The sequence below is a fragment of the Nicotiana tabacum genome, chromosome 21 (assembly GCF_000715075.1).
Source record: "Nicotiana tabacum cultivar K326 chromosome 21, ASM71507v2, whole genome shotgun sequence".
NCBI lineage: Eukaryota > Viridiplantae > Streptophyta > Magnoliopsida > Solanales > Solanaceae > Nicotiana > Nicotiana tabacum.
The window spans coordinates 97,272,723-97,344,811 of record NC_134100.1 but is presented as its reverse complement, the minus strand read 5'-3'; the positions used below and the strand labels follow the sequence as shown (position 1 = coordinate 97,344,811).

The following is a 72,089-nucleotide window of genomic DNA, read 5'->3' as shown; positions in this document are numbered from 1 at the left end:
AGTTATTTGTACCCCCATCATACTATTCAACCTTTTCTATCCCTGCCGGGTTATTGATAAATCTATCCCTCTCATTAACGGACCCAGTCGGCCCGGACACGTGGCACAATTTTAAGACACCCGACCCTTTTTTTTTATAATTATCGCTTGGTTACCCATCCCAACACCCAATTTGAAACCCATCAACGACCCGATCCGTAACCATTTAACGGGTTCATTTAAATAGCTTCTCCTCAGCCATAGAATCACACTACGACCAAAAAACAGACCACCGAAATTAACGACACTCCATCCATCTGCCTATTCTTGAATCTCCTATGGTGTAAAGGTAATAAAATTTCACCAAAATGATAGATTCATTCTTGTTAGCCTATAATTTTTGTAGTAATGTGTCTTAAGTTAGCGTTTATTTTATAGGTTTAGGGTATAGGGTTTCCTGATTTTATCATTCTAGTTAAGGATTCGTGTATGTATTAATTTGTATATGATTTTTACTGCAATTTCTGATTATTCTAATGCAACTTTTGACTTTTTCTTTATTGACCAAATTTTGGCTTTACTGCATGTGAGTAAACTAGAGGTCCTGAATGTGGGGTAATCCAATTATTTTAGTAATTTTGTATTTCTTTTACACATTCAGTATTTTGGTTGATGTACTGGTCCCAATTTTTTTTTTCTCTTTGGGTGGTTTAGGGTTTTGGAGATGGTTTTATGGCTATGGTGGTTTAGGTTATGTGAACTTTATTGTTTTTTTATGTGTTTTTCTTTGTTTTACTATTCTTATATGGTATTGTTTAATGCATGGATTAGTAATGAGTTAATTTAGTTTAGTTTGTGATTGGTCTCCTTAGCTCAACTTTCTTAGAATTTATTATCATTCATGATCTAATCTTTCTCTATGTTATTTAATTTCAGATCAACAATATGGTTAATCTGGACATAATATTCAACTATGGTGGGGGAATGGAGTAGAGAGCCACAAGTGAAGTATGCTAAGAACCCGTTGCACACTTGGACAGGTTATGACTCTGACCATCTTTCCTATAAAGATATTGTAGATGAGTTTTGCAATGAATTAGGATTTATTCACGACCCAAAATCCGTTAAAGGTCGTGATGGTAGCTACGATGAGGTTGAAGGGGATAGTGGTATTATGCCTGTTAAGAATGGTTGGTACTGAAGACTACTGATTATAATAATATTAATTAGTTTGTTGTTGAGGAATGTGAGATATCAGTCTAAGTACCTAATATTACGCAATATGTAGAGGTTGTAGTACCTGATTATGATGCTGCTACTGACTGTAGCTCAACTGATGGTGAGGATAGTGATGAGTATGATTCTGAAGAATTAGATACTATTGCAACTCAAAGAAACATGAGCACTACTGATTAGCTCCTTGATTATAAGGAACTAAACAAGAGTATGACCTTCAAGGACATCTCTCAAGCTAGGAAGTGTCTGAAACTCTATGCTATGATAAATAAGAAAGAGATAGTTCTTAAAAAAAGTGATACAACAAGGCTTAGGTATGAGTGTCAAATTGGCTGCCCATTTGTTTGTTTAATCATTAAAGATGGGGACTGTCCGGGGTAAGAATCAAGACCTTAAACCCACATCATGATTGCTATATTGCTTATGATAATGGTACTATTGACTACTGTACTATTGCATATTATTTTAAAAAAAAGTTACAAAATAATCCAAAATATAAAGTGAAATAGACGAGGGCTGACGCGAAAGATACATTTGAGCTGAATGTTAGTCATGGAAAATGCAAGAGGGCAAAAGCATTGATTCTTAATAAAATTCAAGGAAGCTTTAAAGATGAGTATAATAGGTTAGAGGCATATGCCAATGAGTTGAAGATCAGTAATCCCGAAAGTGATATTGTTATTAAATTATCAAAAGATGCACTAGTTGAAGGTAAGAGGAGATTTTTAAGAATGTATATATGTTTCAATGCACTAAAAATAGGTTTTAAGGCTGGTTTGAGGCCTTTCATTGGATTGGATGGGACATTTCTTAAGGAAAAAGCTAAAGGACATCTTCTAGTTGCTATTGGTCAAGACTCAATGAACCATTTTTATCCTATAGCATAGGCTGTAGTGGACAAAGCAACAAACAGGACTTGGGACTGGTTTTTGGGATTGCTAAAAGGGTCATTGGACCTACAGAATGGAGAAGGACACACTTTCATCTCAGACATGCAAAACGTACTTTTCAGTTCTTTTCTGTTTTTTATAGTTTAGTATGTTAGTTTATTTCAATTCTTTTCTGTTTTTTTATAGTTTAATAAGTTATTTCATTTCAGTTGTTTTCTATTTTTCATAGTTTAGTAGGTTAGTTTATAGTTTATTTCAGTAGACTTTCTATTTTTTATAGCTTAGTAGGTTAGTTCATTTCAGTACACTTTCTGTTTTTAAATATTTTTCTTTTCTGGTTGCTCATGACTTGTAGGGTCTGATTGAGGCAATAAAAATAGCACTTCCTGAAGCTAACCATAGATATTGTGTTAGATACATTGAGGTTAATTGGTGTAAGAGATGGAGATCTGGGGAGATGAAGAAGATTCTATAGTGGTGTTCATGGAACACTTATGAGGGATATGGATGAAGATGCTATGAGAGATTTGCTACATTAACCTGCCCAGTCATGGTGTAGAGCTTATTTTGATACTGTGTGCAAAAACATAGCAGTGGACAATAATTTCACAGAGTCTTTCAATGCATGGATCTTGGATGCAAGGTACAAACCAATAATCAAGATGCTAGAAGATATTAGAGTTAAGGTTATGACCTTGTTGAGAGAACATGAAGATCAAGTAAAGTCATGGACTCATGACTTTAGTCCACAAAGCATGAATTGTATGCTGATTATTTGAAGATTGCTCACACATGTCTAGTTCACTTTAATGGAGATGCTAGTTATGAGATTAGAGAAGGAGCAGATAAACATACTGTCAAAATGGAATTGAAGCAATGCAGTTGCAGGGCATGGTAACTCTCAGGAATACCATGTCCTCACACAATTAGAGTAGTGATATACAAGAGGAATGACCCTCTGGAGCAAATGCATTAGTGGTATAGCAAAGAGGCTACTCTAAAGACTTATTCACATAAGTTGCAGCCTGTTAGGGGTGAGAAATTCTGAAAAATAGACCCATCACAGGCCATGGAACCACCACATTTGGTGAAGTTAGTAGGCGGGCCTAAGGTAAAGAGAAATATGCAAAAAGATGAGGCAAGTAAGAGACAAGGTGAATGGTCTGCTTCAAGGAAAGGGAGAACCATGAGCTGCAGCAACTGTGGAGAACCAAATCATAATGCAAGAGGGTGTACAAAGGTGATTATTACTCTTATTAGTCTTTAGCAGTAGACTTTCTATTATCTAACAATTTATTATTTATTTATGACAGCCATCTAATGCTCAATCTAAAGGAAAGCAGACAATGAAAAGGAAAAGAACTGTAGATTATGAAGACATTAATAAAAAAATACCATTATCAGGTCCCCAACAATCTCAAAATAGTCAAGCCTCCAACAGTCCACTTGTGTTCATTCCTACCCCAACTATTTTTGATAGCATTTCAAATCTCCGAGATGTTACTAGTAGGAGACTTTGACCTCCAGTATTTGCAGATGAAGAAGATTCTGTTATAAGGTCAAAAGTTATTTCAGAGACAAGGACAAGGCTTCAGGTGAGATAAGAGCCAAGTCTTCTATCTGTGACAAGAGTTATCACCTTAAGAGGTGGTTCAACTAGTATGAGTGAGCCTTCAAATCTGCCATACTCACCGAGAGGACTCACATGGAAGGGAAAAGAGGTTGTAACTAGCAACCAACTGGAGATGCAAGCTCAGAAAAAAATTGAAAAGCTGTAGGCAAGAAAGGGAAAGAAAAGTACCATTTTGGAGTAATGGGAAGTAGGTTTTTGGAGTAATAGTTTGGAACTTAGTTTTTTGTCAAAACAATTCGGTTGGTGATGTAATTTATGGCTTCTGCGACTATATTTACTACTACTCTTTTATTGCTAGGTAGTGATGACAGTTGGATGCCATAGTATGACTTAGGTGGTAACTTCTTTTGGGGTTATAATATGGCATCCGTATGTCAATTCAACTGTACCTTAAGGGGTCGTTTGGTTGGGAAATAAGTTATCCCATGATTAACTATCCCGAAATTAGTTATCCAGGATTAGTTATCCCATCCTTCCATAGGGATAAAAAAATACTACAGTCCCGGGATAACTAATTCCGGAATTAGTTATACCACGATTTTATCCCAACCAAACATGGGATAGACTCAAATCAAATTTAATCACGGGATTAATTATCCCTTATACCTCGTACCAAATGAGCCCTAACAGTTAACATTTTAAACTAATGGTAATAGTTATTTAATCTATTTTCTATATTATTTTAATATCATGTTATATGTATCAACCAGTTTATGTGAATCTTAGCTATTGTTGAACAAACCTAGATTTGGATGGTTTGTTGTATTGATCTCCGTTGATGTTTTGATCTAGTTGGTCTAACATGTTATATGAACCAAGTAATTTTATGTTTAATAGATGAGAATCTTCAAACAAATGCAATAGCAATACATAATTTAAGTACTGTAATAGCTTCACCATAAACAAGTTTGATTTGTCCTCAAGTATTATTATCAGCTCACAAATCACTGGTGCTTTTCTAACTTCAAATCTAATGAGTTAACAAACCAATCCCAACCAAACCTAAAGACTCTACTTTGAACTTGTCCAGCTATTATCCCAACTATATTGTGAAAAGTTGTTACTTGTCCGATACTAACAAGAGGAACAATTCCATCTATGAAAATTTTGGTTCAAAACAGGCAATTTTAGCAGTGAAGATAGGTGGTGCAAGGAGATTTAACTTCATCTTTCACCCAACAAAATAACATATATTACATTGCTCTAAGAGTCATGTTCATCATACAACCTAATTTAACTTCATAATACAAAATAGCCCAACACTAAATAATATTTAATTCATCAAACAAGCTGCAATTAAGGTACCAAATAGGACCCATGATATCAAAATAATTAAGTCCATTTTCTTGGAATTGGTCCTTTCCATTTGATTTGTAGCCTCCATTTCTTCAACTTTATTCTTCAATAAGTCCCTTTCCAGATAAGCCTCATCCAACATCGACTTCAATATGCTTATTTTGGTATCTCCAACTTCAATTATGGCCTCCATTGCTTCTACTTTTTCTTTTAATTTCAACCTTTCAAGCTTAGTTGCCTCCAATTGTGACTTCAACTTGCAAATAACAGTCATTGCTCTATCCGATAATACTTCATCAACCCATTCGAAATAACCATAAGAAATTTTTCGGAAAAATGATTCAAACGATTTCAAGCTTGAAAATAATCAAACAATCAAAATACGATAATTATATAAATTAACTCACATCAGGTTTAGGACATTTGTAGAATCTTCGACCAGCGTTGCAAGGAGTATAAGCTGTAAAGTAGTGGGCAGTCATACCGCATAAACACCTCCTTTTTGAACCAACTTCTTGAGATGAACAACTACATTGTGACATTGTTGAAACTAAATGACATATTTACGGAAATAAAAGTGAGAAAATTGATCTTCTTGCAATAACAGATGGAGCAAAATAAGAAGAAACCAACTAGAAATTTATTGTATCATAGTAATAGTAATACCTTGTGTGAAAATCGGAGGAGGAGGCAAAAAATTTAAGAGATACCATGAAACCTAAGATTTGAGTATTGAAAAGATGAAGAAATGGGTACATTTGATATGGGTTATTGGATTTAAAAATGGTCGGGTGTCTTAAAATTGTGCCACGTATCCGGGTCGATTGGGTCCGTTAATAAGAGGGGTAGATTTATCAATAACCCTAGAGGCAGGGATAGAAAAGGTTGAATAGTATAACGCAGGATATAAATAACTAATATATAATAGTAAAGGGACATTAATAGCCATTTTCCGTTAAGAAAAAGTAAACTTTTGAAACTTGTGTTTTAAAAGAAGCCTTAGGCATTTGTGTAATAATAAATTATCTTATTAAGAGCAAAATAAAAATAGGAAATTTTACCTCCTATAGCAAAGATATACACCCTATTTATTATAAACCAATATTATTTTCTATAACTACCTTTTATATTTTATAGCAAAATAAGTATTTATGGTATATACTATCATTGAGGCATGATATAAGGTATGAAATATGCTATTTATGTGCTTCCTCTTTCTTAGACAGCTGGACATATCTATTTTTAAGGTGATTGTCGTTACTGTATTCATGAATACATGGTGTGAATACATGTGAATACATGCGCGTACAGCTGGACTGCCCTGATTTTAGGTATTTTTTACTGTTGTATTCATGAATACAGCAATGCGAATACATGCGCGTACAGCTGGACTGCCCCGCTTTTTGCTGTTGTATTCATGAATACATGACGCGAATACATGTGAATACATGCGAGTACAACTGGATTACCTTGATTTTTGGCGCTTTTTACTGCTGTATTCATGAATACAGCAGCGCGAATACATATGAATACATGCTCGTAAAGCTGGACTGTCCTAATTTTAGGCACTTTTTGCTGTTGTATTCATGAATACATGGCGTGAATACATGTGAATACATGCGCGTACAGCTGGACTACCCTGATTTTAGGTGCTTTTCACTGCTGTATTCTTATGCCACGATCCGAAATTTCCACCGCCGGGACTATGATGACGCCTAACATTTCACTTGCTAGGCAAGCCAACGCTAGAACAGTTTATTTCCTTTAACAGTTAAATGACAAAATTAAGAAAGAACTTAAATAACTGAAATGATCTAAGTGTAAATGCGGAAGTTTAACCAGCCAACATCTATTACAAAGCCCTGAACCTGGTGTCACAAGTGCACGAGCTTCTAGAGTAATACATATAAGGGTCTGAAATGAATACAAAGTTGTTCGAATGGAAATACACAGCTAAATAGAAAGAGGATGGGGACTCCAGGAGCTGCGGGCGCTGAACAACTGTACCTCAAGTCTCCGCAAATGTCTAATCCGAGCACGCTAATAACCGCCACTGGGACCGACTCCAAAATTTACAGAGTGTGCAGAGTGTAGTATCAGTACAACCGACCCCATGTACTGGTAAGTGCCGAGCCTAACCTCGATAAAGTAATGACGAGGCTAAGGCGGGTTACCTACACTAAAACCTGTATGTAGTATATATAATAATGACAGAATAATAGAAATATTGAACAGAATTAAACAGTCAACTAAAAATAATAACCGCAACCTCGAGAAATAAACCAGTGTCATGTAGAATTACCAATCTTTAACAGTCCAAATACCAAAACCGAAAAAACTAACACGACACAAGAAATGGAAACAAATAGGTTGTTGCGCGCGCAACCCGATCCCACCAGACAACACAAAATCCTCCTTTATTTCACCGTAGCAATATCAACAACAGTAATAATATATATATGTTGCGGCGCGCAACCCGAACCCACCATATATCAGCGTCAGTATCATAATTCACCCTTATTTTACCATATCAATCCACCCTTATTCCACCTGTTGCGGCATGCAACCCGATCCTACCGTACAATAAGTATTCACCCTTATTCTACCATATCAATCCACCCTTATTACACTTGTTGCGGTGTGCAACCCGATCCCACCATATCAGTACCAAACACTCAATGTACATAGTCAAATCAACAGCTCAAACCACAAACCTTTACGATCAATAAATGTCAAACTGAACCGAAAAGGAAACCTTGTACAACATAAGAATCTACACAAGTAATGCTACACAGCGAGACCAATCTAGCAATTTACAATTAGAAGGTGCAAACAAGTCAATTTAAGCAAATAGCAGGGATTTGTAAAACTATGAAAAGAGCTAACATCATTAACAAAAGAAGATATTGATTAACAAGTAACAGTTAAGCATAGAAAGCATCTAGAGCATATAACAGCTAAGACAGGAAATAAAATAATGAAGGAAAAATGATAAATCAGGGAAAACAGATAATTCGGCGGCATATAAGCATTTGTCATCTCGCATATACGCCGCTCACATGATATTCACATAACACATAGTCTGAAGGTTCCTAATTCCCTCAAGTCAAGGTTAGACACAACACTTACCTCACTCCGCAGTCAATTCAAAGCTCTACCAGGGCCTTTTCCCTAGAATCCGCCTCCAAACCACTCGTATCTAGCCACAATTAACTCAATAACATCAAATATTGCTTAAGAAATCAACTACAATGCATAAATTTAGATTTCCCAAACTTTTTTCCAAAAAGTCAAAAATCGACCCCGGGTCCGCTTGGTGAAAATCGAGGTTCGGACCAAAATCCATTTACCCATTCACCCTCGAGCCCGATTATATAATTTATTTTGAAATTCGATATCAATTCGAGGTCAAAATTTTAATTTCTCAAAAATTCCTAATTCTACCCAAACCCCAAATTTTCACCATGAAAATCCTAGATTTTAGGTTAAAGATTTGTGAAATATAATGAAAGATTGAAAGAAAATGGGTTTGAATCACTTACCAATGTTTTGGGGAAGAAATGGTCTTGAAACAATCGCCTCTAGGGTTCTAGGATTTGAAAATTTGATGAATGGGAGAAACATCCCGTCTAACTTAAGTTTTTATCAATTACAGGTGTCGCATTTGCGGCTTGGGGTTCGCAAATGCGAACTTTTCTACGCAAATGCGAAGATTGCCTCAGCTTGTTGGCCTCGCAAATGCGACACAGCATTCGCAAATGCGAACTGCTAGGATCGCAAATACGATCAAAAACTTCGCAAATGCGAATGTGTCCCTCCCAGCCCACTGCTCGCAAATGCGATGGCCTCTTCGCAAATGCGAGGCTCGCATTTGCGAGCCAGACATCGCAAATGCGAAGTTTGCAGATCTGGTGTATCAACTGCTGGTTTTTCTAAGTTCAAACACACTATAGTCTATCCGAAACTCACCAGAGCCCTCGGGACTCCAAACCAAACATGTACATAAGTCCTAAAACATCATACGAACTTGCTCGCGCGATCAAATCGCCAAAATAACACCTAGAACTACGAATTGAGCACCAAATCGAATGAAATTTTCAAGAAACTTTTAAAACTTCTATTTTCACAACCGGTCGTCCGAATCATGTCAAACTAACTCCATTTCTCACCAAATTTCACAGACAAGTCATAAATATTATATTGGACCTGTACCGACCGGAACTAAAATACGGACTCGATATCAACACATTCAAACATCAATCAATCTTAAAAACCATTAAATTTTTAGACTTTTAATTTTCAACAAAAATTCATAACTCGAGTTAGGGACCTCCGAATTTGATTTCGGGCATACGCCTAGGTCCCATATTTCGATACGGATGCACCGGGACTGTCAAAACACGGATCCGGATCCGTTTACTTAATACGTTGATCGAAGTCAACTCAAATTAACTTTTAAGGCAAAAATTCCTATTTCTATCAGTTTTTAACATATAAGCCTCCCGGGTCAATACTCGGATTGCGCACGCAAATCGAGAAAGGCTAGAATGAGGTTCTAAAGGCTTCGAAACATAGAATTTGGTTCTAAAACATAAGATGACCTATCGGGTCATCACATCATGAATACAGCAACGCGAATACATGTGAATACATGCGCGTATAGTTGGACTGCCCTGATTTTATGCGCTTTTTGATGCTGTATTCATGAATACATGGCGCAAATACATGTGAATACATGCGCGTACAACTGGACTGCCCTGCTTTTTAGGCCCTTTTTGCTGCCGTATTCATGAATACAACAGTGCGAATACAGCGAATACACAACTGTAACAACTGAATAGTAGCTATAGGAAGTAATTATGTATATGGTAGCTATAGAAAATTAATAGCCATTAAACAATAGTGGTTTGTGAAAATTCCTCATAAAAATATTAAGATTAAATTGTTTCTAAATTATTAAGGTGACATTTTTCTGAATGAGCAAGAATTGTGAACAACAGTCAAAAAAGATCATGAGATTAGTTTGGAGACTTCATTCACACAAAAGATGGCAATGGCCAATATCACAACCAATGCAGACAACAAAGGTGTTAGGGTTTTGTCTCGTCAAAGTTGCACGAAGTAGGAGGACAAAAGAGATTATAAACTAACCCGGGATTTCATCTTCGTTGTGTGTCCATAATGGTCGAGCAAACGTATTCTCTCTTTATATGGTTTCGAGCAACTCATCTTATGTGCTACCTTTTGAGATTAAGTCGGACTCATTCCAGTTCTTGATTTACTCAATATTGCGGCACGATATTATATTATATTATTATCCATGAACCAAATGGTCCATAATTGCCTTAATGCAGTTCGAGTTGACTACACATTTTTTTAAATTCTTAACGCAATAAGTAGGTCTTAAAAATAATTATGATGGATACAATGTCATGAGAACAACAATACAAAAATAGTGTTCTACTCGAGCTTGTTTGGAAGAATTATTATAATCTTTTTTCTGCATAGTGATTATTTATTTTATCAACTGGTACGCACTCATAGATTTTAAAAAAAATGACATCTTAATTTATTGGATAATCCAAAACATAAAAACTTTTCATCATCTAATTCGAGTTGAAATAGTGTCCCCCACCTAACCCCACCCCCACCCCACCCCAACACACATATACAGAATCAACGTAAAAGTTAAATATAATTCATACGTTAATGTCGTCGTCCAATTTTTGTTTAGAATAGTATGGCAAAATTTACAAATTAATTAACTTTCATCACCAGAAATTGTGATTGACCTTATGATATGATCATTTCTTTTATAATTGGATTTTGCTGAAATTGGGAGATTAAATCGTAATATACCAAGCCAGTGGAAACTATAAGGGATCGTTCAATTTTTGCCTTGAACAATGATATCTCAATCACGAACTACTTTAATCACAAGAAACTGAGATTTTGATCTTGACATTATAATATGATCATTTCCTACGTAATTATAATTTACTATAAATAACTGAGAGATTAAGACCGTAGCCTTGTATTTATCTTATTTATACCAATGTAATCAAAGCTAAAGCCTTCCAACACCTAGAGAACATCAACGTACTAAATAAATATAAATTTTTACTTTAAGGTCTAACTTTTGCCATGAATGATGATATGACAATTACAAACAACTTTAGTCACAAGAAATTGTGATTGATCTTGACAATATGATCTGAGCATTTCGCCCGCATATTCTGAGTCATAATAATTGCTCCTTCCATTTTATATTATGTGAAGATATTTGATGACACGGGGTTTAAAATTTTAAAGAAGATTTTTAACATGTTAGATAAGCATATATAAGAATACAAAAAATTATCCTTTTAAACGAGTAGTGTGAGAGTTCGGACGTCTTTTTATTTTCTCTCCTTATAGTAAAATGAATGTTATATCGAGTGAGATTTCAACAAGTCTTGGCACTAAAAGTAAATTAGAATTCTGAGATTAAATAAAAAGATATTACAAAAGAAAAGAGTGTCACGTAGACATAAGGAGCACTAAAAGAACTGATAGAATTCTTGTTATTTAGATATTTACTTCACACCATTTTGTATGAAGTATGAAAAGTAATTACGAAGGATAAAAGAACAGCTTTTGCTCCGTCTCTGCTTTACTTTTCCAATTTTGTTTTCACGTAACAACATTATTTCTTTCTGCTGGCAATTTTCTCTCTCTCTCTCTCTCTCTCTCTCTCTCTCTCTCTCTCTCTCTCTCTCTCTCTCTCTCTCTCTCTCTCTCTCTCTCTCTCTCTATATATATATATATATATATATATATATATAAAACGAAATTAAGCAACTATTTTTGCATGAATAATGGTTGTATCACGACGTGGATGAATGTATTATTTCCCATCGTTTTCCTTCATCTTAAGTCCAGTTGACAATAACTAAGATGCTGGCAATTAAAAATTGGAATTTTATTATAATCATAATAACACATGAATTTCCAGCTGAAATCCCGAAAATTCAGCTTTATTGGTACAAAAAAGTCTCAAATCTATATAGAAAACCTAAGACAAATAATAGAAAAGGAAAAAAAAAAGAATCATATACAATAACATTGTAATACTATGATCTACTTCAACAAGTTAGCTAAAGCCATGGCCAAGAAAGTGACTGGCAATGCTGCAAGAACCAAAGATGGTGCAGCAGCACTTGGTGGAGGCGGTGGCATAACCGGAGACTCGATCGATGGAGGTGTTGGGACATAGGGGATACCAAATGGTGGAATGACACTAGGGGAAGGCAGAGGCGTAATCGGAGAACCGGCCAATGGCGTCGATGGAATCGCGGGGGGAGACGGTGGGTTAATAATGGATAAAGGTGTTGGGGCGGAAGGGCTCCCAGATGGCGTAGGTACAGGTGCTAGAGTTGTCACTGGTGAAGGAGCAGATACTGGGATAGCTGTTGGTGGAATAGTAGGGGTGATAGGAGCAGCTGGGGTGGTTGTTGGTGGAGCATTCGCCGTGGCAGGAGTAGATATCGGGGTGACTGTTGGTGGCGTGATCGGCGTGGATATTGGTGGAGTATTGGGGGTGGTAGGAGCAGATATTGGTGTGGATTTTGTTGGAGTATTAGAGTTTTCAGGAACAGATGCTGAAGTGGATGTTGGTGGAGTAGTGGACGTGGCTCTTGGTGGAGTAGTAGGTATGGTAGGAGCAGATATTGGGGTTGTTGTTGGTGCAGTAGTAGGATTGGCAGGAGCAGATATTGGAGTGGTTGTTGGAGGAATAGTACGCTTGGCTCTTGGTGGAGTAGCTGGGGTGGCAGGAGCAGATATTGGAGTGGTTGTTGGAGGAATAGTACGCTTGGCTCTTGGTGGAGTAGCTGGGGTGGCAGGAGCAGATATTGGGGTTGCTCTTGGTGGCTTAGTAGGGGTAGTCGGAGTAGATACTGGGGTGGATGTTGGTGGAGTAGTGGGGTTGACATGAGCAGATACTGGTGCGGCTCTTGGTGGAGTAATGGGGGTGACAGTAGCGGATACTGGGGTGGTTGTTGGTGGAATAGTAGGGTTGGCAGGAGCAGATACTGGAGTGGTTGTTGGTGGAATAGTGCGCTTGGCTCTTGGTGGAGTAGCTGGGGTGGCAGGAGCAGATATTGGGGTGGCTCTTGGTGGCTTAGTAGGGGTGGCCGGAGTAGATACTGGGGTGGATGTTGGTGAAGTAGTGGGGTTGACAGGAGCAGATACTGGTGCGGCTCTTGGTGGAGTAATAGACATGCCTCTTGGTGGAAGAGTGGGGGTGACAGGAGTGGATACTGGGGTGGCTGTTAGTGGAGTAGTACGCTTAGCTCTTGGTGAACTTGTGGGCCTGGAAGGAGAAGATTTCGGGGTAGCTATAGGTGGAGTAGTGGGGTTGGGAGGAGCAGATATTGGCTTGGCTCTTGGTGGAGTAGTGGGATTGGTCGGAGCAAATACTGGGGTAGATGTTGGTGGAGTAGTGGATGTGGCTCTTGGTGGAGTACTGGGGGTGATAGGAGCAGATACTGGAGTGACTGCTGGTGGAGTAATAGAGTTGGAAGGAGCAGATACTGAGGTGGCTATAGGTGGAGCAGTACGCTTAGCTCTTGGTGAAGAACTTGTGGGCGCGACAGGAGCAGATCTCGGGGTGGCTATCGGTGGAGTAGTGGGGTTAGCTCTTGGTGGCGTAGGCGTGGCAGGAGCAGATATTGGGGTGGTTGTTGGTGGAGTAATGGGCGTGACAGGTACAAGCCGAGGAGCAAGAGAGATGGAGGCAGCGGAGACAGTTATAACCAATTTCATGCCTAGGTCACAATGCCCTGCAAATGTACAAAGGTAATAATGTGTTCCAACAGAGTTTAATATAATGTTTGTTGGTCCATTAGTTGATGTGGAAATCGGACTTGCGGTGTTGCATGAATCAAAATCAGCCTTGGATACTTCAGCAACATTGTGTGCTCCAGTCGCAAAGTTAAAAGCTGTTCAAAAACAAGGATTACATCAATAATATAATTATTAGTTAAAAAAAAGGAAAATATCCAGATTCACACTTTTACTACACGAAGCGTCTTAATTTTATCCTTCCTTATGCTTTAGGGTCAATCATACTCTTGTTGTCACCAAATTGTCTCATGCTTAACCTTGAGCTTGATGGAGTTCCAGCATGGGGTGGACGAATTCCACGTCCAAATATTTCAGAAAAATATCTAGCTTTTGACTATGAAATATTAGGGTAAGGCCAGTACGCAGACAATTTGCTAATGACAGAGTAAAATTAAAAAAAAATCAGATTTACAAGTGTTAATTTAAAAATAGTTACAGTTTTAAAAATAATCGAAATTTACCCATTTTTTATGTAAAGATAAATCTGAACAAAAACACTGTTCAAAATCCGAAAAATATTTAGCATAATATGCTGGAGTTCAAATATTTTACATGTGAACTTCCAACATAATATGCTGTGTGCTGGAGTTCCAACATAATATGCTGGAAGTTCATACACATGTGCTCCAATCTCCAGTATATTATGCTGGAACTTTCCGTGTACTGGAGTTCCAGCATAATATGCCGGAAGTTCTTACACAGGTGCTCCAATCTCCAGTATATTATGCTGGAACTTTCCGTGTGCTGGAGTTCCAGCATAATATGTTGGAAGTTCATACATAGGCGCTCCAATCTCCGGTATATTATGCTGGAACTTTGCGTGTTGCAACAAAATAGTGGTTATTTTTTAATGACTTTGCAAACGTTGGCCATTTTTTAATTACCAATCCGAAAACTAGCTAACACGTGCTATTTTAACAATGACAAAGGTAGGAATGGATCCAAAGTATAACTAATGATAAAATTAAAATATTTCATGTAGTTGTAGAATATTTTATGTCAATTTTCCAAAAAAAAAAATTGTTCTATGTGACACTATTACTATTTTGAGTATTACCAAGAGTGTCGCCGACTGAGAAGATTTTCGGGGCAGCCCAGGTGGAATAAGCGGCGGCTCCGCCAGGAGGTACAGTCCAACCCAAAGCATCACCTACTACATAAGTATTTTGCGCCATTGAAATATTGAACAAAGCAGTTGCTACTACTAACATAGCCAAATTCAACTTTCTTGACATTCTGCTTTTTGTGTTGCTAGAGAACTAGATCTCTCTCTCTCTCTAAATCTTTAGCTTTCTCTCTCTATATTTATATTATATCTTTGTGTTTTTTTATGTGGGAAAAGAGCTCAAATTGGAGTCATGAGGTTGGCTATGATCTTTCTATATATATAAGCAGTAGAGCAAAGGCAGTTGTTGGGGCATTTGATTTTTGAAGGACCAAAGTCAGCTATTTTATGGATGACACGTGGCTAAGGATGACAGCATGGAATTCAATCTAATATGCTGAAGGCAGTTTCACACTAAGGGGTGTCAGTATATAGAAAAAGTAAACATACTAAAAACAAATTAAGGGGAGTCATGAACATACATTAATATATATACCTATAAAATAAAAATTATCGAACTACACAGTATAATTTTGCGGACGAATGAGTGTCAGTTGACACCCCTTTAGATAAGGTGGCTCCGCCACTGGCTGAAGGGGAACCTTAGAGCAATGGTAAAGTTGTCTTCGTATGACCAATAGATCACAAGTTCGAGCTGTGGAATCAGCTACTAATACTTGTATTAGGGTAGGCTGCCTATATCATATACCCCTTTGGATGCAACCCTCCTCCGAATTCTGTATAAATACGAGATACTTCATGTACCGGGCTAACCTTTCTATGCTGACATGTAAATGTGAATTTTAATGTGAATTCGGGTAAGTCAAGTTGGTGAATTGTGACATATATTGTTTGGGTGACCCTCTTATTTTTTATTTTTAAAAAAATAGTTCTCTTGTACAAATTTTCTGTCCCTTTTTTTTCAGACACGTTTCATTTTATTTTTTTTAACAGACAACACAAAATAAATTCTATCACAATAATCCTTGACGGTTCTCCTAATACTAAAGATATCTAAAAAAAACTCACAAAAATAAGAACAAAGCAAACCAAAACAAAATAAAATTATTTTCTAGTGAAAATAATTAGTTTTTACTCGATTTTTTCAAGCATTTTTTATATGACGCAATACAATATAGAAGACTTCTGCACAATAATTTGAATAATTACCAAATTTAGCTAGTGTACACATTTGAGCTCTTCTTAAATAATCTTGCTAACAATTTAAAAAATTACCAAATTTACCTAGTGTACACGTTTGAGCTCTTTTTGAATAATCTTGCTAACAGGGTATATATACTAACTCATGCTTAGTATACACGTTTATCTATGCAAATAGTTTTAAAATACTTATCTTGATTATATAAATATTCTTACAATATCTGTGCATAAATCTTTTAAAATTTGTGACGATCTTACTAGAAACGGATCCGCGTTTCATGCATGCAATGGTATGTAGCCACTTAGACGTCTCTTTAACAAGCTTTGGTTGTACGTAGTTCTTAATTGATCAAATGGAATTAGGATAAAAAGATTAAGTTAATCTAGTTTCATTTTTTTCTTATATCATTCATTCAATTTGTTTATTGCCGCAACCTTATCTTGCAGCGTCAATTAAATAAAAGAGAAAAGGAAAAGAATACAATACAAACTCGAGTCAAGATTCAACTCCTGGCTCACTAAAGCCGGAGAGATTGATTTTATGGTTTATACAAATATTCTTTTAGTTATATATAGCCATTTTTATAGAAGATTAGTAAAATATATGATCTGTAAATATAACACAAAAGGAATTTGTATGAGTAATTGAGTACAACAACAAATCCAATATAATCCTACAAATGTGGGGTATGGGGAGGGTAGAGTGCATGCAGACCTTACCCCTACCTTGTGAGAGTAGAGAGATTGTTTCCTATAAACCCTCGGTAAAGATATGTGGCTACTGGGATTCGAACCCGGGTCTCCACGGCCACAACGTGGGATTCTCACCAGTCACCACTAAAATATTCAAATTATAATTGGGGATTTGCAGTCGTACATTATATTTGTGCCACCTTTTAACTTGTACCTTATTTTTAAAAATTATTAATTTGATAGCCAGCTAAAAAGAGGCGACCAAATAGGACGCCCCATGTAATTTTTACATTGTAATTGATGTGTTTGTATGGTAATTTTCTCTATTCAAATTATAATTGATCATATTTTTTGTCGGAGGAATTGTTTAATGTTTAGTGTTTTTCCTGACTAAACAAGTTAAAATTTAACTGGTTATGTGTTGGAAGTAGGAACAGTGGAAGATAGGATGTTCTCTTAATTTTATTTGCTTGTTTAAGTTTTTTGTTTGTTTGGTATTAAAATGACTGAAATACCCTCAACATTTTAATGACCTGAGAATGGTTCTGATATGAGGGAAATCTTGTAATCTTATCCTCTATACTCCAACTTGTCACACTGCCACCATATACTAACAGAAAAAACAGAGAAATTTAAGAGGAAAAATAAAAAGAAAGGGGAAAAAAAACAAAAGAAAAAAATGGCAACTGTGTGCCTCTCAAATCCTAAATCTTTTCTTCCTTCTCTTCATTCATCTTCTTTGTCCAATTTAACAGTCCAAAAAATCAGTGTTAAGAGACAATTAATTGTGTGCAAAGCAGAAAATAATGTACCTAGTTTTAATTCTTTAATTATTAGCAAGAGAAGCCTTTCAATTAGCATTGCATCAAGTTTATTGCTATCTTTAACTGGTAATGGACTTTTTCAAGCCAATGCTGCAATTTTAGAAGCTGATGAGGATGATGAGTTGATGGAAAAAGTGAAAAAGGACAGAAAGAAAAGACTTGAAAGACAAGGCATTATCAATTCCTCTACTAAGGAGAAAGGTAAAAAAAAATCTTTTCTTGTTTCTTGAAAATTTCCCTAGTAAAATTAAGTATAGTTTGAATAGTTTGTTATGTGATATATTTACTGAAGCACCCCTTATTTGGTGGTTAAGTTTTGGTTAAAGGGTAGTCCGGTGCACAAGTTATCCCGCGTTCATGCAGGTTCCGAGGAAGGGCCGCACCCCAAAGGTGTTACGTAGACAGCCTAACCTAATGCAAGCATTAGCGGCTGCTTCCACGGCTCGAACACGTGACCTATAAGTCACACGAAGACAACCAGAGGTGGACCCAGGATTTGAAGGTCGCGGGTGCACTTTTTGATTCAACCAAAATCTGCTTTATATATAGGGTGTCAACTACTAATATATCAATATTTTCTAATGACATATACATGTTTATATAGAATTTTTGTCGAACTTTATGGGTTCCTGTGGCCCCTCTACCTATAGCATAGGTCCGCCTCTGTAGACACTTTGTTGTTGCTCCAAGGCTCCCTTCGGTGGTTAAGTTTTGTTTATGGGACTAATTCTTGGAGTTGTACAATATGCCTATAAAAGTACAGGTTGGACATTGAAATATAGAGAATTCAAAAGTTACCCAATTAAAGTGAATATTAGGTTCTGTCATTTCCCAAGTTTCACCATTATAGTGCAGTTGATAATATAAAGTTCTTTGTTTTCATATCAGTAAGTTGGTAATATAAGGACTTGGCTGGTTTTTGCTTAAAATGTTGTTTGCAGAATGAGAAAAGCAGCCAAAATCCATTTGTAATAGTTAAATTTTTGCCATATTACCATATTAAACTTTGTATTATAATTATACATTTGATTACCAAATTTCGAAAAGGAAACTATATTTTTAATTGACTAGTCTGCATTGTCTTAAGCGCGAATTTGGGGGAGCTACACCTTGTTTTTAGATATCCATTTTCTTAAGTATAGTATCATAATGATGATCCAACCTTAGTTATTTAGTTTCATCTTTTTATTTATGGATCGCAATCAAGTTTATTTTATCAGAAAAGAGTGCAACACCAGAAAGTTCCTAAGTTGGGATCCCAAATTGTTTGAGTAGTCAGTTACCTGAATCATCTTAGGAGATAATGAAGTGTGAGAGCTTCAAAGGTATAGAATTTAAGTCTTGGTAGCAATTAGACTTGAATTTTGATGTATACCTGATTGAGAAGCGGCAATAAACTCATTGTATTGTTAAAGTTATGGGTTCAGATTTCATATTTATTGAGATTTTAGTAGGTTTTTACATATATATCTTTACTCCATCTTGAAAGTTGTGGGTTCAAAGTGAGCTACATCCGCCCCTGTACCTAAAAACATAGTACTTTTCTAACCACGAAAAATGGCCTAATAATCTTATCTGCATGCAATTAAAACTAGACTATGTCATTGCGTAATCAGCCTCTCTATCTCCACAAGGTATGATTAAAGTTGCGTACACACTACCATCCCCAGACCCCACTATGTGGTATTATGCTGAGTTTGTTGTTGTTGTTGTTGTTATGTCATTGCTTAATTTGTTAATTAATGAAATCTTGCAATAATGTTAAGAAGTTTTTGAAGTATAGATTTGTTAACTCTCATTTATTATATACAATGGTGAAGGATACTTGCAAGATTTGGTATACAAGCTCAGTATAGTAGGTCAAGCAATAGAGAACAATGATTTATCAGCTGCAAGTTCAGTTCTTGGCCAAAGCACTGATGCAGATTGGGTTCAGAAAGTTAATTCAGCATTCAACAAGGTGTTTTTAGTTGATCTTTCCATTTCAAGCACATATTTTTTTTCATTATCTATTTTGCAGCTGATGTTCATGTGCACTGAATATTATTTTCCTCGTGTTGTTACAGTTTAGTGGTAGCGATGAGGAGAAAACAGAGATTGATTCCTTCAATTCTTCGCTATTTTCTCTAGTTTCATCAGGTAATGTTTTTCTTGAGAAACCAGTGATCACAAAATCAAGAAAGTGTTTTTATTTAAAAATTTTATAATGGTGGTGTCCGGACTAGCTTGTGGCACCTCAAATATTTCACCAAATATCTGCTAGATCTCACCAGCGACCCAAGCCCATGGGACGTATTGTCCACTTTAGGCCTAGGCCCGCACAGATTTATACTTTTTGGGTTACGCCATCTCGAGCCCCAAAAGCGCGCGTACTATGTGAACTTTTGCCATGCCTTATAAAACTCTTCACTTTCCTCTCCAATTTCGCTGTGGGATTCGCTTAAGGTGACATGTGCACCCTTTCTTCAGAAGCTTGCCAACCTAGAAGCGAGGTACTAGGTAACTCTGATACTAAGACTTAGGCAGATGGGAGAAATTATGTGTCGTTTTTTTGTCTCTGTTATGAACCTTGGTCTCCCATAGTTTTCGCAATTTTATTGACCGTTAGGCCAAACCCTTGGATGCCGTAAGATCACGAAATATGTACTTTTGTCAATGAAAATTAACCATTTTTCTTGTTTATTCTGTATTATGCAGTTACTAAGAATGACATTGAAGGAACAAAGACAGCTTTTTTGGCATCAGCAAGTGCATTTGAGAAATGGACAACATTAACAGGATTGGTTGAAGAGCTAAAAGGGCTTTGAAGCAAAAGGAATTAGCATTTCCCTCTTTTATCTGATACCTATTAATATGAGAATTGAGAAAATTTGGTCCATGCCAACATGTTTTTACCTTTGACATTACTTTTACTGTTTATGTATCTACAAAGTTATACAGTAATCATTTTCAGTGTTTTTTTCCTCTGTCAAATGAAAAATATACAATGTATTTGAGTTTGTTTCAGTTGAAGCTAAATGTGTGAGAAAAAAGACTAGACTATTGTTATCAGCTTTTCTTTTTTCTTTTGCTTCTGCCAGTTCACTTCAAACAATTACCGGTGCACAATTCGAAGGGGAGCTAGTAAAGTTGCTGCCATGTGACCAGGAGATCATGGGTTCGAGCCGTGGAAACAGCCTCTTGTAAAAATGTAGGATAAAGCTGTGTACAATAGTCCCTGGTGGTCCGGCCCTTCCCCGAATCCCGCACCCAGCGGGAGCTTAGTGCACCGGGCTGCCCTAATCTGGATATTTTATTGCTTTTGAAAAGGGAACAAGCTATTGAAATTTCAGCATTGCTGCATAATAAACTTTTCAATTAGCATCAAGCCAAGAACTGGATTAATCCTCAGATTGAGCTAAGAAAATTATACAACCTTGGACAACGACCACCTGAGCAATCATCAAACTAGTTTTGGATTAAGGTAGTTGATTGATAGATGTATTACTGAAAGGTAAGAACACAATCACTCCACAACAAACTGCAGTAACTCGTATTAGCCAATTCCCTTGTTAGTCAAGATAACACAAAGGCTTTATATAAGCTTACATCACTGAGTTTCATACAACGAGCTATGGCGATCTTGACAACTACAAATTACCTCAGCGCAATTAGTGTTTCTGCTGAAGGTCTAATCTATGACATAGATTAGTAGTGGTGCAAATATCTTTGCAGGCGATAAGTCCTACCAGAGCAATATTTAGGTCCTAAATCTAAGATTTTGCATACAGACGTCTCGTGAACAATTAGAGTATCTATAATTTAACGACAATACAGTCATCGAAAAGAAGCAAGTAGGAGTAAAAGGTTAGACAGAGAGAGAGCAGAGAAGTGGCACGAAGCTACTCAAACTGCAGCTCAAGGCTTGGCCTCATTAGTGTTGCTGCCATTCTCAGTTACTTCACCATCCACCTTACTTTTTTCACTGTTCATCAAATTATGTTGATCTTCAGTGCTCGTTGTTGCAGCACTAGTTTTCTGCTCATCGTTCTGTTCTCCTTCCGCTTGATGCTTCTTTTCCTCAGCAGCGATAGAATCTGATGTCACTGTTTCAGTAGGCATGTTTTCTACTTTTTCTTGAACCTGTACATCCTTTTCCTCCTCAATCATTTTAGCAGCTTCAGGACCATCAGCTACTTTATCACCAGCAGCCTCTTCAACATCTTTGGGATGTCCAACGTTATCAGCCATCTGGACATCTTTCTCAACCTGAGCTTCTTCAGAAGGAGCATCTTCTACTTTGCCATAGGCATTTTGGCTTTCGTCTTTCTTTCCATCATTCTCAGAAGATTCAATTTCATCTTTCTTTGATACATCCTTCTCAGTAGCTTCAGCTTCCTCTTTCGTCTCTATTTCGCTCTCTCCATCTTGAGTTTCATCTTGGTTCTCGTCTTGTTTCTGTTCAACATCCTTATCAGCTTCCACTGCTGCAGTATCCTTCTCATGTTCTTCAGCTTCTTCCATGTCATCGTCCTTTGCTGCTTCTGTTTCTTCAGGGACTTCATTGGAATCCTTCTTTGAAGCTGAAGACTTTCTGCCTCGTTTCTTAGCAGGCTCACTTTCTGCCGGAGATGGAGCTGCCTTTGCCTTTTCACTAATCCTTGGGGATCTTCTTGGAGTATCACCAGTTCCCCAATCAAACTCTGCTACTGGTGGACCACCGGGATGCGACTTCAGGTACTGTTCCAACTGTTTTCTTGTGGTGATCTCCTCCCCTGTTGGTGCAGTAAATACGATTTCATTCTTCTTTGGAGTACCTCCTGTTTTAGGCAGAAACTGCTAAAGGAACAGAAAGAGTCAATTTTAAAAAGAAATATGTTCTCCATTTTTCTCTTTTAAGTTCTTTATAATGTTCTTGGAGCGGGTTTGGGTGGGTGCTAAAAAGGAGTATTGGACAAGCTGTGGCAGTTCCAAAGATAGGAAGCTACTTTTAATTTTGATAACTGAAAAATCTTCAGGGTCAGTGGTGCACAGTACAAACTCATTGGATAATGGACCTATCCCTCCCTCCTTCTCCACTTAATTGCTAGGCTTTTGTTTTGCAATAGATGTTCGAATCCGTGACATGCGCGGCGTAACCCACAGATCATGCACTACGCTCTTACCACTAGACCAAAGCCCTGAGGGCAACGAAAGATAAAAAACTACTCGAGAGATGGAAAAGGAGATAAAAGAGTGCTTAAAGGAGTTGTAAGTAATTTAGGAGTCTTTCTGAAACAAAAAACCAATGCAACAAAATACACGAATCTGCTGCTTAACTAGTATGCATGAAGATATAAGTTAGCACACAGTTTGTAGGCTGCACAGCCACATCCAACGGCAATTTCAGTAGAAAATCAAAATCAGAGCTAAAGGGCTTCCTATGATGTTTCTCCTCTTAATCAAATGAGATTCTGTAGAGTTTCAACTTGTATAAATTTATCTTTTTCCCTGAAATTGAATCCTATGGATTCTCCCTCACAGTGAAGATATGACAGGTTCTGCATTTAAATTGGGACATCAAACAAGTCGTCTTTAGCACACAGCTGAAAGACATGATCGCCTGTTTTAAATTTTTATTTTGTAGTATAGATGAATTTACCAGAAAGGAAACAAACTCACCCTAGGATTACATAAAGGATTGTTCATGTTAGAATCTCGTCGATATTCTAGAATATTCTAGGATCTTGTAAATAGAGTATAGCTTGAGTGTATTTTGATCGTGATTGATTTTCTTTCCTTTCTTATCAAAGAGTAACATATGCCATCATTATGAATTAACACGGCGATCATGAAAAAACAAAATAGAATTAACCTAAATAGCCGCCAACCCAACCACTTAAACTAAAAATAGCTGGACGCTGTAAAATATATGTAATAATCCATGTAAAATATGTGTATAAATCTATGTATACCGGCTAGGGAAAATAAATAGTGAATCCGGCAAGCTATTTTTGTAAAGATCTCAAAAACAAAGAAGTTTTTGCATACCTGAATCACAGTTTTCTAGCTCCAATAAAAAGGTTTTCTATTTTACATAACATACTTTTCCTCTCAACAGAAAATTGTCAACCAAGCCAAAAGAATCACAGAATGGCAGCAAGACAACATCTAAAAAGCCAGTTGAGCAAGAGAGTCTTTAGATACTTGAATCATTATAACCTACTAAGGCACCAACAGTAACTATCCGTCTGATTGAGAAAAAAATATTTTCGATCAAGGTCTTGTTAACATGTCTCAGATCTAAAGGAACCAAGTCCAGGCACCTATAAGCTCTATAATTACATGAGGATGAAAAGCACTTTTCAGCATCATCATCTCTTATTTTTGCACCAATCGAAAATTTTGAAATGTTTTTCAGGTTTTTGCTGCATAATATCTTATTCTAGCAACATAGTGGTTCAAAATCAGTACCTCCATGATGGATAAGGCTTATAATTGAAACTTAGTCTAAATTCCCATTTTTGTATTGCCGATCCTATGCCCGGTTTCCTCTCATCTTTCCTCCTCCCTTCTAAGGTTTCTCAAAAAAATGGGCAAAAACTCACCCAAGCCAATCTTACTTAACCGTAAACCTGCAGTTTTCAACTTTTTATCCTTGTTTTAGAGCTTAAAATATTTCCAAGCTAATTAACATTGGTTTAAGGCAGTTTAAGAGAAACAAAAAGCATGTCCTGCAATAAATGGGAAAAACCATAGGGATGCAAGAAAGATTACCATGAGTAGGAAAAGATGAAACAATATTTTCCGAAGTTTTAAAGTCGTCTAATACGCGACAAAAAAAACTCAAGTGCATTTAATTTCGCTGTTACTGCACAACCAGTTCATCCCGATAAGAAAAACTGCTGTTCTGGATCCATTGGACATAATTGCAGTACTGCAATAAATGGGATTACCTGGTTCTCTCCTCTATAGCACGAACGCATGAAGCTTTACTTATAAAACAACAACAACTAAGCCACAGCCCCAAACAAGTTGGGCTCGACTATATGAAGCTTTACTTATGATAAAACAAACCAAAACGCAGAACCGAGTACTTCTGCGCACTACAAAAGAATATGAAGTTAAGAACAAGAAGAAATGCCTCAAACTTATAGAAGCAGGAAAACCCCAATATCAAAGAACACCGAGATTCATATTAACACCGATTGACATTTCTTGCAGAAAATCTACAAAAACAAGACTAAACATCCTCCTAAACCCTCGGAAACACTATCTCCTAAACTACTCTAACTCTTCAAAACCAAAAATTCAACCCCAGAACTAGAAAATTACAATAATTGCAAATACGAGAGCTAAAGAAACGAACTTTACATGAAATCACTAAAATGGGGAATTTCTCAAGCAAACATAGATGTACTAATGTGAAGCCTGGGGAAAGCCATATCTTTTAAACTACCCTTACTCTTCTAAAACAAGAATTCAACATCTGAATCTCATAACATAACTACATAAAATTAAACAATACCCACAAAACCCATTTTAAAAGAAATTCCAAATACCATACTAAAGAGTCGAACTTTACATGAAATCAATAAAAATTGGAACTTTTTTCAAGAAAACAGAGGCTGAACATGAGCTAATCGAATATAAAGCCTGAGCAAAACCCTATCTCCTAAATGACTCTTACTCATCAAAACAAAAAATTCAACCTGAAAGGCACAAATATAAGCAAAATTAAACAATACCCACAAAACCCAGTGTAGCAAATTTGCACATACCAAAGCTAAAGAATCAAACTTTACATGAATTCAATAAAAATCAGAACTTTTTCAAGAAACTAGAGGCTGGACATAAGCTAACATAAAGCCTGAACAAAACCCTATCTCCTAAATAACTCCTACTCATTAAAACCAAAATTTCAATCTCAGAAACACAAAAATAAGCAAAATTAAACAACACCCACAAAACACATTGTAGCAAATTTGCACATACCAAAGCTAAAGAAACTAACTTTACATAAAATCCAAAAAAACAATTTTAAAAAAAATTAACTTTTCAAAAAACTTTAAGAACTGAACAAAAGAGAGAACTACCTTCTTCTTCCAACCAGGAGGAGCTGGAAGTTCAATGGAAACAACTTCATTTTTCTCCACAGAGCTTGCCATTTTCCACCTACCCAATTTTCCAAAAATAAATAAATGAAGCAAACCAACTAACTGTAAAATGGGTACACAATTTCTCCAATATAATTGAAACTAAAAACTGCAAAAGTTTCTGGGATTGTTTAATTTATATTGTTATCGTAGTTTATTACTAGTAATGTCTTATTTTAGTTTTCTTCTTATAGATTACAGGGTTGAGATCAGTTGACTTCGCATCGGATGGTGACAGATGGCCACTATTTTGATTCCTTTTTTCCTTTTCTTTTTGCATTACTTGTTGGATTATGTTTGGTATTTTTAGATCTATTTATAGTGATTCGAATTTGACAGAGAAAAAAAATAAAACAAAAATTTCTAGTATGTTTTTAATTCTTGAAATATATAGACATTTGTCTCTAATGGATGTTGAAGAAAAATAAATCAGAATCTAAAATCAGTGAGTTCGAAATGTGTGTATATATGTATAGACAATATAGATAAAGACTCGGATATGGGATATCACGAAAATGAAGATGATGACTCTGGAATGAGCTTTGATTCAGTGGCTCTGCATAATTTGAATACATGAAAAAAAGAGTAAGGGACATAAAGTTGAAGAATCGTAGAAGCAAAAAGACATAAATGTGGATAATAGTAGCAACTAGAAGACATTAAGGTGTAGATTTAAAAAAGGATTAGATGAAGAGATAAGTGTATCAAAAAGGTCAGATCTATAATTCAAGAAAGCGACAAATAAAGAAAAAACCCTTATTGAGGCCATGTGAATGATGAGGCCCGGTGAAGCAGCCTGCAAAACTATATATATATATACCAGATGAGAAAGGCTTGTATACGCCCAACATTGCAATCTTAAAATTGTTATTTGTAGGTGTTCAATTAATTTTTTGATAAATAAATTAATCATCGTTATATTCATTTAATCAAGGATAGAAAATGATATTTGGGATCACAATTTACAAATAATTTCTTTTAATAACTTATATAAAATTAAATAATAATTTATACTTGTTTAAACTACGTGCTATAATACTCATTTTAACATCCACTCAATGTCAAACATAGATATCAAAATTGGAAAATTGGTTTCAATGATATTATTTCCACATTATATTTGAGTATCATAAGAGAATATATTAAAGCTGCATGTGTCATCTATAGTAGTGTATTTTCTAAAATAAAAAGCATACCAATCTATCTGTAAACTAATCTTGAATACATCCAAAATAGTCTTCCAAGTATTTCAACAGTGGAAATAATCAACTATTTGATGAAATTTTAAAGGTAAAATACATAAATACCCCATTAAACTTGTCCAAAATCAGGTTTGAACACTTTAACTAAACGGGTGTTCTTTTACCCCCCCCCCTAAACACATTGTAAGTGAATTTTGTTCCACCCTCCATGACCCCCACACCAGTTAAAGACTAACGAGTGTGAGCCACGCTCTTTCTAGTGATGTCACGTCATAAATGAACTCAACCTTTTTAATGATCCAGTCCATTACTTAAAAATCCACCCGATTAAAATACCTGACTCGTTATTTTTTATTTTTTTACCCTAGGCTGAATTACCCAACCTCATTTCTCTCTAAAAAAAACAAGAAAAGGGCTGATGAAGTCAAAACCTAGTATCGATTTTCCCTCAAATCTCGTCGATTAGAGTGTAGATACTGAAGATCGTTGGCTTCTCTTGTAGATTCTTCAATCTCTTGTCGATTTTGAAGTGTAAAAAAAATATTTACGGATATTTTTCTTGTTTACTGATTTCAGTTCGAAGAAATGGCTTTTGAGCTCGTTACAGTGAGGATGTTCCATAGAGGTCAGTTACAACAGTATCCTATCAACTACGAAGGAGGTATTATGATAGAGTACTTTGATATTGATGTTGACAGATTTTCGTATTTTGAGTTTGTAGACTATGTGAAAGAAAATGGGTATAATTGTTAAACATGTGATATTTATGTGAGACCACATAATTCTAACACTTTGGTAAAAATTTTAACTCATAGGGATATTATGGGTATTGTGCCTCTATTAAAAAATGGGGATATATTTGAAGTGTATGTGTCCCACTCTGTTGATGAAGCATTAGTGGTCCCTCTAACTATTGAATATGCAAGCCATGTGTGTGGGAAATCTAGTGTGTCTTTTGATAAATGGATAAATCAAAGTGTTGGGGGCAGTGAAGGTGTAGGGTTTGAAGAACCACAAAATAGTGTCCTTGCTGTTGATAATGTGTTTGGTGGGGATGAGGGTGGTCCTTCTAATCTTGACGATACTCCATTAGTTGAAACTGATATAGAAAGTAGTGACCATAGTAGAGATTCAGAAATTGAAGAGTTGTTTGAGAAAGGGGAAGAAGAATATGGTAGTGATGTTGATGAGGAGTATAGGAATTTAAGAGAAGAGAGGAAAAAAGTGCATAGGATGAAGAAAAAAGAGAAAGAGGTTCAAACTAGACATGCCAAGTTAGGTAAAAGGGGTCCAGATGTAGGATATGATGAGTATGCAACTAGGAAGAAGACATCTTTAGAAGGTAAGATTATTGGAGATGAGCCATATTATCCCTCATATGAAGCTGCTAGTTTTGAAACAGATCCTTATGAAATTGCTTATGATGAAGCTGAAGATGAAGTCCAACAGCCAGTAAGAGCAAGAAGAAAGCAGCAAAATAGGGTTATCTTTGATCCTAGTTGTAAGTTAATTGTTTGGAAAACTGGAATTTCTTTTGAAAGTGTTAGACAGTTTAGAGAAACACTTACTAAGTATGCAGTTGATGAACATGTAGAGTTAGATAAGTATGTTAATGAACCAACAAGGGTGAGGGTAAAGTGTTGTGTTGGATGTCCATGGCTCTTGTTTGCTAGTTATGATTCTAGGACAAAAGATTTTGTGGTGAAGAACTATAATCTACTTCACAAGTGCAATGGTACTACCAAGAACAAACTGAGTAACTCAAAGTACTTAGCAGAAAGATACAAGGACAGAATAATTTCTTAATCAAATATTAGAATCTTTAAGTTTTATGAGTTAGTTCAAAAGGAGTTAAAAGTGTATATTGGAAGGACTGTTGCAAGGAAAATCAAGAATATTGTGTTAACACAGATTATGGGAGACCATGTTAAGAAGTTTGGCAGAATTCTGGACTATAGAGATGAGTTGCTAAGGACTAATCTAGGCAGCACATGTGTTATGAGACTTAGTGAAGAAACACATGAAGATGGAAGGAAAATATTTGTAGCATTTAATATCTGCTTTGATGCATTGAAGAAGACCTTCCTTGATGGTTGTAGGAGGTGTATTGGGTTTGATGGTTGGTTTTGAAAGGTGTATGTAAAGGGCAATTACTTGTGGCTGTTTGTAAGGATGGGAATAATCAGATGTTGCCATTGGCTTGGGCAGTAGTTGAAGTTGAAAACACATTTAATTGGATATGGTTTATGAATCTTTTAAAGAATAATCTTGAGCTTGGATATGGGACAAAGTTGACTATTATTACAGACATGCAGAAGGTAACCTATATTCTATTAAATGTGTTATTCAAATCTGTTAATTCTATTTATTCTTTTAACTGTTTATATTTTAACTATTTATCTTTTATATGTTGTAGGGACTTGACAAAGCAATCAGTGAGATCCTCCCACAGGCAGAACATAGGATGTGTGTCAGGCACATCCTAGCAAACTGGTCAAAAATATGGAGAGGCATTGAGAGAAGAAACTATTTTTGGAGATGTGCTAGGTCAACTTATGAATAAAAGTTAAGGAAAAATCTTGATCACATGGAGAAACTAGGAGATAAAATAGTTGAGGACCTGCTATACTATAACAAAGAGAGGTGGTGCAAGGTGTATTTGAAGTATTTCAACAATTGTGACAGTGTTGACAACAATATGGCTGAAACTTTCAATTCTTGGATATTGGGGCCAAGGCACAAAACAATCATCACAATTCTTGAATAGATTAGGGTGAAGATGATGATAAGAATATCACAAAAAGGGATTTCTGTGATACTTGGATCAATAAAATTTCTCCAATGGCACTGAAGGTATTGCAGGAGAACACAGCAAAATTAATAAAATGTGTGGTACACTGGAATGCTCAATATGGTTATGAAGTGAAGGAAGGACACACCAGTAAGCATATAGTGAATCTAAACATGCTAACCTGCACTTGTAGAGCTTGGATGTTGAAGGGTATACCATGTGCTCATGCTGTAGCTGCTATCCATTTCAAGAAATTGGAGATAGTTAACTACATTGCGCATTGGTACCGTAGGGAGACTTATATGAAAACCTGCAGTCACTTCCTTCAGCCTGTACAAAATATGGAGATTTGTCCACAATCACAAAACCATTCGGTTATACCACCAGAAGTAAGAGTAATGACTGGTAGGCCCAAGAAAGTGAGAAGGAAAGAACCAATTGAAAATAAAATAGGAAAGCTTTCCAAAAGAGGTACCCAGATGACCTACAACAACCGTCATGCTAAAGGCCATAACAAGAAAGGTTGTCACAAGGCTACACAAGATACTGCAAGATCAAATGGTGGTGCAAAGTCATTAAGTGTTGGTTCTTCATCAACACATTCAGTTTCAAAGTGTACCAAAAATAGGAACAGGAAGAGAAAGACCATGAGGTTCAACAAAACAGGTAATTATTCTGAAGTTACTTCTATAGACTGCATATTTGTAGGTCTGTTTTATGTTTAACCTCTTAATAATTTGCACTTTTTTATAGGATATTGCTACCGGTATAGAAAGGTGGACACCCTATAAGAGGCCAAGAATGGTTGGTATGGGAATTCTACAAAGAGAAAGTGGAGCTTCCATCTATAATGTAAGTATATAATGTCAACTGTGACTATGAAATCATTTTGATCAAACTTAGATGTAAACTAACTAAGTTTATTTATATGAATATAGCCTGGAATGTCAGCTGTGCCTATGAACTCTGCAGTAGTGACTGGAGATTTTGGACACAAACCAAGAACATGGGTGAAATGGAAAGGTAAAAAAGCTATCACCTCAAGGACTCTTCAACATATTCAAGCTAAGAAAAGAATGGAGACAAGGTCAAAGGCATCTGAAAGAGTTCGTTTGAGCCAAACAAGTTCATCAGTACCACAATCAACTGCCCAGTAGATATTAGAACTTTAGTGTTTTTGTTTGCCTTTCGTCAGTTGGTATATGTAAAGACAATATGAAATTCTATTTTGGTATGTAACTATATTCAACAATGACTAAAAGTTTTTAAGTCTATGGTATTATGTGCAGCAATGACTGTTGATTTGTAGGTCTATTACTGGAAATGATATGCAACAATGACTGCAATTTTGTTAAGTCAGTTTCTGTGTTCTTCTGTTTAAGTCTGTTTTTCTGCAATATGCAGCAATTACTGCAGATTTGTAGGTATGTTTACTGGAAATGATATGCAGTAATGACTACAATTTTGTTAAGTCAGTTTTTCAGTTTTTCTATTTAAGTCTGTTGCAAAGTTGTTAATATGTTTTCTGCATAAATATGCTGCTAATATACAACAATGACTGCAAAGTTGTTGATCTATTTTTCTGTATAATTATGCTGCTAATATGCAGCAGTGACTGCAGATTTCTAAGTCAATATAAAGCATGCATTTATAACAGACATATTGCCAATTTTCACAACACAAACTATATCAACAAGGTGCATTATATTACAACAAAAGTTACACCAATTTTTTACAAAATATGCTGCAGTTTTGTTAAGCAACACTAAAGATACTACTGCCACAACTGATCCTAAGGCAACTTCATTGAATGATTCTTCACATATACTACATGATACCAATAGATTATAGCTATAACACATCCACATAACACAAAAAACTAAAGTACTTTCTCCCTAATCTTGGACTTAACCAAACTAATCCTCCGCTTCTTCTCCCTTCCTTTCATCTTCTCAATCTCTCGCTCCAACTTCTCTAATTGCCTCTCTATCTTCCTTTCCACTTGTTTTTCCCCTAGGTTTCTCAACATTTTCATACACTTCCAATGCCCTTTCAAGTTCACCAATTTTCTCCACCAGTTTAGGAATAAAAAATTAAGATCTTGGATCAATTTCTGCATCTCTCCAACGCCAAAAATCACAAGATCTTGGACCCTACAATAATGAAACACAAGGAATTAATTAAAGGTCAATCAGTGAAAGATTCAACTAATTTACAAAAATTAAACTTACCCCATAGTTTAGACACACCCAATATCTGCTACCGGGGTTCCGATGGATCCAAGCAGTCATTATCGGTAGCACATAACCATGGTTGCAGCGCACTTCTTCATTCAACCTAGGATCATCATCTTCCATTCAAAGCCTAGCCAAGTTAGTGTCACGACCCGAAATTCCCACCTTCGGGATCGTGATGGTGCCTAACATTTTACTTGTTAAGCAAGCCAATGTTAGAATAATATTATCCATTTTAAAACAATTTTAAATTGATTATTAACAAAGAAACAAATGCGGAAGTAAAGTCTGAAATGTAGTGAATAATCCATAATAATAGTGATGTCTAAATACCATCCCAGAATTGGTGTCACAAGTGCACGAGCTTCTAGAATAATACAAATAAAGGTCTGAATAAAATAAAGCTGTCTGAAAGCAAACACATAGCTAAAATAAGGTAGACGGGGACTTCAGAACTGCGGACGTTGTGCAGTTATGCCTCAAGTCTTCTCTGAGTAGCTGAAATCCGAGCAAGTCTATGGTATGCCGCTGGGACCAACTCCGAAATTTGCACAAGAAGTACAGAGTGTAGTATCAGTACAACCGACCCTATGTACTGGTAAGTGTCGAGCCTAACCTCGACGAAGTAGTGACGAGGCTAAGGCAGGTCACATACATTAACCTGTATGCAATAATAATAATAACAACAATAATAGAAATAAAATAGGTATCTTTTTTCAACAGTTGAAGCCAACTCGGTAGTCATAACCAATTATTATTTCAATCAGAGTCTGTTGCAGTGTGCAACCCGATCCTCCAATATGGACTTTTAAACAAGTCTGTTGCGGCGTGCAACCCGATCCTCCAATATATTCATTTCAATCAATTCTTTTGCGGCGTGCAACCCGCTCCTCCAATATATTCATTTACCAATTCTCATAGAAGAAATTACCCCGTTCCTCCAATATATATTTCAAATAAATCTGTTACGGCGTGCAACCCGATCCTCCAATATATTTATTTCAATCAATTATGTTGCGGCGTGCAATCCGAGCCCCCAATATAGACTTTTAAATAAGTCTGTTGCGGCGTGCAATCTGATCCCCCAATATAGAATTTTAAATAAGTCTGTTGCAGCGTGCAATCCGATCCTTCAGTATAGACTTTTAACAAGTCTGTTATGGCGTGCAACTCGATCCCCCAATATAGATTTTTAAATAAGTCTGTTGCAGCAGGCTGCAACCCGATCCCACAATATATTTATATTGAATTCTGTTGCGGCGTGCAACCCGCTCCTCCAATATATTCATTTTCATTTACATTGCGGCGTGCAACCCGCTCCTCCAATATATTCATTTTCATTTACGTTGCGGCGTGCAACCCGCTCCTCCAATATATTCATTTACCAATTCTTATAAAAGAAATTGCCCCAATAAATGTAACAATTAATATAAAATTATAGACAACAAGCATACAATAATTATGATTTATTTATGAAATAAATAATGACAAGTAGCGATTTATTGTGGAAATTAGGTAGAAAATAGGCAGTTTAATATTTAATATGCTAAATATCAAGTAGCAATTAAGACACATAACTCAATAAGCATGTAACAATTATTGCAGTAATTCAAGAATTAATATTTGACAAAGAATAGGAGAGAAATAATTATAATAATAATTAATTCGTTTCTTAAAACAATTTAAGATGTTAAAATAATTAAGAAACCAATTAAATTGACAAAGTATAGGCACTCGTCACCTTGCCTATACTTCGATGCACATGAAATTCACATAGCAAATAATTCAGGGGTTCTATTCCCTCAAGTCAAGGTTAACCACGATACTTACCTCGCTTTGCAACCAAATTTCAAGAATCCAATAAACCTTTGCCTCGCGAATTCTTATCTGAAATCCTCAAATCTAGTCATAAATATTTCAATATACTCAATACAAATCGTAGGAATTAATTCCATATGAATTTATAAATTTTTCGGATAAAAATCTAAAATTTATTTTAAAAATCAACAGTGGGACCCATGTCTCGAATTCCAAAAAAAACTCACAAAATCCAAACACCCGTTCCGATATGAGTTCAACTATATAAAAATTATCGAATTCCGACATCGGATTGACCTTCAAATCTAAATTTTATATTTTTAGAAGATTTTATAAAAAATCTATTTTTTCTTACATAAATTCACGAATTCATGATATATATATAAGTATGGAATCATGAAATATAATCAATATAGGATAAGGAATACTTACCCCAATATTTTCCAGTAAAAATTGCCCAAAAATCGACTTACCCGAGCTCAAAATCGAAAATGGTGAAAAATGGGTCGAAATCCCATTTCCAGAATTTAAGTTATGTTTTTCAGATTTTTCTTCTTCGCAAACGCAGTAAGTGCCTCACGTTCGCGAAGCACAAATTTGTGTTGTCCAACATTGCCCTTCGCGAACGCGAGGGCTACCTCGCGAACGCGATGCTTGCCTGGATTGGCCTTCGCGAACGCGAAGGCAAAATTCCTGACCAGCCTTTTTTCCTTCGCGAACGCGAAGAACAACCCCGCCTGCCTCTAATTTCTTCTTCGCCAACGCGAGACCCATCTCGCGAACGCGAAGAAGGAAACCAGAAGCAGATTTCTACAGTTTTTTCAAGTCCAAAAATAATGCGTTAACCACCCGAAATTAACCCGAGGCCCCCGGGACCCCAACTAAATATACCAACAAGTCCCGAAACATGATACAGACTTACTCGGGGTTTCAAATCACGTCAAACAACATCAAAATCACAATTTATACCTCGATTCGAACTTTTGAGTTTTAAACTTTTTAATTTACAAAGCTCGTACCGAAATATGTTAAATGAATCCGGAATGACTTTAAATTTGGCACAAAAGTCATAAATGACATAACAGTCAGAATATCAATCCGAGTATGATATCCATAAAGTTAACCTCGTGGTCAAACTTTAGAAACCTTTAGCCTTTAGACTTTTAGTTTTCGCCAACTGGCGATAATTCAAGCTAGGTACCTCCAAATTAAATTTCGGGCATACGCCCTAGTCCAAAATTCCGATACGGACCTACCGGAACTGTCAAAACACTAATCCGAATCCATTTGCTCAAAATATTGACCAAAGACAACTTTGTTGATTTTTAAAGCTCTATTTCACATTTTAAATCATTTTTTACATAAAAACTTTCCGAAAAATTATACGGACTGCGCGCACAAGTCGAATAATGATAAATAGTACTTTTCGAGGTCTTAAAACATAGAACTAATTATCAAATTTAAAGATGACCTTTTGGGTCATCACATTCTCCACCTCTAAAACAAACGCTCGCCCTCGAACGGAGTTAGAAAAAAAAGTACATGAGCTGGTGAAAAGATGTGGATATTTACTCAGCATGTCCGACTAGGACTCCCAGGTAGATTCCTCTATGACTGACCTCTCCATTGCACCCGAACTGAAGGATAACTCTTAGACCTCAATTGTCGGACCTGCCGGGCTAGAATAGCCATCGGCTCCTCCTCGTAAGTCAAATCTTTGTCCAATTGGACTGAGCTGAAATCTAGCACATGGGACGGATCACCATAATACTTCTGGAGCATAGACACATGGAACACCGGATGAACTGCTGATAAACTAGGTGGTAATACAAGCCTGTGGGCTACTTCACCCACCCTTTCAAGAATTTCAAAAGGTCCAATATACCTAGGGCTCAACTTGCCCTTCTTTCCGAACCTCATTACACCTTTCATAGGTGAAACCCGGAGCAATATTCTTTCTCCAACCATGAATGCAATATCACGAACTTTACGGTCGGCATAACTCTTTTGCCTAGACTGAGCTGCGTGAAGTCGGTCCTGAATAATTTTGACCTTATCCAAGGCATCTTATACCAAATCGGTACCCAACAACCGAGCCTCTCCCGGTTCAAACCATCCAACTGGCGAACGACATCGCCTTCCTTATAATTCTTCATATGGAGCTATCTGAATGCTTGACTGGTAGCTATTATTATAAGCAAACTCCGCAAGTGGTAAGAATTGATCCCAAGAACCTCCAAAGTCTATAACACAAGCGTATAACATATCTTCTAATATCTGAATAGTGCGCTCTGACTGTCCGTCTGTCTATGGATGAAATGTTGTACTCAACTCAACCCGCGTGCCTAACTCACGTTGTACATCCCTCCAGAAGTGTGAGGTAAACTGCGTACCTCGATCTGAAATAATAGACACGGGCACACCGTGTAGGAGGACAATCTCACAGATGTATATTTCAGCTAACCGCTCTGAAGAATAGGTAACTGCTACTAGAATGAAATATGTTGACTTGGTCAACCTGTCCACAATAACCCGAACTGTGTCAAATTTTCTCTAAGTCTGTGGGAGTCTAACAACAAAATCCATAGTGATATGCTCCCACTTCCACTTAGGAATTTCTAACTTCTGAAGCAAACCACCAGGTCTCTGATGCTCGTACTTGACTTGCTGATAATTTAGACACCGAGTTACATACGCAACTATATCCTTCTTCATTCTCCTCCACCAGTAATGTTGCCGTAAATCTTGATAACTTTTGGTGGCACCTGGATGAATAGAATACCTGGAACTGTGTCCTCTTCAAGAATTAATTCACGAAGCCCGTCAACATTAGGCATACAACTACGACCCTGCATTCATAGAACTCCATATTCCCCCACAACAACCTATTTGGCATCACCGTGCCACACCATGTCCTTGAGGATAAGTAAATGAGGATCATCATACTGTCTCTCTCTAATGCGCTCATATAAAGAAGACCGAGTGACTGTGCAAACTAGAACCCGACTAGGTGCTGAAACATCTAACCTCACGAACTGATTATCCAAAGTCTGGACATCTACATCTAATAGTCTCTCACCAACCGGAATATAAGCAAGGCTGCCCATACTCACAGCCTTTCTACTCAAAGCATCGGCCACCACATTAGCCTTTTCAGGGTGATACAAAATGGTGATATCATAATCTTTAAATAACTCCAACCATCTTCTCTACCTCAAATTGAGATCCTTTTGTTTGAACAAATATTGTAAGCTACTATGATCAGTAAATACCTCACACGAGACACCGTAAAGGTAATGCCTCCAAATCTTCAGTGCATGAACAATGGTTGCCAATTCTAAGTCATGAATAAGATATTTCTTCTCGTGAACTTTAAGCTGCGGTGACACATATGCAATCACCCTGCCATCTTGCATCAATACTGCATCAAGCCCAACGCGAGATGCATCATAATACACCGTATAAAATCCTGAACTTATGGGTAATACCAACACTAGCGATGTAGTCAAAGCGATCTTGTGCTTCTGAAAGCTCAACTCACACTCGTCTGGCCATCTAAATGGGGCACCCATCTGGGTCAATCTGGTCTTAATAGTTGTTCATAATCAATTACAGAATTGCCAATTAACCTCATGTTAACAAAAATCTCATTGCAAACCTTCACAATACTGATAACGACATGCGATGCATAAAGACCTCATAATTATTTACCCAAATTAACAAGTAACATTTAACTCCACCTGGGCGAGCACCTACCTTGTAGGTTAAAACTCAATAATTACAAACACGAATTTGGCAAATATGCACAGAAAATTTCATACAAGAATTTTCAAATAAGCCTATGTGATGACCCAAAAGGTCATCTTATATTTTAGAACTCGAATATGCACTCTTAAGCCTTAAAAATCTCATTTTTTATCATCCTCGATTTGCGTGCACAGTTCGGGCAGGTTGCCGGAAAGCTTTTATGTTAAAAATTAATGAAAATAAGAATTTATGCCTTAAAAGTTAATTTTTGTTGACTTCGGTCAATATTTTTAGTAAACGGGCCCGGATCCATATTTTGACAGTTTCGATGGGTCCGTATCGAATTATGGGACCTGGGAGTATTCCTGGAATCGAATTCGGAGGTCCCTAGCTCAAGTTATGAATTTTTGATGAAAATTAAATGTTTGGAAATTATTTATTTTTAAGAATTGATTGATATTTGGCATTGTTAGTATCGACTCCGTATTTTGGTTTCGGAGCCCGATGCAGGTTCATTATGATATTTAAGACTTGTTTGTAAAATTTGGTGAGAAACGGAGTTGATTTGATGTGATTCGGACGTCCAATTGAGAAAATAGAAATTTTAAAGTGTTCTTGAGAATTTTATTCGATTTGGTGCTAAATTTGGAGTTCTAGGTGTTATTTTGGCGATTTGATCGTGCGAGCAGGTCCGTATGATATTTTTAGACTTGTGTGCATGTTTGGTTTGGAGCCCCGAGGGCTCGGGTGAGTTTCGGATAGGATACGGGGTGATTTGCACTTAGAAAATCTGAGATTGTGCTGCAACAGCTGTTCTGGTATGCCCTTCTTCGCGTTTGCGTAGGTAGTGTCGCGAACGCGAAAGGTAAAATGGGGGCAGGGAAATTTTCTTCTTCGCGAACGCGAAGGACTGGTTGCGAATGCGAAGCGTTGGTGGTGGTACCCTTCGCGAACTCGATCTGTCTCACGCGATAGTTTAATGTACCTGGGGGAGGGGGTCATGTTCTTCTACGTGAACGTGTCCACTGGGTCACGAACGCGAAGGCTTGGGGGGAGCTGCCTTATGGGAACGCGTAGAAAGACTCGTGAACGCGAACGCCTTAGGCCGTTGTGCATCGCGGTCACGACAGGCCTCTCGCGAACACGATAAAGGCATGTCCAATGACTTAAAACAGACTCTAAACACGGGTTTAAGCCATTTCTTCAACATTTTTCAAGAACCAAACGGGTAGAGGCGATTTTCCAAGATCCATTTCTTCCCCAAATTATTGGTAAGTGATTCTAAACCATTTTCTTTCAATTACCCATTACATTTCTTGAATTATCAACCTAAAATCTAGAGTTTTCATGGTAGAATTAGGGGTTAGGGTAGAAACTAGGGATTTCGAAAATTTGGGGATTTAGACCTCGATTTGAGGTCGGATTCCAAAACTAATTACATATTCGAGCTCGAAGGTGAATGAGTAAAATAATTTTGGTCTAAACCTCGAGTTTTGACCAAGCGGGCTCGGGGTCGATTTTTTGACTTTTTAGAGGAAAAAATTGGGAAATTTAATTTATGAAATATAATTGATTCCTTTAGCAATATTTGATATTATTGAGTTATTTTTGAATAGATACGAGTGGTTTGGACATGAATTCTAAAGGAAAAGCTGTGATTGAGAATTACGTGGCCTTCAGAGCAAGATAAGTGTTGTGTCTAACTTTGGCTTGAGGGAATAGGTATTGTGTGAGTATTAGCTACATATTTTGTTGTTGAATACGATGTATAATTGAGGTGACGAGCATCTATGCGTTATGTTCGAGTCATAGCATGCGAGTGAAATTCCATTCTTGCAAATTTGTAGTCTTAAATCATGTTATCCATGCTTATTGTTGTTATTAAAATGTTGGGAGACTTGTATCCGGTTCCACCAAGGTTGATAAAATTGTGAATATTGATTCGAGGTTGAGATGTTAAATTGTGAAAGTAATCATTGATGAAATATTGATTTCTTTGTGAAACTTCTCTCTATCCGTTGTTATTGATTCTGTGAATTGTGAGAAAGAGTGTAAAGCACGAAGGGTGATGTCGTGCGTGAATTATTTATATAGCGAGAAAGAGTGTAAAACATGAAGGGTGATGTCGTGCATGCATTATTTATATTGTGAGAAAGAGTGTAAAGCACGAAGGGTGATGTCGTGCATGCATTATTTATATTGTGAGGAAGAGTGTAAAGCACGAAGGGTGATGCCGTGTATATTATGAGAGGTTTAATGCACGAAGGGTGATGTCGTGCCGTTCTATTTATTTATTTGGTGAGGTTGAGAGTAAAAGCACGAAGGGTGATACCGTGCAGTTTTCCTTGCTGTTTTAATTGCTCAATTCGTTTAAGAATTTTCGGTTTAATTTTGTCTTTTCATTATTCTTACTCTTTATGTTGTATTCCCCCACTGTATGTTCTCTTCCCATTATTTCTGCATTATTTCTTTATTTAATGTTATTGCCACTAGCATGATTATACTGTTCAAGTTATATGTGGGTGTCTTGTCCTAGCCTCGTCACTACTTTGCCGAGGTTAGGCTCGACACTTACCAGTACATGGGGTCGGTTGTACTGATGCTGCACTCTGCACTTTCTGTACAGAATTTGATACTGATTCGGGTTGATCGAGATTTTGCTCTTGGTCCGCTATCCGGAGACTCAAGGTAGATATGTCGGCGTTCACAAACCTTGAAGTCCCCGCCTATCTTTTCTGTTCTACTGTTTCTTTCATTCAGACAGTTGTATTTCTTTTAGATTATTACTTGTAGTAAATTCTAGAATGCTCATGAATTGTGACTCCAGATCCGGGTGGTAGTAATTAATACAATTTTATGATATCCCGCACTTATTATATCTCATCTTAGTTAATTATTGTTAATTAATGAATGGAAATAAGGAATTGGTTATTGATTCTCTAACGTTGGCTTGCCTAGCAAGTGAAATGTTAGGCGCCATCACGGTCCCATCGGTGAGAAATTTCAGGTCGTGACAGTTAGTATCAGAGCCCTAAGTTACATAGGTCTCACGAGTCATGAGCAAGCTTAGCAGAGTCTGAAGGATCGGTATGGAGACATCTGTACCTATCTCTCAGAGACTATGAAGTTTAGGAATAATATCACCTCTTTCATTCCTTATCGTGCGGCATTGATTTTGCTTGAAACCTATATCTCAAATTCCTTTGTATCTACTCGTGTATGATATTGTGCACTTGGTATCAGTTGTGTGTCGACGGTTCGTGATGCTGCAGATGAACTACGAGGGAGCCAGAGATTCTCAAACATTACCTCAACATGTGATTCCGACTGAAGATGCGGACGTATAAAGAGATCACCCAGTGAATAATGTGGGGGGGGGGCGGTGCAACGTACCTTGGCATCTGGTTGATTTATACAAGTTGTGAAGGTTAATATTGTGGACCATCGGACGTGGTGAACTATGACTTCGCGCCGAGTGGGGGAGTCCACTAGTAATGAATGGATTGCGAGTCATGTGTTATATCAGTTTTGGCCTGAAATGTATATATGTGGTACTGAAAGGTTCTCCCAAAAATTTACATGTGTTTAAGACCTGAGATTTTGTAGAGGATAAGGTTGGGACTTGCGGTATGTCCGCCTCCGTAATAATCTTATACTTCAGTACCAAAGGAGTTAGAGAAACAACATTAAATTTACAGAAGGTCTACTCAGCGTGGACGTCATAGTTGCGGATTTTGGGGTGCTTAGGAGGAAGTACAGTGGTTGACGAGATTCTGGACTAAGAATTGTCGGTATGGAGCTCTACTTTTGTGATCATTGTATATAAATAGGGGTAAAGTTTACCCCAAAGAAGAATCGAAGAGTATGTTAAGAAATGAGCCAGCTCAACAGTGTTGAGTCAGCATAACAAAAGACGAAATTGGCCTTGGGAGAGATAATTCTCCACAGGTGTTTGTGGCAAGCCTATGAAGAAGGCAGACCAACCAATACAACACCGCCTACTTGGATCGGTTCTCGGAAATACTTTTGAAAGAGTTTGTTTCCCGGACTCTCCGTAATGCATGGCGCATAGGGTTTGAACGATTGCGTCAGGTCACCATGACAGTGTCATAATATGCCATCAGGTTCAATAAGTTAGCCCGTCATATTCCTACTTTGCTTCCTACAGCCAGAGAGCGAGTCCACAGACTCATTAAAGGACTTAATTATGATCGTAAAATTTTGTATGACTTGGGAGCTACAGACTGATACTTCATTTCCACTAGTGGTAGAATTTGCCAAGATATTAGAACGTGTTCGGGGTGAGGAAACTAAGGAGACCAAGACGTCTCGAGGTTCTGGGGGATTCAGTGGATTCTACCCTGCGAGTATAAATCATTATGGCGGGGGCTCGGGTAGTCGGCCAGCCCAGTTCGCACATCAGATTAATCGAGGTACTCCAGTAAGTTCTTTTGATGCACCACTGACATGAGTTTCCTACAATGGTTATTCGAGTTACCTAGCATATCATGAGAAAATTGTCCTAAACCTGGGAGAGGCATATTTCATCAAAGCGCTCAGGCTACGTGCCCCATTGCAGTTACTACACCACCCACACGATCAGATAAGGGTGGAGGACAGGCGGGTAGAAGGCGTCCTAGAGGTGGAGACCCAGCCTTTGTTATATTTGTTTTATGGTATGGTGGAGGTCGTTACATCAGATGGTGTTGTTATAGGTACGACCGTTCTGAGTATCAAGACGAGCCCTCCTATTGTGCTCCACTTATGAGTGAGCTTCATAATTCTATAATCTACTTATGTGTTTAACTTCTGTTGGGAGGTTTTATGGAGATAACTACACCTATCATTCCATGATGGACTCTAATAAGATCTGTAAGGCTAAAGGTGTCTTTCTGATACTTATTTCGGTATGTTTTGTGTATTTTCGGATAATTAATTACAAATTATGAATTATATGCCCTACCGGTGTGGGGTTCATTATATGTTGTGATTTTGTTTAACGAAAGTTATTTAAAAGGAGAAAATAAAAAGTTTCGATTGGCAAGATGTGCATATTACTTGTGATTCAGAACTGAGGCCGAGGTCCTCATATTTTAAAATAAATTGATATGTTTAAACTGGGATATGAGCCGCGGTGGAAGTTATATAAGGACGAGATCCTTGTGATAAAAATTCTTGTATTTAAATTCTCCCTTGTGAAAATTAAATTTGTACTATAGTACTAATAGGGAGTCATGCCTGCTAGGCTTATTTGAAAAAACAATTTTGTATGAAATTCTCTGTGCATGCTTGCCAAATTCGTGTTGTAATATTGAGTTGTAACCTACGAGGTAGATGCCCGCCCAGGTGGCGTTAAATGTGACTCGTTAATTCGGGTAAATAATTATGAGGTCTTCATGCCTCGCATCTCGTTATTAGTATTGTGAAGGTTTGAAACGAGATTTTTGTTAACATGAAGTTAATTGACGATTCTGTAATTGATTATGAACAACTATTAAGACCAGATTGACCCTAGAAGGGTGCCCCATTTAGATGGTCAGACGAGTGTGAGTTGAGCTTTCAGAAGCTCAAGACCGCTTTGACTACAACGCTAGTGTTGGTATTACCCACAGGTTCAGGATCATATACGGTATATTGTGACGCCTCTCACATTGGGCTTGGTGCCGTATTAATGCAAGATGGCAAGGTAATTTCATATGCATCGCGGCAATTGAAAGTTCACGAGAAGAATTATCCTGTTCATGACTTAGAATTGGCATCCATTGTTCATGCGCTGAAGATTTGGAGGTAGTACCTCTACGGTGTCTCGTGTGAGGTATTTACTGATCATCGTAGCCTTCAGAATCTGTTCAAATAAAAGGATCTTAATTTGAGGCAAAGAAGATGGTTGGAGTTGTTGAAAGACTATGATATCACCATTTTGTATCACCCCGGAAAGGCCAATGTGGTGGCCGATGCTTTGAGTAGAAAGGCTGTGAGTATGGGCAGTCTTGCATATATTCCGGTTGGTGAGAGGCCATTAGCTGCAGATGTTCAGACTTTGGCTAATCTGCTCATGAGGTTAGATGTTTTAGAACCCAGTCGGGTTCTAGCTTGCACAGTCGCTCGGTCTTCTTTATATGAGCGCATCAGAGAGAGGCAGTATGATGATCCTCATTTACTTGCCTTTAAGGACACAGTGCGACACGGTGATGCCAAGTAAGTTTCTGTGGGGGAAGATGGGGTTCTGCGAATGCAGGGTCGTATTTGTGTGCCTAATGTGGATGGGCTTCGTGAATTAATTCTTGAAGAAGCACACAGGTATCGCCAAAATGTATCAGGATTTGCGGCAACATTATTGGCGGAGGAGAATGAAAAAGGATATAGTTGCATATGTAGCTCGGTGTCTGAATTGTCAGCAAGTTAAGTACGAGCATCATAGACCTGGTGGTTTGCTTCAGAAGTTAGAAACTCCTGAGTGGAAGTGGGAGCGTATCATTATGTATTTTGTTATTGGGCTCCCACAGACTCAGAGAAAATTTGATGCAGTTTGTGTCATTGTGGACAGGTTGACCAAGTCAGCACATTTCATTCCAGTGGCAGTTACCTATTTTTCAAAGAGGTTAGCTAAAATTTACATTCGTGAGATTGTCCTCCTTCACAGGGTGCCCGTGTCTATTATTTCAGATCGAGGTACGCAGTTTACCTCACATTTTTGGAGGGTTGTACAGTGTGAGTTAGGCACGCGGGTGGAGTTGAGTACAATATTTCATCCACAGACAGACGGACAGTCAGAGTGCACTATTCAGGTATTGGAAGATATGCTCCGCGCTTATGTTATAGACATTGGAGGTTCTTGGGATCATTTCTTGCCACTTGCGGAGTTTTCTTATAATAATAATAGCTACCAGTCGAGCATTCAGAAGGCTCCATATGAGGCATTATACGGAAGGCGATGCCGATCTCCAGTTGGTTGGTTTGAACTGGGAGAGGCTCGGTTGTTGGGTACCGATTTGGTACAGGATGCCTTGGATAAGGTCAAGATTATTCAGGATCGACTTCGCACAGCTCAATCTAGGAAAAAGAGTTATGCCGACTGTAAAGTTCTTGATATTGCATTCTTGGTTGGAGAAAGCGTATTGCTCCGGGTTTCACCTAGGAAAGGTGTAATGAGGTTCGGAAAAAGGGGCAAGTTGAACCTAGGTATATCGGACCCTTTGAAATTCTTGAAAGGGTGGGTGAGGTAGCCTACATGCTTGCATTACCACCTAATTTATCAGCGGTTCATCCGGTGTTCCATGTGTCTATGCTCCAAAAATATCATGGTGATCCATCCCATGTTTTAGATTTCAGCTCTGTCGAGTTGGACAAGGATTTGACTTACGAGAAGGAGCCGGTGGCAATTCTAGCCCGACAAGTTCGCCAGTTAAGATCAAAGAGTTACCCTTCAGTTCGAGTGCAGTGGAGAGGTCAGCCTATTGAGGTGGCTGCTTGGGAGTCCGAGTCGGATATGCGGAGTAGATATCCCCACCTTTTCACCAGCCCAGGTACTCTTCTATGTCCGTTCGAGGACGAACGATTGTTTTAGAGGTGGAGAATGTGATGGCCCAAAAGGTCATATTATATTTTAAAACTCGAATCTGAGCTCTTAAGCCTTTAAAATCTCATTTTTACCATCCTCAATTTGCGTGCGCAGTCCGGGCAAGTTTCCGAAAAGCTTTTATATTGAAAATTGATGAAAATAAGAATTTATGCCTTAAAAGTTGATTTTTGTTGACTTCGATCAACATTTTTGGTAAACGGGGCCGGATCCATGTTTTGACGGTCCCGGTGGGTCCGTATTGAATTATGGGACCTGGGCGTATGCCCGAAATCAAATTCGGAGGTCCCTAACTCAAGTTATGAATTTTTGATGCAAAATTAAAAGTTTGGAAATTATTTGTTTTTAAGAATTGTTTGATATTTGGCATTGTTAGTATTGGGTCCGTATTTTGGTTCCGGAGCCCGGTACAGGTTCATTATGATATTTAAGACATGTCTGTGAAATTTGGTGAGAAACAGAGTTGATTTGACGTGATTCGGACGTCCAATTGAGAAAATAGAAATTTCAAAGTGTTCTTGAGAATTTCATTTGATTTGGTGCTAAATTTGGAGTTCTAGGTGTTATTTTGGCAATTTGATCACGCGAGCCGATCCGTATGATGTTTTTAGACTTGTGTGCATGTTTGTTTTGGAGCCCCGAGGGCTCGGGTGAGTTTCGAATAGGTTACGGTGTGATTTGCACTTAGAAAATCTGAGATTGTGCTGCAGTAGCTGTTCTGGTGTGCCCTTCTTCGCGTTCGTGTAGGTATTATCGCGAACGCGAAAGGTAAAATGGGGGCAGGGGAATTTTCTTCTTCGCGAACACGAAAGACTGGTCGCGAACGCAAAGCGTTGGGGGTGGTACCCTTCGCGAACGCGATCTGTCTCACGCGAACGCGATAGTTTAAGGGACCTGGGGGAGTGGGTCATGTTCTTCTACGAACGCGTCCACTGGTTCGCGAACGCGAAGGCTTGGGGGGAGCTGCCTTATGGGAACGCGTAGAAAGACTCGCGAACGCGAAGGCCTTAAGCCGTTGTGCATCGCGGTCGCGACAGGCCTCTCGCGAACGCGATGAAGGCCTGTCCAGTGACTTAAAACAGACTCTAAACACGGGTTTAAGCCATTTCTTCAACATTTTTCAAGAACCAAACGTGTAAAGGCGATTTTCCAAGATCCATTTCTTCCCCAAATTGTTGGTAAGTGATTCTAAACCATTTTCTTTCAATTACCCGTTACATTTCTTGAATTATCAACCTAAAATCTAGAGTTTTCATGGTAGAATTAGGGGTTAGGGTAGAACCTAGGGATTTCAGAAATTTGGGGATTTAGACCTCGATTTGAGGTCGGATTCCAAAACTAATTACATATTCGGGCTCGGGGGTAAATGGGTAAAAATATTTTGGTCCGAATCTCGGATTTTGACCAAGCGGGCCCGGGGTCGATTTTTCGACTTTTTGGAGGAAAAATTTTGGAAATTTAATTTATGAAATATAATTGATTCCTTTAGCAATATTTGATATTATTGAGTCATTTTTGAATAGATATGAGTGGTTTAGAGGTGAATTCCAAAGAAAAAGTTGTGATTGAGAATTAAGTGGCTTTCGGAGCAAGGTAAGTGTTGTGTCTAACTTTGGCTTGAGGGAATAGGTATTGTGTGAGTATTTGCTACGTGTTTTGTTGTTTAATACGATGTATAGTTGAGGTGACGAGCATCTATGCGTTATGTTCGAGTCATAGCATGCGAGTGAAATTCCATTCTTGCAAATTTGTAGTCTTAAATCGTGTTATCCATGCTTATTGTTGTTGTTGAAATGTTGGGAGACTTGTATCCGGTTCCACCAAGGTTGATAAAATTGTGAATATTGATTCGAGGTTGAGATGTTAAATTGTGAAAGTAATCATTGATGAAATATTGATTTCTTTGTGAAACTTCTCTCTATCCGTTGTTATTGATTCTGTGAATTGTGAGGAAGAGTGTAAAGCACGAAGGGTGATGCCGTGCGTGAATTATTTATATTGTGAGGAAGAGTGTAAAGCACGAAGGGTAATGTCGTGCATGCATTATTTATATTGTGAGGAAGAGTGTAAAGCACGAAGGGTGATGCCGTGTATATTATGAGAGGTTTAATGCACGAAGGGTGATGTCGTGCCATTCTATTTATTTATTTGGTGAGGCTGAGAGTAAGAGCACGAGGGTGATGCCGTGCCATTTTCCTTGCTGTTTTAATTGCTCAATCCGTTTAAGGATTTTTGGTTTAATTCTGTCTTTTCATTATTCTTACTCGTTATGTTGTATTCCCCCACTGTATGTTCCCTTCCCATTATTTCTACGTTATTTCTTTATTTACTGTTGTTGCCACTAGCATGATTATACTGTTCAGGTTATATGTGGGTGTCTTGTCCTAGCCTCGTTACTACTTCGTCGAGGTTAGGCTCGACACTTACCAGTACATGAGGTCGGTTGTACTGATGCTGCACTCTGCACTTTCTGTGTAGATTTTGATACCGGTTCGGGTTGATCGAGATTTTGCTATTGGTCAGCTATCTGGAAACTCAAGGTAGATCTGTCGGCGTTCACAGACCTTGAAGTCCCCGCCTATCTTTTCTGTTCTACTGTTTCTTTCATTTAGACAGTTGTATTTCTTTTAGATTATTACCTGTAGTAAATTCTAGAATGCTCATGAATTGTGACTCCAGATTCGGGTGATAGTAATTAATACAGTTTTATGATATCCCGCACTTATTATATCTCATCTTAGTTAATTATTGTTAATTACTGAATGGAAATAAGGAATTGGTTAATGATTCTCTAACATTGGCTTGCCTAGCAAATGAAATGTTAGGCGCCATCACGGTCCCATCGGTGGGAAATTTTGGGTTGTGACAGCCTAACAAGCATGACTCCCTATTAGTATTATAGTACAAATTTAATTTCACAAGGGAGAGCTTAAACACAAGAATTTTCATCACAAGGATCTCGTCCTTATATAACTTCCACTGCAGCTCGTAGCCCAGTTTAAACACATCAATTTATATTAAAATGGGAGGATCTCGTCCTCAGTTCTGAATCACAAGTAATATGCACATCGTGCCAATCAAAACTTTCCATTTTCTCCTTTAAAATAATTTCTGTTAAACAAAATTACAACACATAATGAACCCCACACTGACATGACATATAATTCATCATTTATAAATAATTATCCGGAAATTACATCAAAACTTACCGAAATGAGTACCAGAAAGCCACATTTAGCCTCACAGCTCTTATTAGAGTCCAACATGGAATGATAGGCGTAGTTATCTCCATAGAACCTCCCAAAATGAGTAAACACATAAGTAGATTATAGAATTACGAAGCTCACTCATAAATGGAGCACAATAGGAGAATTCGTCTCAATACTTAGATCTGGGTCAAGTGAAGGAAATTATTCCTCTAAATTAAATCGAGGTCGTACCTGTAACGACACCATCTGATGTAGCGACCTCTCCCATACCATAAAACAAATATATCAACGGCTGGGCCTCCACCTCTAGAACGCCTTCTACCCGTCTGTCCTCCACTCCTAACTGGTCGTATGGGTGGTGTAGTAACTGCAATAGGGCACGTAGCCTTAGTTCTTTGATGAAATATGTCTCTCCCAAGTCTGGGACAATTTTCTCATGATGTGCCTAGTATCACCGCATTTATAACAACTTCTTTGCGGGTTTGGCTTCTTATACTAAGTCTGTACCAGATAGTTGAAATAAACATTGTAGGAAACTCATGTCAGTGGTGCATTAAAAGAACTTATTGGAGCACCCTGAATAATCCGATGTGCGAACTGGGCTGGCCGACTACCCGAGCCCCCATCATAATGATTTATACTCGCAGAGTAGAATCCACTGAGTCCCCAAGAACCTCGAGACTTCTTGGTCTCCTTAGTTTCCTTTTTCCTCATCCCGAACACGTTCTAATATCTTGGCAATTTCTACCACTAGTGGAAATGAAGTATCAGCCTGTAACTCCCAAGTCGTACAAAATTTTACGATCATAATTGAGTCCTTTAATGAGTTTGTAGACTTGCTCCCTGGCTGTAGGAAGCAAAGTAGGAATATGACGGGCTAACTGATTGAACCTGATGGCATATTCTGACACCGTCATGGTGACCTGACGCAACCGTTCAAACCCTATGTGCCACGCATTACGGAGAGTCCGAGAAACAAACTCTTTCCAAAGCATTTATGAGAAATGAGCCAAGTGGGCGGTGTTGCATTGGCTGGTCTGCCCTCTTCATAGGCTTGCCACGAACACCGGTGGAGAATTATCTCTCCCAAGGCCAATTTCTTCCTTTGTTATGCTGACTCAACACTGCTGAGCTGACCCATTTTTTAACAAACTATTTGATTCTTCTTTGGGGTAACCCTTACCCCTATTTATACACAACGATCACAAAAAGTTGAGCTCCATACAAACAATTCTTATAACGAAACCACATAGTCCATAATCTCGTCAACCATTGTACTTCCTCCGAAGCACCCCAAAATCTGCAACCATGACGTTCACGCTGAATAGACCTTCTGTAAATTTAAAGTTGTTTCTCTAACTCTTTTGGTACTGAAGTATAGGATTATTAAGGAGGCGGATATACCCCAAGTCCCAACCTTATCCTCTACAATATCTCAGGCCTTAAGCATGTGTAAATTGTTTTGGGGAACCTTTTAGTACCACATATATACATTTTAGGTCAAAACTGATATAACATCGCAATCCATTCCATTGATAGTGGACTCCCCCATTCGGCGCGAAGTCATAGTTCACCACGTCCGATGATCCACAATATTAACCTTCACAACTCGTATAAATAAACCAGATGCCAAGGTCTGTTGCACCCCCCACATGATTTACTGGGTGATCTCTCAATACGTCCGCATATTCAGTCGGAACCATACGTTGAGACAATGTTTAAGCATCTCTGGCTCCCTCGTAGTCCATCTGCGGCATTACGAACCGTCGACGCACAACTGATACCGAGTGCGCAATGTCATACACGAGTGAATACAAAGGAATATGAGATAAATGTTTCAAGCTAAATCAATGCCGCACGATAAGGAATGAAAGAAGTGGAATTATTCCTAAACTCTATAGCCTCTGAAAGATAAGTACAGACGTCTCCGTGTCGATCCTTCAGACTCTACTAAGCTTGCTCGTGACTCGTGAGACCTATGTAACCTAGTGCTCTGATACCAACTGTCACGACCCGAAATTCTCACCTTCGGGACCGTGATGGCACCTAACATTTCACTTGCTAGGAAAATCAACGTTAGAATAATATTATCCATTTTAAAAAAATTTTAAATTAATTAATAACAAAGAAACAAATACGGAAGTAAAGCCTGAAATGTAGTAAATAATCCATAATAATAGCGATGTCTAAATACCATCCCAGAATTGGTGTCACAAGTGTACGATCTTCTAGAATAATATAAATAAAGGTCTAAATAAAATAAAGTTGTCTGAAAGCAAACACACAGCTAAAATAAGGTAGACGGGGACTTCAGAACTGCAGACATTGTGCAGTTATACCTCAAGTCTCCTCTGAGTAGCTGAAATCCTAGCAAGTCTATGGTACGCCGCTGGGACCAACTCCAAAATCTGCACAAGAAGTACAGAATATAGTATCATTACAACCGACCCCATGTACTGGTAAGTGCCGAGTCTAACCTCGACGAAGTAGTGACGAGGCTAAGGCATGTCACATACATTAACCTGTACGCAATAATAATAACAACAACAATAATAGAAATAAAACAGGTGTCTCTTTTCAACAGTTGAAGCCAACTCGACAGTAATAACCAATTATTATTTCAATCAGTTTTCGTTGCGGCGTGCAACCCGATCCCACAATATATTCGTATTCAATTCTGTTGCGGCGTGCAACCCGATCCTCCAATATATTCATTCCAATCAATTATGTTGCATCGTGCAACCCGTTCCTCCAATATATTCATTTTAATCAATTCTGTTGCGGCGTGCAACCCGTTCCTCCAATATATATTTCAAATAAATCTGTTGCAGCGTGCAACCCGATCCAAAAATGATCTGTTAACCACCCGAAACCAACCCGAGGCCCCCGGGACCCCAACCAAATATACCAACAAGTCCCAAAACATGATACAGACTTACTCGGGGTTTCAAATCACTTCAAACAATATCAAAATCACAATTTATACCTCGATTCGAACTTTTGAGTTTTAAACTTTTCAATTTACAAAGCTCGTGCCGAAACATGTTAAATGAATCCGGAATGACTTCAAATTTGGCACACAAGTCATAAATGACATAACGGAGCTATTTCAATTTTTGAAATCTCAATCCGAGTCCGATATCTATAAAGTTAACCCCGTAGTCAAGCTTTAGAAACCTTTAGCCTTTAGACTTCTAGTTTTCGCCAACTAGCGATAATTCAAGATAGGGACCTCCAAATTAAATTCCGGGCATACGCCCAAGTCCCAAATCACGATACGGACCTACCGAAACTGTCAAAATACTGATCTGAGTCTGTTTGCTCAAAATGTTTACCAAAGTCAACTCAGTTAATTTTTAAAGCTCTATTTCACATTTTAATCCATTTTTCACATAAAAACTTTCCGAAAAATTATACGGACTGGGACGCAAGTCGAGAAATAATAAATAGTGCTTTTCGAGGTCTTAGAACACATAATTAATTATTAAATTTAAAGATGACCTTTTGGGTCATCTCAGTTAGTTGACCGCATTATCGACTAAGCCCTAAAATCAGATGAACCCCTCAAATAAGAAAAAATTCGAAACACTCAATAAGCCCTAAAATTAGATTAACCAAAAAATTATAGAGAAGAATAAGGCTTTGATTCAGATAAAAGGATTCGAAATTGTAGGTCTTAGCCAAAATTTGTGAGTAATTGAAGGAGAGGAGATTTAGGGTTCTTAAAGAAGAGAAGAAGAATTGGATCGAATAATTGGAGATTTTACCGTTGGATCTCCTTATTTTATAATGATTTTTCTTTATTTTTTTCAATTCATTTTATCCATTAATTTTAGTATAAAACGCGCTCACAAATCAAATGTTTCCACGCGCTGGGTCTGGGATCACGGAGAGTGGAACAAAATTCACTTGCAATGTGTTTAGGGGGTAAAAGAATACCCGTTTAATTAAAGTGTTCAAACCTATTTTTTGGACAAGTTTAATGGGGTCTTTATGTATTTTGCCAATTTTAAACGAATAACATCATTCTTTACAACATGATAAAAGATGGGGGAAAATTATGATTTTACTTTATGTCTTGTATATAACAAAATCAAGAAATCTTTTTAGTACAGTAAGCAAAGAGAACTTTCAAAAGGATTTTCATCCGTAACGAGACAATTTATTACTTTTAACAAAGAGAACCAAAAAGCACTAAATAAATATTAACATGATATATATTGGAGTAATCCAATATATTAGTTCAAATTACATTTTATTATAACTCGTTTAAAATAATATTTTGATAATAAAATGATAAACATTTGAATAGAAATCTATATAAATTATACAGATTTTGTTCTCAATTAAGGAAATAAAAGAATTATTTTCATTTTTCTATAGATTTGTCACATGTTAAATTTTCGTAATGAAACAATATAAAAATCAATAGATAATATTTAAGATAATTTATTGATAGTTGAAAATTTATCATGGAAGAATGAAGTTCAAACCATATATATTAAAATTTTCACATCAATTAAGCATATAAAATATAGCCTACAAATATCGTCACTTAAATTAACTTTTGAGGTTTAACAATTCATAATTATAAATTGAAAAATTTTCAGTTTGAAATCGCCTTCAAGCAATATGGATAGATGAAAACCTTTTAATTTTTATTTTAATTGCCTTAAAAGAGTGTGGGTAATTATGAAAATCTTGTAAATATTTCTCAATACTTCTTTTTGTTGTTATATTAGTTAATAATTAATTCTATATAGACCCTTTCATTTGACTAAAGCAAAATTAATAATTTTATCAAATGAGAAAAAAAAACGTTTGAAATGAGTATTTGCGTGTACTCCCTACAGAAATGCTTATCATCACTAGCAGAGTATCAATGAGAACACAATTTGCATGTGAGGAATGCAAACAAGTGAAACACTTGCTTTAGGCCCCAAAAATTTAAGGGCCCCAAAATTACTAGTATTCTCTATATATAGTAGTATATTATTTATATAATTATCTTTTATTATTGATAAATTTATTTCTTTATTGTCATATTAATTTTTAATAACTCGATTTCTTCCTCTAATTAATATAACTAAAATAGTTTTCCGTCAATCTTATTTTACTTTTTTACTTAATTATATTTCTCTATTCATTAGTTGGTCACGTAACTATATCTAATAATCTAACTTATTATTTATTTTTCTTACATAAATTATACTCTCTCCGTCCCAATTTATATGAAAGTGTTTGACTGGACATGAATTTTATGAAATAAAGAAAGGCTTTTGAAACTTGTAATCTTAAATAAATCATAGAAGTTTTTGGGCTAGAAATTATCTCGTTAATGGTAAAAAAAAAAATCTAAAGTTGAATTGTTACCAAATATAGAAAGGGACTTACTAAAAAAAAGGAGTCACTTATGTTTTCTGGATTCTCTCATTTCAGTTGTGATGCAATCAGCGTTAAATTTATTTAATTTTCTGTATTTTATAAAACTAAGTTCTCATTTTTTTTAATTCTACATCCTCACTTATCTAATTTTTTAAAAACGATATTCATTAATTTTATATATATATATATATATATATATATAGATTTTAAAAAAATGAGTTAAGTCGAACTATAAAACTCATTTTTAATCTGCCAATTGCTCTATTACTCGTGCCATTTGTGGAAATTCATCAATCAAACATTTGATGACACGGAGAAGATAGCTTTCATTCTCATTGGAAATTTGTGCTAAAACTAACTCGTATAGTTTAATTTAAAGAAAAAGTTTTCTCTTCAAAAAATATGCAACAATTTTTCAAAATTTCTTGATCAATTACAATTTTTGAACATGTAATCAAGAGTGATGAAAAGTGGATCTTTCTTTCAAGTGTTAGGCATTGTATGTATTTATTTAACTGAAAATGAGTTGAAGACTGAAAATAAATTTTAACAATCACATTTTATGAAATTGTTAAATTGGAATTTCATAAAGAGTGTATCCCTCATTTTTAAATCCTATTTTCTGTTTAGAATCTTCATAATTGACTGTTCGGCATTTTAAAAAATTTAATTTTTAAAATAGGAATCTGATTTATGAGCAGCATAACCTATATTATCTTAATCCACGTACAGAAATAGTCATTTCTAGGGCTGTTTTTGTAGGATTAACCGGTACTTATTTTGTCCAGAAAATTTAATTTAAAAACTTAACTTCAGGACTCTGTATCCTGAAAAATCGAACTGAAAAACTGAAATTCAGGAGACACGGGCTAATATTTAAATAGCAGCCCTCTAGAATGGCTATCTGGTGTCATTTCTACTCAATTCACTTGTCTCTACCAAAATTATCTGGGCCAACTGACACCAGGTAGCCTCTTTTCTACGTGCTATTTAAAACTTAGCCAATTTTTTCAAAGTAATCAAACTTTTGCCCGAAGAGGGGAACTTTAGACAAAATCAGCGTAATGTATCTCTAACAATAGGCTGTTGGTTTTCTTTTGATTATAGCTTTGCTTATAAGTTTAAGTCGCATTTGGTTTAATTTTCATGTTATGATTTTTGATTCATAAAAGATTGTTAAATTTTCTTGCTTTGAGAAACTTGGATAGTGTTCTACTTTTTAGTTTGATTCATTGCTACCTTATGAATATTCACTGCCAGATATACCTATTACATATTAAGGTATGCTTATCTACAATGGGGACATTTAATTTGAGTATGAGTTAAGCTTGATAGTCCCCTATTTCAGACCTTTGGTCCGAAAAATTTTAGACTTCAATCCGTAATTAGTCTGAAGTTGGTTGTCAAGCATAATGCCAGACATTTCAGTCTAAAGTTGCCTACATGCAATTCCAACTTCAGACCTGCGAGACTAAAGTTTAGTATTTCAGACGTAAAATTCTTAACTTGTTATAATGTGGTTAAACTTTAAAATTGTTATAAACTTTGGTTATTCTTTAAATTGGGGTCTTAAAACGGCTACATGCTTATAATACACGTGTATATTCTTATTCTATATTCTATTTTATACAAAATGGTGTAACACATAATTATGCTGGTGTACGTACTTATCTGAGTTTTACACCGATAACCAAATTATGTGTTAGTAATAGAGAATTATATTTGTAAGAGTTTTTATATCGAAAAGGCAAAATACATAACTTATTACCCTTAAACTATGACCCAAATCCTTGTTACACACTTTCTGAGAATGAATATTACTTTACACACCCAACCTTTCCAAAGTGTATTTAAGACACACTACTTTGCCCACGTGGACAATGCGTGTTTTTCCCAACAAATGAGTCGCGTGAACGGAAGAATTTTGTGTCAGATATCAATTTTTTTTTAGTTTTTAAATATTTTAAATTGAGTCATCTTCTTCCTTTTTTTAAATTCTGCCATGGTTACTCCTTGAGCTCCACCACTCGATCTCCTTCTTCTCAAATAGACATACCACGATTTCTCATATCTCCTCTCGTTGATTAGTTTTTAGTTATTTTTTTTCAGATCTTTTGTCGAGAAACTTAGATTAGATTCAACAGTTAAAGCTTTTTGTAGTTCTGCCAAAAGCTTGCCTCAACCTTTTGCATAGAAGATCTTTTCTTTTTTTTGCAGAGAAACTTAACTTGAGCTTTATCCATGGCGAAGTCAAATTTTCCGAAAGCAAGAACTTTCCGAAAATTTTTCCAACTATTAAAGCTTGATTCAATTTCAGCGGAAAAGATCTTAGCCCCGTTCATCTTCGGCGCAAGAGCGCTCGATCAGTGAGCTATTACGCACTCTTTCAAGGGTGGCTGCTTCTAGGCAAACCTCCTGGCTGTCTCTGCACCCCTACCTCCTTTATCACTGAGCGGTCATTTAGGGGCCTTAGCTGGTGATCCGGGCTCTTTCCCTCTCGACGATGAAGCTTATCCCCCATCGTCTCACTAGCCGACCTTGCCCCCCTCTTATTTTGAGGTCATATCTAGAATTGTTTGATCTTAAAGGGGATCTTCGATAATTTCGCACGTGAGGGGTTATTTCTTGGTTTCGTCCAGTCATTAATAACTTTATTATTTTTAGATAATAGTAGATAGAAACAACGCTTGTAAGGAGTCCTATTAAAACCAAGAAATATAGGCCTGCTGGAAATTGGCCAAATTCTTCACTGATAGAAAGCAAAAGATAGCAGCCCTAGAGCAAGAGAGTAAATTCCAAGTTTAAAGAACCAGGTAAAGGAATTCAAGAAGGAAATTAGGGGGTTTACAGAAGGTATGCAGTCAGAGTTGGAGAAAGGAAGTGAAAGGAGGAACAAGGATCTTTCCCCCGCAAAGGAGGCGACTGTGCACTTTTTTGAAAGGAAGCTTTAGCATCAGAGAAAGCTAGTTCGGGGTCGGTGAACAAAAGAAGGCTAGATCTTCAGTAGAGAAGCATGAACAGAATCGCCTTTGTTCTGAAGGCCTAGCGAGTTCCTTTTTTTTTTCAAAGGCGGATGGAATTTTGGGTGAGTTTTAGGTGATTTTTGTTTAATGGTGGCTTTGTTATTAAGTAAAAGGTGGAGAAAGAGGCTATGGTGTTTGATGGTGAAGAGAGGAGGAAGACAACCATGGTAGTTTAGACGGGGAAGATGAAATATATAACTGTAATTTTAATTATTTTATTTTTTAAATGACACGTGTCACGGTTTGTGTAATGACCCAATCGGTCATTTTAACTTTTAGAATCCCGTTCCCTAAAATAAAATTTTTTGTATGTGCTTTTAATGATTTATGACTTGCGGGGATGGTTGGTTCGGGATTTGAAAGTGTTTGGATTGAAATCGGAACACTTGGTTCCTTAAGTTGGCTTTAAGAGGCCAAGTTTGACTTCGGTTAACATTTTGAGAAAATAACCCCTGAATAGAATTTTGATGATTCCAACAGCTCCGAATGGTGATTTTGGACTTAGGAGCGTGTTCAGAATTTTATTTGGAAGTCCGTAGCTAAATTAGGTTTGTAATGGCTAAAATAGAAAATTAAGTTTGGAAGTTTGACCGGGGAGTTGACTTTTTGATATCGGGGTCGGAATCCAGTTTTGAAAATTTACATAGCTCCGTTATGTCATTTATGACTTGTGTGCAAAAATTTGAGGTCAATCGGACTTGAATTGATAGGTTTCGGTACATAATATAGAAGTTGGAAATCTTAAGTTTCATTAAGCTTGAATTGGGGGATAATTCATGGTTTTAGCGTTGTTTGGTGTGATTTGAGGGTTCGACTAAGTTCGTATGATGTTTTGAGACTTGTTGGTATAATTGGTTGAGGCCTCGAGGGGCTCGGGTGAGTTTCGGACGACTAACGGATCACTTTTGGCCTTTGGAACACTACTGATAACTGCTGGTATTTTCTTCTGATTTCCTTATACGTGATTGCGTAATATGGTCTGCGATCGCGTAGAGTAATTTGGACAGAGGTGGATTTGTTCTACGCGATCGCATGAATGGGATTTCGATCGCGTAGGCTTATTTTGGGCAACTGGAAATTCGTTATATGCGATCCCGTGAGCATGCTTATGATCGCGTAGGTTAGGCCAGCTTGTGCATCACGATCGCGTGTAGTTGTTTGCGATCGCGTAGGGAAAACTGGAGAGGAGTTGGGCCACGCGCTTAATGCTTCACGATCGCATGAGGAGGCTCGCGATCACGTAGGTTTGCGGAGACTGTACTTCGCAATCGCGTGGGATTTTCCGCGATCACGTAGGGTTAATGTTTGGGCAGTAAAATTTATGCTACGCGATCGCGCGAGGAAGTTCGCGATCGCGTAGAAGAAATCACTGGGCGAAGAGTTTAAGTTCTGAAAATTCATTTTTAACGATTTGGAGCTCGGATTTAGGCGATGTTTGGGAGATTTTCAGAGAAAACAATGGGATTCGAGCCAGACAGAGTTGGATATCGTGAAAAAGGTCTTCTAGTAGATTAAATTGTAGCAAGACGAAGTAAGTCTCTTGTCTAATCTTGTGAGGGAAAAATTACCCCATAGGTAATTAAAGTAATAATTGTTGCTAATTGTGGGGGCTACGTACGCATGAGGTGACGAGAGTCCGTGCGTAGCTACTATTAATGCTAAAGTCCGGGTAGTTTAGGACTCAAAGTATGAAATACTTGTGTAAATTATATTCTTTATATATATATATATATATATATATATATATATATATATATATATATATATATATATATATATATATATATATATATATATATATATATATATATATATATATATATATATATATATATATATATATATATATATATATATATATATATATATATATATATATATATATAGATAAAAATGTTTAAGGATGGAAATCTCATATACTTGATTTTTTTTCTGTTTAAATTAATTAATTGTTAAGAGAAATTGTCCATCCTCCCGAATTTATCTTATAATAAATATACTCTCATTCCGGAGGTACATAAGAAAATGTCCTCCTTTTTTGTGGAGCGGGTCGAACATCTCGGCAGGATAGATGCATCTATGAATCATGCCGCACGTCCCTCGGCAGTGTACATGACACTCTGGATCGGGCCGTACGTCCTCGACAGAAATCGTGTTTAATAAGAATAATCACACGATACCTTAATAGCTTATTTCAGCTTGCGAAGCTAATTGATAAATTGGAGAATCCTTGGAATTTAATGAAATATTATGCCTGCTTGTTAAGGAATTAATTGTTATTCCTGTAAATGAGATTAATTGATAAATTAAAAATTATCTGAATTGAAGGAATTTAATTAATATATTGAGAATTTTTGCATTTGAAGGAATTTGATTATTTCTGATGGTTAAATAAATTATTGTAAATTCTGTGAATCATGCTGATTTAGATATTCTAGTTGTATTTCAATTATTATTATTGACCCATAGTGAGTGTCAAAGTTGGCCATCTCGTCTCTACCACTTCGAGATTAGGCTTGATACTTACTGGGTACACGTTGTTTACGTACTCATACTACACTTGCTGCACTTTTTGTGCAGGACCTGAGGCAAGTACTAGTGGGGGAACATATCGTCTTACACCCACATTATCCAGGGGCATAGTGGTGAGCTGCCTTTCTAAGCCGTTCTGCAGCTACTAGTGTCTCTCCTTGTATTTTTCATTCTGTCTATTTTTATTTTATTTCAGACAGTATTAGAGGTCTTGTATAATCTACTAGATGCTCATACACTTGTGACACCAGGTCTTGGTACACACATTGGTAGAATTTGGTATTTATATTTTTTTTGGATTTAAATTTTTATCGATATATGATTAATTTATTAGTTGGCTTGCCTAGTTATAGTGTTGGGCGCCATCACGACCTATAGGTGAAATTGGGTCGTGACAGTTTGATTGGGTGTGATATTACACACATATTCTGAAAAATTGGTTAAGAAAAACGTAATGTGTCTTAAATATACTTTGAAAAGATTGACTGTGTAAAGTAATATTCCTTCCCAGTCGGAATTTGGGCCATAGGTCAGGTGGCATCTTATTGCCTATCGAAAATTATACGTCGATACACCCACTATATATCTATACTCCTAAATACAATATCCACTCAAATATCAATTATATGCATGTTGAAGTTGGTGATTTTAGTAGCTGAATCGTGGTTGTTAGCTGACCACAAAGGTTCAATTCCCTCTATTATTCCCCATTATTGCTGGAAATTCTATCCAATCAGAAATATCCTCATCAGTCAATAACAATTTGATCGAACTTTGAAGTATATATTATACTCATAAACATACTTTTGTAGAGTTGGTTGTATGTAGCAGTGTTTTAAAAGGTATTTTTGGGACTCGTTCGGGGCTCGCCCCTGGGCGGGACACTTGCAAAATGTCCTGGGACTTAGTTCTATGAGGTTTATGCCCCAAGCGCCCGACCGTGCGCCCTAAACACGCCTAACGCCCAATGCTCGGGGCTCGCCTAACAGTTCTAACGCAAATCACGTGTCGAATTTCCTAATTAATATCGTTGACCTTCAAAATTCTTTAACAAATTAATGATAAAAGTTCTATTCATCGATAGAAATATGAAGATTGAGCATAACTCTAATAATGAGACATAGTATTGCGAATTTATATATTCACTTGTTATTGGTCGTGTCTTAGTTCATTTGTCCCTCCTTGTTATACACTTTTATTAATTTAATATTTTAAACTAATTTGTATTTATTTATGAAGGAGTAATATTTTACTTATCGTACTAATAATAATAACAACAACCCACTAAAATTCTACTAATGGGGTTTGGGGAGGGTAGTATGTACGCAGATCTTACCCCTACCCCGAAAGAGTAGAGAGGTTGTTTCCGAAAGACCCTCGACTCAAAAAAATAAAAAGACAAAAGGACAAAAAGGAGATAATATTAGTATCACAACAGCAATCATAGGAAAAATAGGAACACTATGAAATCCAGAAGAAAGATGCAAAGTAAAGGGAGACAATATTAGTATCGCCACAACAATCATAATAAAATTATCGTACTAATAAAATTTTATTAATTATTTACTTTTAGGAAGGTAAAATGTGGAGTTCGATCATTTTTTTAAAAGAAATTATAAGTTTTTAATTATTTGAAAGTTAAAGACGTTATACGTGATTTGTATGCATTAGTTATACTTAAGAATCATGCTAGATATTTTATATATATATAAAATCACATATTTATAGTTTTCTTCAATTTTTCACATATTTATAGTTTTCTTCAATTTTTATGCAATTTTACCTGTTTATAAATATTTACTATCATTATATTATTTTATAAAATATTAAAAATTAAATACCTATGGGGCTTACGCCTCACTGAGGCATATGTGAAACGCCTCGACTTACGTCCACGCCTTTTAAAACACTGGTATGTAGGGGTGATAAATGTGAAAATAACACAAGCTAGCTAATTTTCGTACTGGTAATTGAAAAATAGTCAGTGTTTGTAAAATTATTGGAAAATAGCCACTATTTTGCTGCAACACGGAAAGTTCCATCATAATGTATTGGAGATTGATGCACCTGTGTATGAACTTTCAGCATTTTATGATGGAACTCCAACACACGGAAAGTTCCAGTATAATATACTAGAGGTTGGAGCATCTGTGTATGAACTTTCAGCACATTGTGCTGGAACTCCAGTATATTGTGCTGGAAGTCCAGTATATTATATTGGAACTCCAATATATTATGCTGGAATACTTTTTAGATTTTGAACAGTGTTTTCATTCAGATTTATCTTTATATGAAAAGTGGCTAAATTTCGATTATTTTTGCAACTGTGGCTATTTTTCAATTACCACTTATAAATCTAGATACTTTTGAATTTTACCCGTGATAAATGGTTTATTTGGGCTGGTCAAGATGGACTGACTCATTAAATTGGTTATTGCACAACCCTGTTGAAAGTTCACTTGGATTAAGGTGGGCTGGGTCAAGATGTGCTAAACAATGGGTTGTAACCCAACTCGCCCAAATTGACCCAAATCTTTGTAATATTCTCAACTTTTAAACAAGCATATATAAAAATTATCTTATGTTTTGGAATAAATGTCAATATTTCTTTCCTCAATTTGGATTTAGAATTTTATTTGATAGTTCGTCATCTTATAATACTAACAAAGATCAGAATAATAAAAAAGTAGTAAAATTAGAACTTCTCACCCACTATAACCCACCTCCCACCACCCCAACCCCCACCCCAACCCTAAATAGAAATGTTATTTAGAGTACTTTCTTTTAACGCTGTAGATAGTATTTTCTTTTTCATTTCAACAAAATGAATATTTTCTTTCATTTCAATAAAATAAGTACTTTCTTTTCATAATTTGGAAGAAAATACTTATTTTGTTGAAAATACTTATTTTGTTGAAATGAAAGAAAATACTTATTTTGTTGAAATGAAAGAAAATACTTTTTCTACGTCATGGAAAAAAAAACTCATTTTGTTGAAATGAAAGAAAATACTTTCTCTATATCATGAAAAGAAAGTACTCTAAATAATATTTACATATATTTAGGCGGGGAGGTCGGTGGTAGGGGTGAGGTTGGGTGGTGCGTGGGTGAGAGTTGGGGGTGAGGCGGGGATGGGGTTGGGGATGGGGGTTGGGTGGGGTGGTGGGGGTTGGTAGAGATGGGAAGGTTGAAAAGAGTTTTGAAAAATATTTTCCTCCAATTGAAGAAAAGCGAATTCATAAAGAAATTATTTTTCAAACATTTAAACCAACAAAACATGGAAAAATTAGAAAATATTTTTCAGAACATGAGCCAAGGTAGAACTCTAAGATTGAGTATTTATTGGGTCAATGTTTTGCATCATTTGGGGTGATATTGTTTTATGGATTAACTTGGGCTAGCCCAAAATAACCCATTTTCAAAATTCTTCTAGCCCAAACCCATCAAAACTTGGACGGGTTGGACGTATCAAATGGATTTGAGTTAGTTTTACCATCTCATGTCGTATGATATATATGACATCGTACACACACAAACACTCTAAATAATTATGCAAATTCAAGTCAATAATTAGGGGTGGTTTTTTTTGGTTTGGGGGAGGGGGTGCAGGCGAAGCTAAGGTTTGTGGTGTGAGCATATGATTTTTAATCAGAGGTCTCGAGTTCTAGTTTTAGGAATGAAAAATCCTAGTAGGGAATCGTTCCCCTCTAATAAACGCTACGCTATGTAATTCAGATTAGTCGGCACTCCTGTACAAGTACAGAATATCAAATGCCAAAAAAGAGTTTGAAAAATGGGCATTATTAATGGCGAAAAAGAAATAGCAAATGATAGTGAAAGAAGCAAATATGAGAGAGTGTGATTTGTCTGTACTTTAAGGGCTATTTATTACGTTTGAGACATAGAAAACGACTCAACTCTAACAAGGTACATCCACCACATTCACCAGTTTGGCTTTCCCGACAAATCTATATATCTCTTTATATTTGGCCCCTCTTTCTCTTTTTATTTTAACCATTTAGCCTTTTGTTCCGATCAATTTAAATTTTTATCTCGTATATAAACTCTTCTTATGCTAACTCTGCTTGTGAAATCTTGTATTATTTCCTTTTTTCTAGGATAATATTTGTGATTGGCCTTCTCAACTGTGTATCGATCGAAAGACAGCGCAATACAATGGTTACATCTAGTATGTCGCCCTTTATTCCCGACATGCCAAGGCTGAGGTTGAGCTTCAAGCCCCTCCAACATTCTCTATCAACTATTCAATTTTTAAAAATCTCAAATTAAGGATGAAGTAATTCTCATTAAAGATGATAACTCGATGTTATGGGTTAAATTTGAGCGGTTAAAAATAAGTTAAACAAAAACGAGTCAATATCCAAGTAGTCTCATATTTTCATGCAAGTTAAATTCGGATTGGGTCATTAATGAGGGTTGAAATCCCAGGAGAATGAGTTAAGTAAAACATTTTACGAATAAGATAAAAAATTTATTCGCACCAAATATTTATACCAAATTATTAAAATAATATTGTAAATTACAGAAAACGTTTTTCTTGGTATGTGTCTGTAGCCATTAATACGAGTCTCGTTAAGAGTATTAAGGTATCACGAAAAAGGGTAAAAAGGAAAAAATATGCTTTAGGAATAAAGCACCATCAAAATCTATTACTATCTCTATGGTAGAGGTAATCGTAGTACTTTCTGTTGTTAGGCTTGTACAGATAAGTTTTTACCGTTATATATTGTACATTAGTCTGGATTTTAGTTGTATAGAATCTTCATACTATCATTGTAATTTAACGAAGGTTGTTTATCCTATATCCTAAGTTACCCATTCTTGCTTTTTGAGTTTATATAAGAGATGTTTTAGACAATCAAGTTGAACTATTAATTTAGAAAATAGAACGACAACTTAGTATAACCAATTAAACTCATTACTGTAAATTCTTTTAACTTAAATCTATGCTTATTATATAAAGTTACATGCAACAACAACAATAAACCCAGCTTAATTCCATACGTGGGTCTGAGGAGGGTAATATATGCGCAGCCTTACACCTACCTTATAAAGGCAAAGAGACTGTTTTCGATAGACCATCGGCTTAAGAAACAATAAAAATAAAGTAATAAACAATAATATAATAAGTAATGAAAACTAGTGACAATATAAAAATACATGCAGTTATCTTTTATATATATGATTTGATTGGGTAAGTATAAAATGCATAAAACTTAACTTGTAAAAAGAACAAATGCATAAAAAAAGAAGAAAGAATTTAAAAAAATTAAAATTAAACACACAGAGACATTGCGCCCCCCTCGTCCGCTGTGGTGTCGCATAGATTGATAGGGAAAGGGCATAGCCACACCACTCTCTTTTCTTCATCAGCACATACAATTATAATGGCAACAAACAAACAAACAAACATGGGTAACACCCCCCCCCCCAACCCAAAACTCGCTACACCCCCTGCCCTCACCCCACCATGAAAAAAAATATTAGATGAAAAAGTTTAATTTTTGTACGCTTACGCTATACAACTTATTTTACACTAATCGGTTACCTAAAAGATAAGACCGGTAACCTATTACAAAGATATATATACACCAACGTGGTGGAGATAAGGGAGTTTAATAGCATTCCCTTCATTGAAAAATTACACTGCGCAACAAGATTAAATCTTTTGTTATTATGTTTAAATTGTTGATCAATTTTCTTTACATAAAGCAAAATTCTAGTGAAGTGGTAAAGAAGTTCATCGAAGCGTTTTAGGTTTTCGGTTCAAATTTTAAGTATGCATTTTTGTGAATCCACTTACATAAATTCTTCACTCCGCAAGCAATGGCGGAGCCACCTTACAGAAAGGGTGTAAAATAACACCCCTTCACGGGTAAAATACATTGTGTAGGTAGGTAAATTTTTTTTATATGTATATATATTATGTGTTGACTCTCCTTAATTTCTGGTGTGTTTACTTTTATATATTTTGACATCCCTTAATAAAAATTTTGGCTCCGCCACTGTTCGCAAGTAACACCGATAATATAAATTTTTTACTTTGATATCATGTATGTATGTTAAATTTAAAAAAAAAAGAAAAGAGGCTTCTTTTCTTCTTCTTGACTTATTTTGTGGATTGCTTGCATAATACAGCCAAAACCTTCTCTTCCTCATCCTCCCAAGTTAATTCCCAACAAAACCCTAACCCTTGTTTGGCCAATATCTGACACTTCTGAAAAGAAGCCCACATTAATTCCTCAAAACCCGGTTTTCTATGAACCGGATATTATATGGGATTGATATCCTCTATAACAGCTAGCAGTATTTGCAGTAACTTTTTGCTTTTTCCTATTCACCAATTTCCTTATTGCCGTGGGCACTATTGAATTGAGCTAACCTAATTTTATTTTTATTTTTTTAGTTTTGATAAAAGAATTACAGAAAATTGTATTCTTTTTACAATGAATCTCAATATATATTACAGAATATTAAAGGATAGTAATAATTTACCTAATCACACATCAGTTTTCTTAGTTGAGAAATTGTTGTGATTGTCAAAAAAATTATATCTTCTTTTCATTTTTGAGCTCTTATCAAGCCTACTTATAGGAAAAAATCATCTCGAAGCACTATGGCAGACTTTTGTCTCTGTTATCCGAGTCTGGTATTATAGTCGACACAACGTTTGCTCCTCAGGAAGGAGACTTTTAAAATTTATAGTTTTAAACATATCGTAATATTTGTATTATGACTAAAACACTTTTGAACTCGTATAGTCTTACACATATCACAATATTTATGTGGCTATAAACAGAGGTGGATCCAGGATTTCAAGAGGATGCATGAGTGCACTATTGTGAAGAGGTAGATTAAGAATTTATATTTGACGGGCTTAACTTTAGTTCTTACCATGAACCCACTACACCATTGAAATTATAGGTTCAAAATTATATTTTTTTTGAAATTTTAGTAATTTTCACATATATTTATACTATGTGCCGAAAATAAGACCGTTTAGAGTGAGATTTGAACTATCAATTTCATTTATAGAGGTATACCCAATAATATATAATTGCACCATAAGAGTCTTTGAGCATGAGTTCACACACATATATTTAAGTAATTTTGAAAAAATATAATATTGTTATACATGGTTTCTGAAGAGGAGTATGGGTTCACGTGAACCCATATCCCTCAACTTGGATACGCCTCTAGCTATAAATACTAGTTATTTAGTGTAATATGAGAAGTTTAAGTTAAATCATTTCGCATTTAGAAAAGAATTTTTTTTTTTGTAACAACCTAAAAAGGAAATAAGATAACGTAAACTGGAATGGAGGGAGTATGTGTTTTTTATACACCTATTTTATTTACCTTTGTGCACAAAGCGCATTTTGAAAGCATTATACTAACCAACAAGGTTATGCAGGTGATCTTTTATTCTTAACTAGAGATTTGGAATTCTAGTCGTGTGTATAGAGTCGCCGAATGAGAAATAACCCAAAAAAAAAAAAGGCAATACACTAGAGAGAGAATAAAAGCCTATTCTCTTTAGTGTTTGCTTTACCTTTGTGCTTCCAAGAGGGAGTAAAGGACTGTCTCCTCTTATTTTGATCTCTATATATTTGGTTATTTCTTCTTCCACTTTTCTTAATTTATTCTCACCATTTTCTTTGTTCTTTCCCTTAAGATACAAGTCCTCAAATAAACATGGCAAACTGCATTGATTCTACTAATTCTGAGCAACTCTGCTATATCCCTTGCAACTTGTGCAATATTGTTCTTGCGGTATATATCTCTCTCTCTCTAGTGTTACTAATATGCATGTTTTTATCTGTATCATATGTGTGTGTGTGTGTGTGTGTGTGTGTGAAGTTACTTTATTTTCTGTCTTTTTACTAGTTGAATAAAGCTGATTTGTAATTCAGAGAGATTGGTTATTTTGGTGGTATTATAAAGAAACCCATAGGTTTTCTCACTTGTTTTTGCTTTCAGAAGTCAAGTCTCAATCTATAGACATCTCTTTTTTGCATTCTTTGATCTTTTGCAGTACTCAAAGAAAGTGATACTTGAAACACTAAAGCTTTCTGTTGATTTTAGGATTACCTAAATTCAAAAAATACAAATTATTGAAGATAATTATGATCAAGAAGTGTCCTTCCACTCCTTAGATTTTTCTTATTTCTGTGTTGTACCTTTCTCTTTACTGAAAAGAATGCACTAACAGGCAAGCTAACAAAGTAGTACTACTCTTTAGTGTGTTATCAGAAAAGAGCTTTTCTTTGCTAATGGTTTCATTCAAATGATTTTAAGTTCTCAGTTTTTTGACCATTTTCTTGGAAGTTCCACCCTTTGAAGAAAACCAAATTGTTCTTTTAGGGTTTCTTTAGAAGCTTACTAAGCTTTAAAATATGACTGACATAGATATGTTAATGGTAGAATTCTCATTTTCAAATTTTGTTCACATCTTAGATCTAAAAATTTACTCCATAAAAGAGCCGTATGAGCACGAACGAGGTAGCTTATGTTTTTTTTTCTTATTCTCACTACCTAGTTTATCGATTTATGGCAATTTCTTGAACGGAAAAAATAAATGCTTTCATTGACTACTTTGATTTTAGGGATTTGCTTCATCGTTAGCTAAAGAAGAGAAACAAAGGGGAAGCTTAGTCCCATTGTAGTTGGGAGAATATATGAAGTTTCTCTCATTCTTTTTTGGTGCAATTGTGGGAAGAGATCTCAAGAACTAGACCTTTACCTTCCACCTGAAATGGCCTCTCCCTAAGCTCTATAGACGGACATAGATGGTTCTACGAGTTCAACTGAATCTATTATTTTTTGCTAAAATCATAGTAAAACATTAATTATATGCTAAGAATGTTTTTAACATATATAATAAATATAATAAAATCACATTTTTTGTGACCATCACTCACTTGTGACTAGATCTTCAAGAAATTGCTGAGTTTTACATGACTCCTAGTTTTAAAAAAAAAAAAGTTATTTTGTTTCGTTTCTTTTTGATGTTATTATATTAATGGGGTTTAATATATATATAATTGCAGGTGAGTGTACCATGCAGCAACTTGTTTGATATAGTGACAATTCGATGTGGACACTGCACAAATATGTGGACTGTAAATATGGCTGCTGCATTTTCTCAGGTCAAAATCCAAAAGGAAACATTTTTTTTTGGAAGCTCAAATTGTGGGCGTTATGTTTTAATTTGTATACATAGGCTTCTGAAATCTAGGGTTTCTAGGTTTTGCTTCTTTTAAGGACATAAATATACAGACACTAATACTCAGGATATTGAGTTATTAAATCAACTTTTTGGTTAGAATCTAACAGCCGCCACAACCAATACCTAGCTACATTCTAAGTAGACTATTTTATTTTCTGATCTTTTCTCTTTTTGGTCCTTGACCTATAGGGGTGAATTCAGTTGCTTTGACTAAAATTATGTATTTGTGTGAAAAAGAAATCATTTAATACATGTAAATCATTTATTCAAAACTCAATAAGTTGCATTTAAACTTTAAATTGTGGATCCTATTAATTTACTCGCGAACTGCTTTTAAGTTGATTTGATTGATATGAAATATTTTTGAGGTTGCTTTTTTCCTTATTGATTTGTTTCTCGTCAGGGATTTTTTGTCCTCTAATGTGGAAACACTGACCAAAACTAACATTTTTGTTTTTCCCACAGATTCCTTCTTGGATCTCAACAAAAACTGTGTATATATATTTAGCCTTTAACATTCCAAACTTATTCAGTCACTTCAATTGTTGTCATGTTATCTTTTGGTCTTTCTCATATAACATCATTTCAATCCTTTTGATAAAAAATAAACTCCCCCATGCACAATAAAATGTTGTGATTTTATTTTTTTTGAGGCGAGAGTTTATATGAACAGTTTCTCTACCTTCACAAGGTAGGGATAAAGCTACATTCACATTATCCTCCTCAGATCTCACTTGCACTATAGAATTTGTATTTATCTAACTAATTTATCTTTGGTAGACTAAGTAAAGAGGGTAAATTGCTTCATAGAAAAAGGTTTTCATAATTAAGACTTAAAGTCGAAATTTGTGATTAAAGGTGAATAGATTAACTATATGTCTATCTCATTAAGATTTATTTTACCCCATCTATCTCAATACTTCAAAGAAATTGAGAAAAGAAGAAATTAAGAGAACCTCGTGGCCTATACTTATTGATATTAATCTTCTCTTAATTACTTTACTTAAAAAAAATTAATCACTCATTAGCAAATTTAGATTTTTGTTTTGGCTGATTATTTCTTCTCATCATATTCTTTTTATTTTTGTGAGTAACTTAATTTCAGGTGTCCAACTACACTTCTCCTGAATACAAGATAGATTTTGGTTCATCATCTAAATGCAACAGCAGGATGGCAGTCCGATCATCCCTCACAAAAAATCCTCGTGAGGAGACGATTGCAAATCGACGTACGTTACCTGCTATAACATGTTAAAATATAATGATAGTGTAAAAATTCTTTGCTACACTATATGAATATAAGTTAAATACTTAATTTATTCTATTTAGCGAGATTAATTATTTATGTGTTTTCTTTTTCAGCCCCTGAGAAGAGGCAGCGAGTACCTTCTGCATATAACCAGTTCATAAAGTAAGGCAGCTCACGTGTCTTTAATAAGTTCATATTAAAATATCTATATTAAATGTGTGTTTATAAGGATATATCTTAACCACTATATATTAATTTGCTGAGTATGTACAAAATGCGTAAATGTGCAGAGAGGAAATTCAAAGGATCAAGGCTAATAATCCAGATATCACTCATAGGGAAGCATTTAGTACTGCTGCAAAAAATGTAAGTGCAAATCCTTAGAAACTTACAATCTATATTACTCCCTCCGTCCCAAATTATGTGAAGGTGTTTAAATTTCGAGACTCAAACGAATCATACTTTGACCGAAATTTTTTCATATGCTTTTTAAATTTTTTAAATTATTAATTATTGTTACTTATAGTACTTTTTAGGTAGTTTTCAAATATGCATATTTTATTTCGAAAAATTAAAGGAAAAATGGTCAAATACACCCGTGTACTATTAAAAATAGTTTACATTTATCTTCCGTTATACTTTTCATTTATATTTACCCTTACCGTTAGTAAAGTAAAAAAACAATGCCCTTATCACTAACAATTTTCGAGCATAGGTGGAGTCCATGTTATTATTTTTCACAATATTTTTTACAACAAATAACTAAACCTACTCCTTCTTAAATTAAAGGAGGAGGAAATCAACAATGATTCGTTTATTGTTTACTTGTGGATATTGAAGGGGCGTTGAGACATGACCCATTTGAGATTTTTGTGAGAGTGTTATCCATGAACTCAAATTTGGATTGTACAATTTTTGATTTTGAACATTCTTTCATGTACAGTTCTCGTTTGTGCAAAATTTCCTTTGGAATTAAACAAAAAAATCCTTAGATCTCAGCAGTGATAGACTTTAAAGGAGAAGAAGATTTTAATTAAGGAAGGGGTAGGTTTAGTCATTTGTTTTAAAAGATATTGTTAAAAAAAAGAACATGGACTCCACTTAAGCTTAAAATTTGATGGGTCTCGTGCCACTTTGGACAACCGTTAATGATAGGGGTATTTTTGTTTATTTTGCTAACGGCAGGATTAGATTATTTTCAATAGTATAGGGATATATCTAACCTTTTTTTCCAAAATTAAAAGATTTTATGTTCAAATGCATAGTCAAAATTAAAACGTTTGAATCTCGAAAAGCGAAAAGTATCGTATAAAATTGAGATAGAGCAAATACTTTTTAGCGTCCTCTCCTTTCCTCTTTTTCGAGCTCACTAAGGTAAGAAACACCTCATTTGTGTCTATCTAGCTGGGCAGTTCATCGGAAGCTATTCGAGACCAATCACTAATCACTCTTAGATTTTGTTTTCTTTTCTATTGATTTCTAAAATGATGGGCAAATGCCACTATTTCCACTCTTAAAATTAAAATGTTTGAATCTCGAAAAACGAAAAGCATCACATAAAATTGAGATAGAGGAAGTACATTTAACGTCCTCCCCTTTAATTTCTTCCTCTTTTTCGAGTTCACCAAGGCAAGCGACACCTCACTTGTGTCTGTGTACTGGGTAGTTTATCAGGAGCTGCTATCTAGGAACAAGCACTATGCACTCTTAATTTTTTTATATATATTTTTTCTATTGAGTTCTACAAAATTGACAAATGTCATTGTATCTTCTCTTAAAAAAATTCTTTTTGACTGCTTTACTTCTTATTAGGATTAGGATTTGGTAATTACTGATTTAGCTATCTTTTGGTTTAGTGGGCACACTTCCCTCACATTCACTTTGGGCTCACGCTGGAGACCAAGAATCAAGCTAAACTTGAGGTAACCATTATTCAATCCTTCTTTTTCTCTTAACCCAAAAGCATGACTTTTATATTACCTACCAAGAGAACAATATTAAATACGTAATCATAAACTATGCTAGTTATCTCTAACAACTTAAACTTTTAAGTAGTTTCGATGAAATAGGCACATACTCCGATATGTTATCAGAACATCCAGAGATCTTGGGTTCAAATCTCACCACTCAATTATCAAAAATAATTTAAGCGTGCCCTCTCTAACAGTTTAAATTTTGAAATAAGATGATCACACGCATCAACAAATACTACCTACAAAATTTTCTGGGACAGTGATGCATTTTTGTTAGTAC

At 36.2% G+C, this 72,089-nt stretch overlaps 4 protein-coding genes across 5 annotated transcripts in view; 2 read left to right on the top strand and 2 right to left on the bottom strand.

Annotated features, from left to right (window-relative positions):
• Positions 1-12,065: 12,065 nt before the first annotated feature.
• Positions 12,066-15,155, bottom strand: LOC107811029 (uncharacterized). The gene is made up of 2 exons (XM_016635873.2): positions 14,978-15,155; positions 12,066-14,015 (listed from the first exon to the last, which is right to left on the bottom strand). Exons 1-2 carry the CDS (start codon positions 15,153-15,155, stop codon positions 12,154-12,156), a joined length of 2,040 nt encoding a protein of 679 aa, XP_016491359.2. The 3' UTR covers positions 12,066-12,153.
• Positions 15,156-17,448: 2,293 nt separating this feature from the next.
• On the top strand, positions 17,449-20,754 carry LOC107811031 (thylakoid lumenal 16.5 kDa protein, chloroplastic). Its single transcript, XM_016635876.2, has 4 exons — positions 17,449-17,904; positions 19,524-19,663; positions 19,770-19,842; positions 20,401-20,754. The coding sequence occupies exons 1-4, from the start codon at positions 17,559-17,561 to the stop codon at positions 20,508-20,510; spliced, it is 669 nt and encodes a 222-aa protein (XP_016491362.1). The 5' UTR covers positions 17,449-17,558; the 3' UTR covers positions 20,511-20,754.
• A 522-nt stretch (positions 20,755-21,276) lies between these two features.
• Positions 21,277-26,602, bottom strand: LOC107811030 (uncharacterized). Of its 2 annotated transcripts, none has more exons than XM_016635874.2 (2): positions 25,758-26,602; positions 21,277-22,521 (listed from the first exon to the last, which is right to left on the bottom strand). In XM_016635874.2, exons 1-2 carry the CDS (start codon positions 25,827-25,829, stop codon positions 21,601-21,603), a joined length of 993 nt encoding a protein of 330 aa, XP_016491360.1. In that variant the 5' UTR covers positions 25,830-26,602; the 3' UTR covers positions 21,277-21,600. The 2 variants fall into 2 exon arrangements, with proteins under 2 accessions (XP_016491360.1, XP_016491361.1); XM_016635875.2 differs by having other exon boundaries at positions 21,277-22,518; positions 25,758-25,974.
• A 40,308-nt stretch (positions 26,603-66,910) lies between these two features.
• The window catches only part of LOC107808962 (axial regulator YABBY 5), a 6,065-nt gene continuing 886 nt past the window's right edge, over positions 66,911-72,089 (top strand). Inside the window, exons 1-6 of the mRNA XM_016633526.2 lie at positions 66,911-67,131; positions 68,409-68,507; positions 69,693-69,816; positions 69,950-69,998; positions 70,127-70,202; positions 71,693-71,758. Coding sequence (XP_016489012.1) covers positions 67,054-67,131; positions 68,409-68,507; positions 69,693-69,816; positions 69,950-69,998; positions 70,127-70,202; positions 71,693-71,758 — 492 coding nt within the window. The 5' untranslated portion in view covers positions 66,911-67,053. The remainder of the gene's footprint in view (positions 67,132-68,408; positions 68,508-69,692; positions 69,817-69,949; positions 69,999-70,126; positions 70,203-71,692; positions 71,759-72,089) is intronic.

Bases quoted from the DNA above. Each gene is read 5' to 3' on its own strand.
- LOC107811029 (XM_016635873.2), bottom strand. From the start codon at position 15,155: ATGTCAAGAAAGTTGAATTTGGCTATGTTAGTAGTAGCAACTGCTTTG. The intron at 14,016-14,977 runs GTAATACTCAAA...GTTTTTGAACAG, and splicing joins CTCAGTCGGCGACACTCTTG to CTTTTAACTTTGCGACTGGA.
- LOC107811031 (XM_016635876.2), top strand. From the start codon at position 17,559: ATGGCAACTGTGTGCCTCTCAAATCCTAAATCTTTTCTTCCTTCTCTT. The intron at 17,905-19,523 runs GTAAAAAAAAAT...ACAATGGTGAAG, and splicing joins TTCCTCTACTAAGGAGAAAG to GATACTTGCAAGATTTGGTA. The intron at 19,664-19,769 runs GTGTTTTTAGTT...GTGTTGTTACAG, and splicing joins TTAATTCAGCATTCAACAAG to TTTAGTGGTAGCGATGAGGA.
- LOC107811030 (XM_016635874.2), bottom strand. From the start codon at position 25,829: ATGGCAAGCTCTGTGGAGAAAAATGAAGTTGTTTCCATTGAACTTCCA. The intron at 22,522-25,757 runs GTAGTTCTCTCT...CTGTTCCTTTAG, and splicing joins CTCCTGGTTGGAAGAAGAAG to CAGTTTCTGCCTAAAACAGG.